Genomic DNA, 72,089 nt, shown 5'->3' with positions numbered 1-72,089 from the left:
TTGGGAGAGAGAAAAGTAGATCTGAGAACCTTCTGTATGTTAAGCATTACAAAATGTTATTTCATTTAAATATGAAACAAGTTTTCCTTTTTCACAGAAGAGGAAACAAGTTTAAAGATACAACTAATCAAAGACTGAGCTTATAAAAGAATCCATAGCTTTCAAAATCTGAATCTCATGTTCCTTCAATTCATCAGGCTACTTGACTTACTCCTTAAGAGAGTAAGGGGTTTCCAACCACTTCTCTGAAATGACTCTAAGAGCTTGAGACAAATCTACCTTCTGAATGAGGCAGCAGTGCTACTTCTGGGAGGGAAAGTAGACTGGGCCTTGAATCAGGCTGCCTGGGCTAGTATCCTAGTCCTGGGGTTCACAGCCTGTGTGTCATGGGGCAAGTTACCGAAGCTCTTTGCAGCTCGGTTTCCTAACCTATAATGAGGGGTACAATGCTCATGCCCAATTATAGTTTTGTGAGTAGTAAGTAAAATGGAAATTGCTTTTCCCAGGTACTGGGAACACAAATGCTCAATATGAATATACATTTTCTCATTCTATTTGGAGTTTATGTTTAGCTGTTAATTTCTTTAGCATAAAACCACCCAAGACAAAACATGGAGAATCTTACGAAAGGCAAAAGCAAACACTGGTGAGTGTGATTAGATATTCAAAAGAAGATGAAGATAATCCCTGAGAGCATCCTAAGACGGCTAACCATATTTGGTTTTCAGACTAGAAATTCAACATTAAGGAAGGATACTAGAACAAAGATGAAAATTATGGGCAACCACTGTGAAGCCCAGTTCCTCATAGTGACCACTTACTCGAGAGCTATTCAACAGCTAATTCCATCACTGCCTTTAGGATCAGTCTACTTTTTTTTTTTTAAACAAGACTTTATGTTAAAATTTGGGTGTCACATGACCTCGAAAGTGAGCTCTGATATACTGTCCTATGCCAGAAAACAGAAAGTTGTCTAGTGAGAATGATCTTTAAAAAACGATATAAAACAATAATTAAAATTTCTTACTAATTATCTGATCTGCATTGAATGTTTTGAATTTTCCATTATGTGAAGGGTCTAAAGTCTTTTGCGAAGGGCAATTGAGAATAGTGGGAAGGGAAAAAATGCACCGAAATACTCCTTTGTATAAATTCTATTTATTTCTACACCATTGGAGCACATTTTAGCTTTCCTTACACCAACAGAGAGCATGGTGATGGCGCGAATCCAGTCCGAGTATGTCAAAGTAGGACCTTTTCCAAAAAACTCAGATAATTAAAATTTTCTCCTTAAAACCGAAGTTTATTTTTTTCTACTAGATTTTCCTTTAGGTGAGTTGAGCTTCTCACCCTGCTCCCTTCACAGCCCTGCATTGTGGGATCTTTTATTCAGCCTGTCAATTTCTGGGGTGATATCATCTCTCCCCTTTTCTGGGGGGAGGAGGAATTAATGGAAATAAAAGGCGGCCCTTCCCAATCTCCACCGGGGCCATGTTGTCTTAGTTTTGATCATTTCCCCCAAATTAAGATTTCTGCATAAACCGCCTGTCTGTGCTTGGCTGGCAGTTTTATGGCTGACCGAAGCGGCGGGCCAGGGTTCTGGTTGGCTGGGTGTTTACACAGGCTGTTAATCAGATGCGGAGGCAGCAGAGGGTGAGCGCTGTCTGTGAGCTGGCGCGGTCCTGTTTGCTGTCGTGTGCAAGGGCCTGCACTTTGTTACTACAAATTACATAATGACATGTTACATTTCAAAGTGTATTTTTACTTCAGGGAAAATTAAACCAATAAACAAACAACCTCGGTGGAAAAAAAGGGGAAAAAAAGAAAAAAATAAGACCCCTGGGTTTCCAGATCTTCCTCTTGGAAAAGGTTCTTAATTAAATTGTAGCCATAAACAAATCTTTGTTTCATTGAGAAGAGAGCAATTGCATATAAAAGCTATTTTTAAAAATTAGGATTCAAACGTTTGCTGGACGAGGGTCTGGCCGGTGTTATGTGTTTTATGATCTGGACAAAATGAAAAGGCGAGCTTGTGTAGCGATGGTAGATTTTCATTTTTTGATTGCTAATTCCTCTCAAATGTTGATCCTGCCCTGCTTGAAAGGAGTTTGTACATTCAGGAATTATCCTAGTTTTTCCAAGTACCGATTCAAGCAAAATGTCTTAGCGCCACCACAAAGCTGCCGATTTTTGGAGTTTTGGTCATGTAGAAACTGGGTCTCTTTAGGCTGTCTACTTTTCAGCCACTTTGAAACTTAAAAAAAAAAAAAATTCTCTAAATCAACTTCCAAACGTTTTAGTGCACGCCTGCAAATTAAATATTAAATTCTTTCTGTGAGTTGTTGAAATTAAGTGTATGTTCAGGATCCAAGGTTATGATGATAGCTCTTTGGGGTGATAGCCACTCTCATTTATTATTCAATTATGCATGTACATATGTGCTCAAACTCTTTTTCGACATAAACTATGTTATCAAAAGAAAATGCATCCTCACTCTCTTTTCCCCTCATAAGTGGAATACTGAGCATCAGGACATTTATTGAACTGCATTTTAAATGAGTTATTTCACCAAATCAGTCGTGTCCAAAATCTGCTGTTATCAGAACTATGTAGCAGGGAATTCACGGGTTTGTTCAGGTGTTTGGCTGCTACTAGAAATAACAGCAGCTCAGTAAATGACTGAATGAAAGATTGCCTCCCTTATATTTTAAAAGCACCCCACCATGCTTACGTTTCTTAGGCAAAATTACGATGTGACTTAGGATAATTTATCAGTACAGCCCACAAAATGAAAAATCACCAGAGCAATGGAGATATACTGTCTACATTTTCCCTGTCGGTTTATTATTTTTTTTGGTGATTACTGAAACATAATTGCTTATTGCTATTTTGTTATTTTCTCAGCCTGTTTTTATTTTTTGACATCTTCCTTTTATGTTTTGCGTGAGATCTATTTCCATTGTTTTATGCATTATTTCTGTTGATTTTTGTTTGAAGTTTCTGCTGATTTTTGTTTGAAGGTTCTACTGAGGTTATTATGTGATGGACTATTTTTGTGGCTTCCAAGATCTGACTGCAGACCCCTGATGGGCCACATTTGCACTCTCCTCTCCTAAAATGGATAATGTAGATATCTGTTACTTCTGTATCTATTTTTTGGTTGCTTTGTAATAGCCCCTGTAGTATTTCTTTCATACCCAGGTTGGCGTCAAATTCTTTTTTTTTTTTTGCTCCCCACCAAACCTCCAGTTCCCATACCTTAATTTACCCGTTTCTTTAATTTTAAATAGGGAGTGTTTAAAAAGAAACCTTTTTCCCTCAAATCTTAGAAATAAATAATGAGGTTTTGATCTTCCCAGATGAATTTTTAGATTTTTCAATGACTGAAGAAATGTAAGAAAAAGAAAGGATAGCAAAGAACAGATCCATAGTGTAGAGATTTTTGGATAAAAAGGGACCATTTAGACAATGCAATTTGCTAATAATAGCCATGCAAACGTATAAGACACCCCTAGTTGTTTTGTGTCAAAGAATTCTTTCCTTGTGTCATCTTGGATTCTTGACATTTCCATTTGAATAATTAATTTACACTACTGTATTACTTATGCAGTTACTCAACCTTGACCCAAATTGACCATCTGCTTTTCAAGTGGGTTGATTTTTGACTTCAGACATCTTAGGCTGCTGTTTGGGACATTCTGAAGGAACTTGACCTTGCCCTTAGGGTGAGCCAGGAGACCACCAGCCTTTTTCATTGTTGACTGAACTTGCTCTCACTGTCACCAAAGAGTCCAAAGCAAAGAGTCAGTTCAAAGCCCAATCCAGGGCTTTCATTCTACAAAGGACTAATCCAATAACAAAGAAGATTTTGAGTCAAGCAATAGTCTAGGAATTGTCTAATATGCTAAGATAGACCTGGGAATAGATAAGATGTCCTCGTCCCACTGTCTTGCAGAGCCAGCATTTGAAATGATGGGGGGGGGGGGCGTCGGGGGTGGGTTGGGGAGGAAGTCACATCATGGCTTGTTAAATGAATGAGTGAAAAGTGGGTAATGTAATAATAATAATAATGGGGAGGAGGCCCTCCCTCTCATTCTTTCTGACTGGTTGTTCTCAGCTTACCTGAGTTAACAACTTCTCTCTTCTGCCTGTTTTGCCTTCCAAGTCATGGTTTGTGTCAAGGCTCCAGGGGAAGCTCACCATCAGCACCACGGCTCCTTTGCACAAATCCAGACAGGGGAAAGAGAGAGGCTTAAGGCAGAAGGAAGGGTAAGAGTTCAATTCTCAGATGGCAGTTCAGATTTAGAAAACAGAATGAGAAAAAGTAGTGGCGGCCATCTCACCTTTGAATTTAACTCTTAAAATCTATCTGTGTCTTTTTCCTCCCTCCCTCCCGCCCCCCTCCCCTCTCCTCTTCTCCCTTACTTTCTTCTTTTTATTATCTCGCTACATCATCTATTAATCATACATCTATCATCATCATCTGTTGGTCCCTCGATCAGTCATTTCTTCCTACTTCCCCAGAAATAAACTGGAGCTAATGTAGAAGTCTGAAATTAGACCTAAAAAGCTACAATTTTTTTCAGAGGTGTGGAGATTTTTCTTTGATGGGCTCTAACTCTTATTTTCTTCTGATACTGGCTCTTAATATGACACATCAGAGAACCCATTGAAAATGTTGGTGTTTAATGGGGCTCCGTGAAATCAAAGTCCACTTTAAAGAGAGAAAATGAAATTTCTGATATGGACTTGGTAGTCAATGTCTGTGGAGTCTATTTTCATATGCAGGCAAATCTGTTTGAAATGCTGCTTTAAATTTTAAATCATGAACATATGTACAAAACTCATTTATGTGTTTTAAAATGCTATTTCATATATATGAAATATGTTTATATACTTACAGAGGGAGCTTAATGTGCATCATAATAATATGCAATCTAAAAAATAAAAGTTTACTTGAAAGCTTAACTGACTTTACAAAGCAACAGACTAATCAAAGAGCATTTTATATATAAAGTATATGCCTCTGAGTGCAGCATGCAAATGTGCTATTTAGAGTATTTTCCTGATTAAATTCTCAAGTCCACCAGTGCACCACTTTATACTTGTTCTCCTAAAAACATGAAACTCATTTTTAAAATGCTGGTTTAAATGGGCATTATTAAGTCTTTATCAGTTCTGAGCATTTCAGCCTCTTGCAATCCAGAAATTTCTCAATCTGACAGAATAAGAAATGCATTTACATGGCCTAAGCTCTTAAATTGTCCCTTTCAATTAATGCCCCATCATGGAGCAATCTGGAAACCATTACTCAGTAACTCTTCATTATAATTGCTTGCAGCTGAGTATCCAGCCCTTGGTAATATAAGAATAAAAGAAAACTCAGTTAGTAACAAGTGCAATTGATTCCATTCAGAATTCCCCTGGTGCTTTGCCATGTTTGGCCTGCATAAGAGGAAACACGAGGTTTTTTTTTTTTTTTTTTTTTTTTTTTCCTTTTGGGGCCAGGAAATGAATTGGCAGACATAAGATGGTTTGTGTGGTGCTCGCCTTCATTTTTCAGCTGGTCCTAGTTAAAAATGAGACGGTGGGGCTCCTACTTTCTTCCCCACTGGCTACATTTTTTTGAGGGCTTTTCTGGTAATAGATAAGACTACAAAATTTCAATTTGCTGCCAACTAACAGCATCCAGAGACTGTCACCTTCTGTGGCCACAGCGGATCCTGGGACTTATTTCTGCTACAGAGTGGGTTAGAGACTTGATTCGCTCCCACCGTGATCCTGTTTTTATGAGGGTGAAGTCCCCAGTGCATTTTGTACAGGTGGAGAGTGTTTATGTGTTTGGAGGTTATCAATCACCAACTCTAGAAATGTTAAGATCTAAATTATGATAGATGAAAATGTGAAAATGAGATGTGGTAAGCCCCCCAGGTAAGCCAGGAACTTGGTTTTTGAAAACAGTGGAGGGAAATGTCCTTAGTGCTCATTCCCCTCAGAGGCCACGCAGCCTCAGTGCTGACACCGACTTGGATGTCCATGTCCCCTGCACTCTATGTACCAGGACTGTAGGGACAGTCCCTCCATAACATTTATGTGCCTCTTCTGCCTTAGAAATGACTGAGGCCCAGTGACAAGCATGCACTAATCACTTCCTGAATTAAAAATATGTAAATCATAAAATACCATTTTCTAAAAAGAATTGAGGCTCAGCATGGAAAAGCTGAACTCAGTAAAACTTTACCTGTTCCAAATTGACTTCCATTCTTTGTTCCACAATAATAGGAAATAAAGCCTGTCTATGAAATTAAATGGAATTTCATTTTGATTTACTAGAAATAAGATTGTAAAATTTCCCACGACCTAGGAAAATTGCTATAAATATTTTAGCATATTTCATGTATATATTTCTATGCATTTTGTGGAGGAGGGAAGGGGCTTTTTTTACGCATCGGTGTGATTTTTCTGTATTTTTTACCCTGTTGTAAACATTTTTGAAGAAAGTTGCTGTTGTAATTATTAATAACTACATATTTTGAAAGCCCGCATGGGAGTGGGATCTTAAAGAGAGAGATCCTTTCATAATGACCCCCTAACAGCAAGAAGAACAATTAGAAGGAGTAAAAGTCTTCTTGACCTTGGAAGGTTCCAAGGTCTCAAGTGAACAAAGCTGATACAATATCCACCCTGGTCACCCAAAGCTTTCCCAGACTCTCAACTCCATTGTGATAAAAAGAAACGACAAGCAAACCTTATGGCAGAACAATTTTTGGTTAATAAATAAGTATAAGTGAGGCAGGTTTCAAGAGGGTAGGGGAATTTAGATTGTTTTGTATGTGCCTGATTTCACATTTCCCTACTGCAGGGTAAGGAAAAAGGTCAGGCTTTTCTGCCCTCCCACCATCAGAATAGATGATGGATCCTTGTGGTCCTGAATACATACCTGATGGTGGGCACCTGGAATAGGGTGTGGGCATCCTGGGCTGAGACTGGGCTTTTAAGGGCAGCGTCACGGGGACGCCAGTAGAAGTCGAAAGAGAAGAAGCCGAGAGAGAAGCAAGAGCAGAGAAGCAGAGAGAAAGCTGGAGAGCCCAGAGTGAAGACCTGCTGGGGGCTGGAAGGCCTGCCAGCCTACCGGCCCCCCAGCGCCCCTGCCTGCCGTGTACCTGGTGATCCCAATAAAAACCTGCAAAACAACTGAGGACTCTGACGACTCCTCCTTCACCCGGTCTGCATGGGATCCTAGAAAACCTGCTCAGTGGTCATTCCTGTTCTGACACCTACCAAACAGCTATAATCAACTGAGTAATCTTCAATTTTATGATGATAAATCACCCATCTCTCTGGCACTATTTTCAATTTTTCAGCTCTTTAGATATAAAGAAATGCAACCTATTAGAAACTGAATTCATTAAAATCTTTAACTAGAATTTTTAAAAAATGAGGTGATAATGAAATTGGCTCATGTTTAACAAACTTAACCAGTGACTACAAATCCAGACCTATTATATTTTTGGTTCCCAACCTATGGAGGTGGTGATAAGTCCATTTCTAATAGAGAAGATGTGTCCAGTAGCTTAGGCTGCTTGGTATGAAATACTCAGTCTCCAAACTCTGACCTTTATATGCTGGTCTGGCTCAGGGATTCAGCCAAAGGGACTTAAAGCATCTTGCTTGTCTACCAATTTTCCTGGTGAAAGGCTCCTGTATCTTTCATGGGAACTGCTCCTGGATGGGTCCTGTTTCTTCACAAGCCAGACAGGCTTGTCTCCCTGATTCTCAAGGCTGTTTCCAGGACTCTGGCTTTGCTTCAGGTTTTCAGCACCTTTCTTCAAATCCTCTCTCCCTTTTCCCCTGAGGTAGAATTCAAGCAATTTTCCCTTTTCCAATCAATCAACAGATCTTTCTTGAAGTCTAATTGAGTGGAATGCTCTACCCTGCCCAAGGCTGCTGATTAGTAATGTTTGTGGCCTGGCTTCCCAAGACCAAAATCTTGGATCTTAATGACCTTTGTTTTTTTGCTTTTGTTAATGGTAGTAAAAATGCACATAATACAAAGGTTACCATTTCAACCATGTTTAAGTGTACAGATCAGTGACATTTAGTACATTCCCACTGCTTAACAGCTTTTTAAGATCTATCAGAGAAAATTATATCTAGTAATGTTAAGTGATTTAAAATGTTGAAATTAGACCATCCTTTTTCAGAGAAGGCAAAACATAAAAATCTGTAGATTCTTCTCACTGTAGAATTAATTTTGCTTGTTTGCAATAATTTTGTTTATTTGTATTCTAGTGATAAGTTTTGCAGCCAAATGCTCTTCCCCATCTAGTGTTAAGTTCTGAGTGTGGATTGTTTTATTTTGCACATGGAAATTTTATGACCTGGAAATGTACCAATGGACAACAGGGGCATGTCAACGATAGCTGGTTCTTAATTACTCATAGAGGGTTAACCTGTAGAGGCTATAAACCAGAGGTCCCCATGGGTATCCGCCATCAGATGTGTCTGGTTAGGCCAGCAAAGTATTTTTTAAAGTACAAATTGGTCTTCATTATTGCAGAATTGGGGGAAATTCATATAGAAATACTTGTTTCCAGCTTCCCTTGAAAACTATTAGATCTGTCAGCACTGAACCCCTGTCTGCATAGCAGTCATCAGCAGGAACTGGGAAGTGGTAGCCCCTTCAGATGGGCCAGGTACTCCTTTGTTTATATCAGGTTCCACAGGTATCAGCGAGCGCCACTCTTTATTAACTTGTTGACTCCTGTCTGCTTTTGAGTGTGTGACCTCTACTTTATTTCAGAGCTTCTTGAGATTCCCTAAGTGCTCTCCCATTCATCACTGATGACAAAACTCTTCTTAAAGATCCTTTTTAGGCACTTGGATGTTGGTTGTGAACTGAGACCTTCAGGATCAACTTGGAATGAAATGTTTCTTAGGAGAGAATATCTAGAAAGGTCTGGGTCCTCTTTAGTTACTGAAGGAAGGGGACAACTTTTAAATTTCTTATGCTGCCCATTGGCTGTGAAGATAATCGATGTAAGCACCATTAGATGGGAGACCAGAGAACAAAACTAAGAAGCAAAACAAAAAGATTTATCAAATCCTCAAATGGATCTCGAGCAATGAAATGCCTAGAACACTGTAATAATGTCTTAGGAAATTTTCCCAAAAAACTGAATAATACTCAGCATTCTAATCTTAAGAACCACATAAGATGGCTCAGATGCTTTGCCCACATAGGGACTGTAGGTCTCTAGTGAGGACTCTCAACTAAGCAATAAAACATTTTTGAGGTGGGTTGAAGGCTGGGGATTCTCATATCAGTGAGAGAGAAAAACTGTCAGCAATTCAGTCTCTTCTGGAATCCAGTTTTTTAATGCATAGGATAAGGAGTGAACCCATATAAGGCTGTCCTGCCAGGACTCTCTCAAGCATGGGACCCAGGTCTCAGGGGAAGACACAGTCCTTTCTTTGACCCACCTCCATTCCCTTGACCTTTATGATGTAGTCTGGGAGGAAGAGGTGATTGTGCATTTGTGCATTTTCCCAGCTACCAGATCCCTCCATGGGGGTCTCCAAATGTGGTTTGGATTGACAATCTGGCTGAATGATGACCAAATCCAATCTGAGAATTCCTTCTCAGTGTTAAAGGTTTTTAGCCTTTAGCATCCATAAAAGCAAACAAGATAAAGTTACGCTAAAAATAGAAACAGTAGGGGAAAAGCTCTCCCAGGGTTTACCATAAAAATCAAATTACTCCCAGGACCTCTATGACTGTTAACTCACTGGACTGCTTGCATCACACAGAGCCATTCCCCTAAAAGCCTTTCTCACCGGTCCTCAGCTGTTTTGTTGTCTTTGATCCCTGTGTACCAAGGCAGGTGCCTCCTGGGTCCATGGCACGTTTCACTGACATCTTGCAGTTGTCAACAAATGAGGAGACCAAAAAATTGCTTTGTCCAGCTCAGCAACATCAAACCCCTTAGATGACTCTTCCTCTCATACTGGGGGCCAGGAAGAGGAAGGATAATGAGCAGGCGACTTAGCAAGAAGCCAGAGCCAGCTGTATCTAAGGAGGTGCTAAAATTTTGTGGGCTACCAGTTACTGCTCTGAGCTTCTCACAGGGAATGCCTGACTTCCTGTCAAGTCTGCTTAACTGTTTAAAATATATGCATGTCAGTAGGACCAAAGGAGTTATGAGGTCTTGGCAATTTGTTCCGTCATTTTCTTTTCTGTCCTTTCTTCTCTTGGGAGACTTTCCATCAGCAGAGGCAGGATTCCCTTCACCAAGAGGTCAGAACACCAGGACTGAGAGACACTGAAGGTAGCAAGTCAGACACGTTTTTCTCCATCCCCCTCACCCCTTAGTGAGAGTCCAAAAGCTGTAAAAGCAGAGGCTGTAGGGGAGTCACCTGAACCTGTTCCTCTTTTTCCTGGGCTTACACAGCTGACTCCATTCCCAGCCTCCACTGCTGCTGGGTGGCTGTGCAACTGAGCTCAGACCAGCACAACATGAGTGGCAAGGATTTGCACCATTTCTAGGCTGAGCCTATTAAATTTCTCATGTGCGGACCTCCATGCTCACTGCCCTTTCAGCTGGTAAGGGTAGAAGGGACCCCAAGGATAACATTGCCTAGTGAAGATAATGATTCACAAGATGGAAAGAATCTGGATCCCTGACTTATCACATGGAGGGGAGCCTGTAGGTTAGGAACCTCACTGGATCCTGAAAAGAGTGACAAAGAAATTTGTTATACCATTGAGAGGTTTGGGTTCTTCTAATATGGCAGTGAGTTTTACTTTGTAAGACTAAAGACATCAATTTGGAGCTTTTTGAAAAAGGAAGATAAGAAAATAAGGCCTAGGAGTGCAGATACCAGAGGATGGAGTTTATGATAGTTAGGAAAGGGGAAAAGAATCAATGTAGATTAACATCCAGAGCAGATTATTACTTAGTGTGGATTAGTCAGGACCTGTCATTTGTCTCCAAACATTCAATTCTTATAGCTTCGAGATATTGACATCGGTCCAGGAACTTGGAGCCAACGATGCCTGGAGATGGTCACTTGGGAAATGTTAGAACTTGAGATAGTAAAATTCTTGGAAGCGTTTATAATTGGCATAGAATGCAACATGGAGTGTGTAATTAGGTCTATCCCCAAATTACAACTCTTACCCACGTAAAATTGGAAACAATGGAAAGTATTTATATACTGGACATTTTAATTACAGAGCATGAGGAAGAAAAACATAGAGAAAGGATGTTGCAGTATTTTGGTTACTATATTCTTAGAAAAGTAGGAAGAAAGTTATGCTTTCACAAAAACTCTCAACAGGTTCCTGACTTTAGGGAAAGACTATGGTTATGAAAGAAGTGGAGATTTGAATTATGCAGACATTATTATTGTAGAGCATTCCTTAAGTCTTCTCTGAATAATTGGATCCCCTAATAGGTGTATTACTTTGCAATCCTGAGATGGTATTGAATTTGCAAGATTGCTTTTCCAGAGGCCCTAGGAGACAGAATTGTGGAAGCCGTAACCCTGTGGGTGATGGTGTCTATGCGGGGAATCAGGAGTCCCTCATTACTCCCAGCCTCAGAGATGGAAACTAAAAGACAGACACAAAGGAAAATATTTCTCTATTACAAATACCAGGAAAATAATTCTTTATTTAAAAATCACTGCTGTTGGTTAAATTAATAATAGTGGAGCTGCATAAGAATTGTAAATTCTTTTTTAAAGAATTTACACTATTTATACTATTTTACACTATTTACACTATTATACAGAATTTATACTATTCCAAAAAGTTCAAATAGCTAATCACAAAACTGTATTTGCAACCAAAATTTCTTCAATGCTTCTAGGCAAGAGGTAAAAACGGAATTTTTTCTCACCTTTGAGAGCTCTGGACTCTGGGAAAGAGGCCCTTCTGCTGATGCTGAGGCATAGGTTGAATAAGTTGGTTCAGTCTTTTTACTGTGCAGATTGCCCTTAAGTCACTTCACCTGGAAGTCAGGGAACTAGGTGTGAAGTGGAGATCTGTCCTTGCCCAACTTCTTTCTAGAAACTGTCTAACCTCTATTTTCCTCATTGATGGTAAAATGCACTGAATGTAATACATCACAGCCATAATTCACGTGATTTCAACTCTCCAATCTTTCCATGAATTTGATATTTACGCCCTACCTGTGAGGAATATATGTGGTCTAATACTATTGGGCTGTTGGAAAAGTCATGATGTATTTTTTTCTATGTTTTTCAAGCAAAAATGCATCATGCTTTTCCAACAACTTAATATTTTCTTTGGGATATTATATTTATTTGTATTTGTTCAATGGGTACCTCTTCTGCATCTTCTGAATCCAGTCATAAGCCAGTGAATTGTTAGTGTGCCATATTAAAATGCTTTAACTCTCTCTTTTTAGTTGTGTGTATTCCACAACACACATTGTTTATTCTGTTAGGGTTTCTTTTTATGGGGGTAGGTTTTGACTGGTAATGGCCAAAAAATGTGTGCCTATGTGATGCCTGACTTAGCTCAAAGGAAGAAAAGTATTGTCCAAAATCTGAAAGTATTATGTCTAGGCATTGTGATGAAATGGAGAGAACTGAATGCCAAAATCAGCAAGATTTAAGATCGGTGGATTATTTTTTGATATGGCGAAGGGCATCATACATTCGTCAACAGGGAAAATAGACCAATAATAGAATGAAGTGAAGCTGGCAGAAACTATCACCGGAGAAGGTGACTGCTTAGGACTGGAGAAACGGAATTGTGATTGCAAATAGAGCAGTAACACATCCTGGCTGCACAGGGAAGTAGTTGGTGCAGAAAGCTTCTCCACCAGTCCACAATGTCTGCCCTAAAGCAGCAGTTCTCAAAGTATGTTTGTGGGACCAACAGCAGTCGCAGCACTAGGAATGCAAAGGTTTCCTGTCTGGTTGTGAACTTGGAGATTCTAAAAGAGAGGCGGATTTAAGAATCTTATTCAGGTTCAAAGGTAACATGAAGAAAGCATTTTCTCTGGACCCATAGAAATAAATGTTTAAGCTGTTGCAAGAGAACCCTGTTATTTTGCTGCAGTGGAGGACAAGGAGGGCTTGAATAATCATTGCTTTTTTCCGTGGGAGACAATCTGCCCTTCACCATCCCCAAACATGAGGTAGTGCAGGCTGCTCTTCGCTGGGTTGAACCAGGACACAGTGAAAGGCATGAGAGGATTGAAAACTGATGATGAAAGAGAATGTGGTCGTTTAAGTGTTGAGTGCTACAGTCTGTCTGGCACCTGCTGTCACACACAGATGTCACATTGTAATGCCACCGAATGCAGACATTTCATAATTGATGCCTTCACAGGGATGGCAAGAAGGCCCCCTACCCAAAGGTCTCAGGCTGGCTCCTTCTTTATGGCTTCTACCCAACAAGAAACCAATAGCAGGAAAAGATTTACGATTTGGTGAGCGAAAGATAAATGATTTCAGCGTCTGGATGCTTTAAGAGCAAATTTTTGTACATCATATGGTTAAAATTGATCACTCCATTGACTTTTGTATGGGATGGGCCCAAACTAATGATGTTAGGTAATCAATGAGAAGAGGCTGTGCATGAAGAATTAAAAACCACAATAATGGATGCTGCGGTAAGCGGCTCCTCACAGTAAGAAATAAGTGAGGGCTGGTCAAGTTCAAAAAAGGCTGGACCTTGGGTCTGCCACTCTGGGTTGGCTCTGTTAGAGACTGGGCCAAGACATGCTCACGAAGCAAGTTCTCTGACGACTAGCTTTCTTTTCACTGAGATTCTGCTTTCTCTATCTGTGCTGGGGTCACCTGCCTTCGTGACTCGACTTTTACTCCTAGGGAGAAGATCCCAGGGTGCTCTGCTGTTGGTTCTAACCAGCTTTGTCTGTTAGCTCTTCTATTTAAGCCAAGAAAACGACCCTTGGTTGTAACCCCCTCAGAGGAACCAGAGCTTTGCAGGTCTCACCCTTTTCCCACCTCCTGACATACGCTTGGGCTACTAGCCTCCCTACGTACTCACCGCACATCCAGGACATCTGGATCTATGAGCCCGGCCCCCACCCCTAACTTCCCAGCAAACATGTGGAGACTAGTACAAGGGCATTAAATTAGACCTCATTACCTAGCCAGTTGGGCCGTCCGGCTCTCCCGCACATAATAATGAGGTCTGATTTATTGTGATCATTATTCAGGCATTACAGGTCACTAAATAACATGCTCTGCCCACACATGTCTTCTGAGCTAATAAATATCCTGAGAGGAAACATTCTTTGAGGGCGTGAGTCTCAGGTTTGGATCGGTAACTCCAGGCTCATTAATTGTATGAAGGCACTTTGCCTATTGCACGCAAAATCTTGGGAACAGAAATGGGAAAAGACTAATTAACAGCCTGGGAGGATGTAAGCGAGAGACAAAGGAGAGTCTGTCCCCTGGACACTTCAGGGGTGGGGCACAGAGCGAGGAGGGCACCCTGAGGAGGGGACAGTGCTGACACCACAACCTGGTCAACTCCATGGCCCAGCTGGCAAACATGGGGCTTTCAGGATCCGGACCCATGCTCCTCTCTGACCTGCTTGCACTGGTATTCCTGACACCACTGGGGACTTGCCTGTCATGTCACTCTCTTGCGTCTCTGGCCCATTGCACATGCCGTCCCTCCCTGTCAAGAAGGCCAAACCCCCTTCTGTCTCCTTTTTGATGTGGTGTTTGGAGACTCTGCTTAGATGTCACCTCCGCCAGATGGGCTTCCTGACCCTGCAGTCCCAAGTATCTAGTCTCACGCAGTGTGTCATGAGGAACAGTTTTCATGAACTCGCCTGTATCCTTCACTAGACTGTAAGCCCCTCGAAGCCCCAATCTGGAAACTCACTGAATGCTGCATTTCTAATGCCCAGAGTCGTACCTGGCACAGAGCTGGCATTGACCAGCTGCCTGGTGAATGAAGGAGCTCACGCCCTTGTGAAAGAGAACGGCACTGCCAGCAGCGCTGTAAATGTGGTGTAAATTCACGGTATTGCTGGCAGTGCCAGTGGCAATAGAGGCGGTAACTTTCAGCCTGGCAATCCCCACTCAGGAACAAAAGGCCCCAAGCCACCCTGGACATCACTTTGTTGAGCCGCTCACTATCCTGACAAACATCAAATTGGAAACTTCTTGAAGGAAGGCAATATAAATTTGCTTTGTCTCGTATTCCTCAGAGCTTAACCTGCATTGGCACCTCATAGGTGTTCATTAAGAGTTGAGATTAAGATGTTGGCACAAGTTGTTAGGTTTTCCTTCTCACCTGAGGCTGGGGCCACTGAACACTTTCCTAGATTTTATGGGGAGAATGTGTTTTGTGGCTAGGGAGATCACACCTTTTTGTGCCTACACTGACTTAGAGCTTTGTGGGTAGGACAAGAGAATGAGGCTCGGGCAGGGTTAAAAGTGCTCTATTGGGCCGATATTATGATGCCTGGCTATTTGCCTTTCCTTGCAGTCATAATCTCAAATCACAAAGTATTGAAACTTCAGCTTCAGATATAATAGAATTACAGGAAAATGACAGCATCAATGGATTGTCACAAATCTTATATTGATAACGTCCACATTTATCTTTTTAAATTGCAATATGTTTTTTTAAAGGTCTATTTGCCTTGAGGAAGACACTGGGGACTGGAAAACAAGATTTAAAATAAACCTTTTTTTCTAACTCATAATGCAATGTGTGTACTGGTAAATACTAAGTAAATCTGACCATATATCTATATTATTTATGGGAATAATTTAGGATTATTTGCTTTATAGAATATTTGTTGGAATGCTTTAAAGATTACTGAAATTAAATGAAATCAGGCTCCTTGAATTATCCATGAATGCAGTTTCACATAATCAATACTTTAGCCATTCTGGGATGACATTACATCTCAAGACTATTTTCTAACTTAATAAGATTAGAAATAATAAACTGATATTATTTCTTTGTGAATTGGGGCCTCTGACCCGGTAATTTAATGCCTTCATTATTGCACTAGGAGAAGCCTGAGAGACCCACAGGACCCGCGTCTTCGCTGCTACACTCTGTCCGAGTGATAACCTGATTCCTCTCCCTTCTTTGCTCGGTGGGTTATGTGTGATTGAGGAATATTGTTAGCTCGTTTTTAGAAATACTCTGAGCATTATTTTCAGGAGAGTTGTGTATATGTTTTAAATGGAAAACTTACACTGAATCAACAACAAAGACCAGTAGAAAATGAGATGACTTATTCCCGAATTGTATTATTATGGATATTTTCACGCTGGCCAAGAGGTGACGTCTGTACAATAGGACCATAAGAGAGAGGCAATTTATTTTGTCCATGCTGGGCTTGCTGTGGTCTATGCTGCTTTTGGCTGTAATCTGGGAGAAAAGGCAGGGCTGGGTGTTTCTATCTGACAGGGCTGTGGGCCTGAGGGCTGAGTGCTTTTCCATTTCTCACGAGCTCTGCTCCTGCCTCTTCTGAGTTGAGGAATCCCCTGAGCCTGTCTGTGTGAAGCACTTTCTCATGAACCTTTGCCATCATCTACGCAGCTCGGGGGGAATTACCTCCCTACATAAAATGTGTTGGGCTCACATCTCAGACCAGGATATATGCCGGAGTTCATCTGCACTGCCAGTTCCCAGAGTCACCTATAGTGAGAACCCTGCAGAGGACCCCATTCCCAAGGTTATGAACCAGACGTTAAATTGGAAGTGCAATAAAGTGGACAGGAATGTTCTATGTAAGGGTGGCCCTGGCTGGGAGGGGCTGGGCTAAAAGGAGAAAGAACATATTTATGGAGCATGGTTTAAAATTCTAAACACAAAGGGCAGGAGGGGATTATGAATCCTTTAATTGACTAGGGCAATAGGAAATTGAAGTCTCTGGGAGAATGGAAATTATTGTATTTGCCCACTGGGTTTGATGACTGTGGGTGACTTGCAGAACCAGTTCTGTCTTCAGGAAGCTTTATGACAAAGATAACTTGGGTCCAATTAGTTCTGGACGATGCAACAGTAATAACCATGGCAGCCCACTGTGCTCCAGATGCTGTTGTAAGTACTTCGCATTCATCATCTCATTTACTCCTTAAATCAACCACAGTTGTATGAGGTGGGCATGATTATCCCACACTTAACCAGTTGGTGAGACTGTGACTTGCCCAAGGTCACTCAGCTGGAGAGGGGATGCTAGGACTTAAATTCGGGTTGCCCATCTTCAAGGTCACATGCTCAAACTTGTAACTGTATCATTCGGCCACACCAGAAAGATGCAAGAAAGGGTCATAAATGTACAACATGACCTCAGAATCAGTTGCTTTCTAGGGGAAATATTTTTTAATTTTCTCTTTTTCTTTTCTAACTATATCCACTATTTATAGCATAGTGTTTTAGAAATATTGCAAATAGGGAACTGATTATTACTAAAAAGCAGTGCATGCTTCTGGTCACTTCTATGAAGCCTCTAAACATTAGAAATGCGTGTTCTTATCTGGGCAAAGCCTCAGAGCAGGGAAGCTCTGAGCAGGGAAGTATTTTCCCCAGGCCTCAAGGCTACTTTTGCTTCAAGAGAGGCACTTGGTTAGTTACTCTTTCCATTACAATGGCTCTTCAAAGATAACAAACTTCAATAAATAGGATAGTAGAGTAATTAGGATGAGAGATCACAGAAGTCCAGCCTAAGCCAATGGCAGTGGGGACAGGGGAGTGGATGGTGTGAATTAAATGTAGAGCAGCAAATTGACGGGGCAGACTAGGGGCAGACTAGATATCAGAGACAAAGGAGAGCAAGGCATTGGGAATGATTTCCAAGTTTCTGACATAGGGGGCCTTGACCATTTATAGCAATGGAAACTGAGGCAGGGAGCTTAGTCTGCAGAAGCCCATTGGACCAGAACCCACATCATATAGGCCTATGAACATCAGCTGAAGAATTCAGCACAGTTTGGGGTTTAATGTTGCTTTCATGGGCTGCTCTGATTCTGGCATTTGAAAAGCCTGACGTTAATTCAGCAAATCTAGTTATTATCTCCTCTTTTTCTCTGTGCAACCAGTGGAAAGTCCACTTGGAGTTATTTCTGCTTTGAGGTTGATTACACAGCCATCTGGGATGTGGTGCCCTGTGGCAATAGCTAGACTCACAAGAGTCAGCTTTGGCACTGCTGACCTGTTGGGCTGCATAATTCTTTGTTGTAGGAGACTGAACTGCACATTGTAGGATTTTTAGTAGCATCCCTGGCATCTACTCACTAGATCACAGTAGCAAAGTCTCAGCTAACCAAAAATGACTCCAGATACTGCCGACGTCCCCTAGAGGATAAATATCTGTGGACAAATCTCATCTTCCTTGGCCTGTCTCAGTTATACTGGTAATGATAAGTAAACACATATTGAATACGTTTTCCAGATACTCTGCTGGGGACATTATTTGGATTATTTTATTTAAGTTCTCCCAAAGACTTCTATGTGGAGGGTCTTAATTGTTTTCCACTTTATAGTAGAAGAAGCCAAGGCTGGCAGCGCTCTCTCTCTAGTGCTGATGATGTTAAGTGGCTATTCTTGCCCCTATATTCTAGGCAAAATTTGATGCCACCGTCTCGAAAGCTCAGACCATATGCCCAGTAGCAACCCCTACATCCTATGGAAAGATTGATATCAGATCCCTAAATATTTATTACATATTACAAACATTTACCATATACCAGGTGCTGATATAAGCACTTTCCCAATGTTAAGTAATTTGATTCTTATACCAGCGCAGTGGGGTAGTTTCTATTATTGCCTCCACCTGTGGATGAGAAAGCATAGAGAGGGTGAGTAACTTGCCTGAAGTCACAAAGCTAATAAGCAGATTTAAACCCATGCAGTTTGGCCCCAGCTCTTTCCTAATACACTATGTCTGGCACCTGGTAGCAATTGAAGCCCACTGTGCTGTTGGGCTTGGGGGTATTCCAGTAGCAATAAGCAAGCCAGAAAGGGCGGTGGTAGCCGGGGTCTTTAGAACATACCACCATTTATAGTGAAGACCCCTCCCAGGTGCATTAGAGTTCATCACCAGGGCATTTGAATTCCTTCCCAGCTGCCCTCCCCACTCTCCAGGCCCCTGTGGCTCCCAACAACCTGGAGAGCTGAATCATATTTATGGGGAGCTCCAGTGGTCAGAGTAAGCTGTCATTCTAATTTCATCTCTCTGGTCTTTCTTCCAGATGAAGGTAAGCCTGTCCCGTATTACAGCATCACCAGGAAGCTCTTCACGACTCAGGAGGTAGTGCTTCCTTCCTCCGTTATCACCTCTGGGCGTGGGCATCTTTCTCAGAACCATGAAGTAGCTAAACTTGCTATGAGCAAGGAGACAAGCCAGGAAGGTGTATGTGTGGGAAGGTGGACTCACAAGTACTGGCTTGGGCAGATGGGACAGAAGGACAGATGTGCCAGCCAATAGACCATAATGACTAATGACCAACCAGATTAACATCAGGAGAAGCAAAACATTCATACCACAGCCTCTAAAGGCATAGAGTGGGGTGATGACAAGGAGAATGACAAAAATTGTATCAAAGCAGACCCACAGGGCCCCCTTCCCAACTTGGGGTGACCTGGCAGGGAGAATGCCAACACTGAGCTGACCTCTGACCCAAACCTAAGCCAAACTTTCAGTGGGCTAAGATCATCCAGATCATCATAACCATTTTTTCCCTATTCCGGCACCTTGCCCGGTAACGCAGGGTTTAGTGGTCATAGAGTAAAACTCTGAGGCGCCATCTGCAACCCTGTTGGAGCTGGCCCCACAGGACACACAGAAGAGCAAACAATCCACAGGGTCTCTTCTCTATGGAGTTTCTCACCATGGTTTTTAGAAAGATCTGAAGAGGCAACTAGCTGGACATTGTGGACTTATTCATGATAAGCCTCCCATGGCTGGGGTCGGAAGGGTTATACACACAACACCAAGTCTGAGTTCCCAGGATGTCTAAGCAATTTGTTAAAAAGTAAAAAAAAATCATTCATCCAACAAATATGTATCAAGAAAGGCTCTGTTTAAGACAGGAAGCTGGGGGGCTGAGGGCAGGCTGGCAGGTACGGAATACAAGAATGAAGTCATGATTGCCCTACCCCAAGCGGCCTCAAGGTCCTTGTACCAACCCCTCTTGTGGGTAAGGTTTCTTCTCTGCTGTCTGTCTGTACAGAGTCAGCTGCCTGTGGCACAGAACTTCCCTGAAATTCAATCCAGTAATTGTCCCCAGATGACAGATGCTTACCATCTAGAATAATCTCGGTGGGTATTTCAATGGGCTTGTCCTTGAGCCAAGGAAAGAAGACAAAGGAACAGAGGCAGTGTGTCTCCCTGCCTGGAAGACCAGCACTGTCTGGAAGGTGCTTGACAAACGACATCATACTTTCATATGTGTAGATGACCTCACTGAATCATTTTAACAACCTTGTACCAGGATAGAGCAGAGTCTGTGGCATTATCCATATGAGGAAGATGAGGGCAACAATAAAACCCACCATCTATTAAATACTTGCCCAGTGTTGGGCACTGGGCAGGTATTCTATGAATATTTGCTGCTTAACCCTCATAGTGACCTCTCTGACCGTCACCATTTTGTTGATACGGAAAATGAAGGTCAGAGAAGTCAAGTGATGTACTCATGGTCACACAGCTAGTTAGTGCCAGAGGCAGGATTTGAACCCAGGTCTGACTCACCCTAAGCCCTTGATCATAAGCACTGGAATTTATATACAGGTTTTCATGATTTACTGAAGGTACACAGTGGAGGAACAGCAGCACCCTGAGCGCACGCATCCCGCTCCAGGATCCTCCCCCACCCCTAGATGCCTCTGTGGAGTCCCTCAGAGTGGGTGGCTTCCAGCTTCTCTCATCTAACCACCTGCTCTGCTGCCCTACTCTGCCCACACGGGGGACAGCTTCCTTTTGCCTTGCACTAATGAGCTCTTTAAGCCCAGGCAGTGGCCTGGGGTGCCAGATGAGGGCCGCAGGGGGAGTTAGCTGAGAACATAGGCGTCTCCTGCTTGTTTTGGGAAGGCCCCAATTCTGGACCACCCAAACTGCTCTTAGCCAGGGCTCTACTTGCGAACTCCGACACGGACTTGGCAGCTTTCCTGATCCTTCTCTACCTCCTGGTAACTCCCTTGGGCCAAATGCTCAAGTACCATAAACCACTCAAAGCTCCATGACCAGCACGCTGCTGGCGCTGACGACGCAGCCCAGGCCGGGATGTGCATCTCCCCCACTCGGATGGGAGACAGCCGCCCACCCTTGCTCCGCAGCCCTAACTTGAAGCTGCAGTGCCTCTTCCTCCCCTCCTGGTCCATCTCAGTCTTAGCTTGATGGGCTTTCACCAGGATGCCCCCCTCCGCGGGCCAGCAAAGAACCTTCAGCATGGAGCATCTCCGCTTATGGCCAAGCACAGATTGGGTGGAGGTGAGGGAGGCTCATTGTGGCCTTTTAGTATCCGGCCATTGTGGCTCTGAATCCCATATTCACCACCTAGTTGCTGCGGGACCTGTGGAAAAGCCACATTTCTCACCACACCGGAACATTCATCGCGACCATGGGTCTTAGTACTCCCACCTCTCAGGGTTGTTCTAGAATTAAAGGTGATGCTGCATGTTAGGTGCTGAGAGCAGGGCCTGGCATGTAACAGCTATTCATGCAGTGAGGCCCTCCCCTCTGCTCATGCACACGCATGCTCAAACCTCTTCCTGTGGTCACCTGTCACAGGCTGGATGACTTCCAAAAATAAGTGGATGCTTATGCACACTTTTCCAGAGGAAGGTGAGGGAATGGAGGCAGCTTGGTTCCAAATGGTTTTGCATCATGGAGCCCTGCTGGAAATGACCCAGCTGCTTCTGGTGTCACTCCTGCTTGGAGAATTCTGGGGTCACATGCAAGTCCAGTCCCCAGACCCGATCATGCCACGCCTACACACACAGCGATGAAACCGAACATTTATGACCTTTCCTGTGGCTCAGAGACACACCAGAACAGGGCACCTTCACACAGAAGGCACAGGTACCAACGCCTCGGCTCAGCACTGGAGACTCCCCTTACGAGACCCCTAGCCACAGTTTCGGGCTGAGCCATTATGTGTCCCTCCCATTCCTGGTTCCCACTAAATGCTGGCGCTCTCTCCCCCCTTCCCCTTGGCATGCTGTTCTCTTTATTCTCTTCATCTGGAGCGCCTCCTTTCCAAGCCTTATCTAAAACCCAGCACGTTAAACTGCTTTCCCAGTGAAGACCTTTCTTAAAGTTTTCTTTTGTAGGTGAATGTTATAAATAAGTAATGATAAAAAGCATTTCTTTTGCGCCTCCTAATTGAAAGTAGTTCTCTCGCCTTCCAACTCTCCTCCTGCGAACCACTCTGAGAAGTGAGAGGACAGGGCCAGGGGGCCAGGTCCTTTTGTCTTCTTGTCCTGTTGTCTATGGAAGACTGTAAACTCCATGAGGGCAAGGACTGTATTTTATCTATTTATGAACAGGATATCCTAAAAGGACATGGTCCAGCCCAGGGTTTCTCAATATCACCACTCTTAATATTTGGGGTCTGGTCATTCTTAGTTGGGGGTCTGTTCTGTTCATTGTAGGCTGTTTACAGCATCCGTGGCCTCCAGTCACCAGATTCCAGACCCATTCTACCTCCAAATGTGACAACTAACAATGTCTCTAGATGTTACTAAATGAGGGAAATGCTTTCCCAGGGAAAGTGGGAGAGCAAAATCTCCTGGTTGAGAACCATGTTCTCAACTCCTGATCAGTACGTTTTAAAATATTTTATCATTAAAGAAAGCAAATATACCTAGAGGTAGGAAGAAAGAAGAGCTAGTGAACCTGGTGTCTACCATTCTGCTTCAAGAACGATTAGTAACTTGGGACTCTTCTGTCATCTATTACCACCTACAATTTTTCTGGAGTGTTTTAAAGCAAATCTCAGGCAATATGCCATGTCTCTCATAAATACGTAGGCCTGTATCTCTAAAATATAAGACTTTAAAAATGATCACAATACCATCACATCTTATAAGATGAATAATTATTACTTCTACTTATTATTATTATTATCTACTACTCAGCCTATGTTCAGATTTCTATGATTGCCTCAAATCATGGACTTATTTTTTTCAACTATTTTGTTGAAATCAGGATTAAATAAGGCCATGAAATGCTTTTAGATTTCTTTTAATCTTTTTCATGACATTTATTTGTAAGCATAACCACTACATATATTAAGTTACTGAAAATGAGAGGTGCTGAACCAATTTTTGAGGCAAAGGAAGAGGGTTTTTGAAATTTTCTTCCTTGAAGGGATTAAAGATAAAACAAACTTGTTATCATGGGCTTTGGTTTAGTGACATACTCCTGACCTAAAATACCACTTACTTCATGCATTTATAAATAAATTACTTCATGTTTGCTTTGAGTGTATTTGTATGTTCAAAATTCAATTAATTCAACTCACTCCCTTCAAGAGAACAATGCTATATGTAACTCAGAGAAGAAACCTGACTTTCCACTGTTATTTTTTTCTCTTTTGGCCTTCTATTCAAAAGTCAAGATGAAATGGAAAAGCATCTTCTATTGAAATTATTTGCTGTAAGATCAGGAAGTTCAGATATTTAAAGCAATTGCTTGGCTAATAGTCCCTTTGATCAGTGATACACTCAGTTTAAGGATATGTTTTGAGACTTTAGGTAATGACTTTCTCTTTGTGTTTACAAGATTATTTCTACAGCAAAATAAGAGTACGATTTATTTTCCTCTGCACAAGTAACCTCAGGGTAATAGGAAAAATTATATATCTATCATGTTGCATTGTTGCTTGCTTGGAGAAGCTGCAATTTGTTTTCCTCTCGAAATGTTTGCTTTCCTTATGACACAGAGGATATTTGGAAATATATTATGTATGCATTTGCTCTATGCATATATTCTTGCCCTTGGGTGGAAATCTAGTGTCCATGGAAGAATGTGGTATTTGATTGAAAGCCAGAGGGCCTGGTAGTTTTCCAGCAGTTACAGTTCATGGTTCTGCTTGAAGCAAATACCTCCAACTGTGGATAATGGACCTTCCTTGAGAACTTGAAACAAGTTGCTGGTTAATGTCTCTGAAACAGCCTGTTAAGACTGTTACTACAAATTAGAGTCTGGATCATTCCGAAACCCAAATAGACTTCTTTCATCTTCCAGATGGCCGTCTGATTGGGAGCTGGGCAGGATCACGTTTCAGGTTGTGACTTAATGATTCAGGACAATATTTATGGTTATTACTTGACAGAGGGCAGTGAGGAAAATTAAAGCACAGCCCCATGCTTCATTTATGACAAAAAACAAATTCATGGCAGGGTTGTGGATTAGAGATGGCATCTCCAAGCTCCAGGCAAAGTCCAGCCACAGTTCTGAGACGACCCACTTGGCCAGGTACAGCTTGGTTGGGCTGGTAAAGTCCCAACTTCACAACTCCAGTCATGCCTCATCTCTAGAAACAACCCAGTAATTCTCTACAAGAAATTTGGAGACAGGTAGAGCTGTGAGTGAGAGATTTCAGAGGAGGCAAATAATGCAATTATGTTCTCTGCTGCTATGATGACTACATGCAGCTGAAATATGTTTGGGGGCACATGTTTGACTTTATTATTATAGTTGGTAATATCAACAGAAGGAAAAATAATTATGCCTGCCAGTTGTGGGCATTCTGTTTATGTAGTGTGTAATTTCTGCATTAACTTTTCCTTCTAAAACATGTTCTACATTATATAATATTTATCTCTTACATAACCCAGAATTTTAGGAATTGGGTAATTGCTTGCTATGGGAAAGAGAAAGCTAAGATGGTGGGGAAGGTGAGAGATAGAAGGGGGACAAATAAGCTTGAGTCAGTAAATGAAAGTGCAGATTGTATGGAAGGAAAGCCGGGAGAAAGTTTATCTTGTTTCATTAATCCTCTACTCACTCTGAAATGAGAATGCACGTGTTGTCCTGGGGGTGGGGGAAGAAGAGAGAAAACTAAACCATATGCCATTAATACATTTGACCAACTGTGACATTTTTTAAATAAGGTTTTAACCGGTTTTATTACACCAACTGTGTAATTTCAAAACCACTCTGTCATTTATTATATCTATTATAAACAAGTACTTTGTTTAACCAAGCCAATAATAACCTTCACAGACAGAGAAAGTTGGGATTTGAGAGAACCAAATCCTCTGATTGTTTAGGTAAAGGGAAAGAGATTCCTTGGTCAGAAATAGAAAAAAGCACATCATCTTGAAAAACAAATTTTTTTTTTAATTTATCACCCTAATGCCAATAATTGGACATCCTCTTCTGCGGTTTGCAGGGATGACTTTCCAGCACATGAAGTCTCCCACCAAGTGTGCACCGAATTGGTTCCACACTCACAGTCTGTGCTTGGGCCCCAGCTTCCAAAGGGCTAGCAAAGCAGGCTGCCTTGTTGGGGAGGGGTATTTATTGGTGGTGAAGCTGAATGGAGGAGTAATAAATTCTTAATTTTTTTGGCCTGATGAGCTTAAACTACAATTGGCTGCTGATGCCAGAGGGGCAAGAAGATGAGGAGAGAAGTGTCCTTGCTTTTTTGTGTCCCTAAGATGCACCTGACACCCTCCTGTGTTCAAGGAAAAGGCTTCTGCTTCTCCAGGATTGCTCAGCTGGTGGCCTTTCCACTTTTGACTTTGTCTTTTAACTCGCTGCTATGTGCATCGACATTCATTTATTTCTAAGCACTTGACTTTGTTCTGCTTCTGGAGAAAGCCAGGCTCTCTCATTGTGCAGAAAAGTAGATTGAATACTCATTAGGCGAACTGTGTGCACCCCTTGTTTTCCTCTGCGGATGGTGCTCAGGGTGAGTGAGGCCACACCTGTCTCCTTTACTGAAGGTAAGAATTGGTGGTACTTTGGGCTGAGCCCTTGGGGAACACTGGGGACTCCATCCTGGCTCACGGGAAGAGCACAGCCTTTCGAGTGGACAGTTAGGTTCGCATCTTGCTTTTATTCTCCATGTGACCAGAGGAAATTAACCCTGTGAGCCTCCAACTTCATCTGTTAAAATGGGGACAATAATTCTAGCTTCACAGGGTTGTAGAAAGCATGACAGGAAATCACCTGCTTGAGATACAGGAAAAATACTCCCCAGTTGAAGGTTCATTGCTGATCTCCACAAAAGGAAATCCATTGCACTGGAAACACAGTACTATCCATGACTTATTCCACACAGTTGCAGCAGGAAACATAAACACAAAGCAGTAGACCCCCCAGTCTTCCCAGGTGGCCCCTGTTCCCTAGGGAACCCCTTTCCTAGTGCCAGTGTCCCACCATGTCCCTCTCCTCTAAATTGACCTTGCGTCTGTGACTTCCGCACAGTGAGTTCTGGGACATCCCTTATGTTGTTGCTTTATATTGTTGGAGTCATATAAAATATTGCCAGGTTGAAATTGACCTAATTTGCCTTCTGGATCAATGCTTCTACTTGGCAGGGGAAGTCCTGGGACCCAGGGGGTGTGTGACCCCCTAGGGACTCAGCCTGCTCGTGGTAGAGCCAGGTCTCAGGTACACAGGCCGGTGGATCCCACGTCTGAGTCTTACATTGTTATTTAACTCCTGTGCGTTCATGTGTGGCTCTTTCCCACACCTCCACTTCTAACACAGACATACCTCTTCATACAACATTCCTTGTAGGTAGATCTGCATTTTGAAGTGGGAAGTCAACGAACACTTGCTGAAATGAGAAGAGGAGGCATTTCTGGATATGTCAGCGAACAGCATTTTATCTAGTAGCCTCCCCTTCACTTTTACCCTTCGGTTTTACTGACATATTGATCTGAAAAGCAATACAGATAAAATTTTCATGTAGGAAGGGGAGCTTTATTCCAAACCAATGGCCATTGCATTCTTTTCCTGGGGAGCTCCGCTGTCCTTGTGAAGGGGGAAGCTGAGCTGTGTGAATGACTACACACCATGAAAGGTTCCTTTGGGCAGGAGGGACAGGGGACATACAGGGCCATTTCAACATCTTTGTTTGAACAGAAACTACCGAGAGTAGTTTAACTTGGTCCTAAGCTCAACCACCCAGCAGCTCCCACCCTGGCTCACTCTCAGACACACTGGTGGGGGTCGAAGGTTCAAAACCAAATGGAAAACATTGCACAAATGCAGCGAGAGCAGTGAATGCAGGCAAAGTGGAGGCCTGGCTGCCAGTTAGGAGAGAAGTGAAACAGAGGACACCTGACACCGGGCGGAGAAGGCAGGAGGGTTTCAAATATGTATTGAATTCCGTTTTCACCAAGAGGTCAGCTTTAATCAAGTTCTCCATGTAAATGTTACCAATAGAAAACAAATAATGGGGGTTAAATGGCTGCTCTCAAGGTCAGTGACTCTTGGTCAAGCTGGAAGATTTCACGTCAAATGGACCAGTTGGAATTTACCTGGAGGGCCTCCACACTGGGCCATGAAACCTGAGCCTTGCTGACTCCCCTCACTGTCAGGGGCAGTGCAGAGCTACTCAGCCTGGCTGGCTGGCTTTGCTCTCCGCTTGTTTGTTGAGTAAGATGCGCTGGGGTCCTGGGTTTCATAAACACAGAGGTTCCAGTTTCTCTGTGACTGAGTATTAAAGTGAATGTTTGATGCACAAGCTGATACACCCTACTTGCTGGTATCACCAGGGAAGGACAGTGGGTGGTCCTGGGAGGACACTCTTCCCTACTGGTTCTGGAGGTTGCAGTCCCTGAGGACCTGCACCCCTTTCCAAGATGTGCTACAAGATCTGACTATGAGGATAGGGTCATTCAATAGAACAAAAGCCAAGCCAGACCTGTAAATCCACTTGACATAATCCTGATCCTCTGGGCGCGGTTGAGCAGGTTCTCCCCTTTGACTGTCCCTTTGCTCTGGCCTGGCTGTGCAGAGGCACACGCATGCAGCAGCATTTGTCTCTGTATTCTGTTGTGTCAACTGCCCCATTCCCCAAACTCCCCAAAACATTGTCCTCATCCCTCTCACACTATCAACAAGTTTTCCTACCCTCGTGGAGTTTATAGTCTTCCATAGAAGATGACAAGACAAATAGAACCCTACAAGCCCCCTGGCCCTTCTCAGAGTTACTGCTCTACAGAGGGGATGGAAGGAGTGTGAACCTTTTATTTGGGAGGCGCAAAAGAGATGCTTTTTATCATTACTTATTTATAACACTCACCTACAAAAGAAAACTTTAAGAAAGGTCTTCACTGGGAAAGCAGTTTAATGTGCTGGGTTTTAGATAAGGCTTGGGGAGGAGGCGCTCCAGATGAATAGAATAAAGAGAACAGCATGCCAAGGGGAAGGGGTGGGAGAGCGCCAGCATTTAGTGGGAACCAGAAATGGGAGGGACACATGAAGAGCCTGAAACTGTGGCTAGGAGTCTCGTAAAGGGAGTCTCCAGTGCTGAGCCAAGGCGTTGGTACCTGAGCTTTCTGTGTGAAGGTGCCCTGTTCTGGTGTGTCTCTGAGCCACAGGAACCAAGGTTATAAATGTTCTGGTACATTGCTGTGCATATGGACATGGCATGATCAGGTCTGGGGAATGGACCTGCTTGTGGCCCCAGAAGTCTATGCTGAACTCTAGTGTGCTCTTAACCACAACTTACAATGCCTCTTTAAAACAAACCATCAGGGCCTCCCCTGGTGGCGCAGGTGGTTGAGAGCCGCAATGTGAAGCTGTCTGCAGCCTCTGCAGCGCCAGTTTAATCCCAGCCGGCCGGGGAGAATCCCATATGGAGCGGCAGACCTCTCCTGTCTCGCCTGCTGCTCCCCTCAGCAGTGTATTTCAGTCAGTCTGCCTGTTCTGTTCCCCACTCTGTCTCTGGTGAATCCTCTCACCCTCCGGTGCATCTGGCCTGTACCCCGGTTCTTAGATGCATGAATAAATAAATCTTTAAAAAATAAAATAATTCATCAAGCTATTAAGAACTATTAGACAGATATTCCCCAGCAGATGCTCAGCAGCATCCGGAAGTTACATGACTGTCCAGGTTGGTCCTTGCTCATCACTGAACCTCACATCCAGAGGGAAAGCATGTGGCCACTGCCATAGTGTTAGCTTGTTCCTCATCTAGTTCAACACAAAATGGCAAGGGGGATGGAAGGCTGCTGCCTGTGACATGCACCTCTTGTCATCTTTATGGGTATGCCAGGCCATAAAACCTGGAGCCATAAGACAGGAATAACCACATTATCTCTTATAAGACAAGAAGGAAAGGAAGGTGAACATGGAGAAATGGATGTGTGAAAAATACTAGTTCAAATAAACAATCTACATAAATTAGCACGTGCATAGGAGCATTGTTATAAAATGTAGTCTTCATCAGAGAGGCTGGTAAGTACCTTAAGAGGGACTGACAAGTTCCTGACATCTGGCTCCCGGTAACTTTAAAATATAACTGTATGCAGAATATTTACCATGTCTAAATAATGTTACAAAATCATCTGAAATGAAAGCTGCTAAAATCTATAATATGTAAATATTACATATATTGTGTAATTAACAGGGATTAAAAATGTTTATTCACATATCTAATTTCCAGGGGGCTTAGATATAAATGTGTCCTGGTGATCTGTTTTGGGAAAATATCTTAAAGGGACTCTCTCGGTTAAGAACTAATTGTAACTCGGTGATCCCAAAGGAAAATGGAACAAAGACCTTAAAGATCTTCTTTAATTGAAAGAAGGGAGGGACAGTTGCCTTTTTTTCTCTGGATCCGGGACAGACTAAATAGAAGGAGAAAATGACCTAAAGCCTGAAGGATTTAGATCAAGAAAACACCAAGTGTTCCTCTCAGAGGATTGTTTTGCACAGACTGTCATTTGGTGTGAAATGAAGAGAAAAACACGAGGATGGCTCGGGACTCTTTCAGGAGAAGAAATAAGGGAGAATAGCTCCCAGCCTTGCTAAAGAAATGTTGAAACCAGAACCACACCAAGGAGCCATCCCAAGGAGGTTAAAATGAGAGGACTGGGGCCTCCCCTGGTGGCGCAGCGGTTGAGCGCTGGGCTGAGAGGCTGCCAGCAGCCTCTGCAGCGCCGGTTCGATCCCCCGGCCACTGGGCAGTCCCACAAAAAAAAAAAAAAAAAAAAAAGAGGGGTTTTCAATTATTGGCTGTGAAACCCTGGGCCAGTTACATCACTGCTCTGGGCTTTACTTTTCTCATCTATGAAAGTTCAGTTTTGAACTGAAGGAGCTCAAGCTTATTTCCAGCTCTAATACTTCTTCAATTTGAGGTTCCTTTGGCAAGGGGTCAGTATGCAGTGGTTTGCTCGGGATGGTGCTGATGTTTTATCTATTGTCTTGGCATAATTATTAATAATGCACATTTTTACTCTCAAAGTATATTGGTTTGGACCATACATAATATAGTCACCCTACTTATAGCAGTTAATATAGGAATTTTTACTTGATATCAACTTAAATTGACTCCCACAATACCGATATTAACCAAAAATGAGACAGAAATATTGAAACCAACAACTAGGTCCTTTTCTTTCAAGAAACAAATGAAAGCAATAATAACTCTGGTTTATTGAGCTGACCACATGCCTGACCTTCTAGCCTAGGACTTTCCAAGCATTAGCTAATGTAATTTTCTAAAATTCTAGATGTTAGATGTTACTCATTTCTCTTTTACACTTGGGAACACTGAGGCTCAAGAGGTTAAGATAACTTGCCCAAGCCAGGATTTGAACTGAGGTCTCTTGGACTCCCAGGAACCAGCATTTAAACATCCTGTCATGTTGCTGGCAGAAGAATGCATTTTACTAATATCCACAGTACCCCCATCCCCAAGTGCCTTGACTAGTTTTAGCAGCCAATCTTCTTGGCTGTGAAAGCAAAACCTTTGTAAGTTCCAAACCATTCCATATGACATTTAGATGTACAGAGGAAAATCTTCCAAAATCATTATGATTTCATGAGAGAAACTTTTTTTTCTTTGCTTTCCAAAAGACACTCAGGCCCCTGGGTCACTGTGAGAGAGTCTTTGGAACGTTACACTTTTTGATATTTACTAAACAATGCCTGCCCAGAGATTATTGGGAAATTGTCACGTTGATTAAAGCAGGATGTTCCTGTTACCCAGCAAGGCAAACGGTTGAGTGATAAAAGCAGTCCAGGGTTCTAAAATCATTTTCAAAGCAAAGGAGGGTCTGAACAAAATAAATGATTTGAATGCAAGACATAAACAACCAAACAGACCTGCAAACAAGACCAATAATGAGGCATCTGGGACACCAGCTCTGCTCCTGATGACTTTCAGGGCGAGCCTTGATGCCTTTCAGATTTTCAAAGAAAAATAAACCGGTGACAAAAGAACAGCAGCTGTGGGCACAATAAGGAAATTAGTTGGAGCAGATTTGTAATTAAGCATTGAAAATGGATCAGTATGATCCCCTCTTCCCCCTCTGTGTGCAAGTACCTTTTGCTCTTTGCCTCTTTTCAACCCCCGCCCCCCCCCTTTTTTTAAATAAACAACAGTTCAGTTTCAGTCATGTATGCCCCGACGTGGGATATTAGCTAAAGATACGAACTTTTTCCTGGGAAAAACAAGAAATTAGCTCTTAAGAGGCACAGAAACCCATGAAGTAAAATAACATTGACTTTGGGTTCCCATTTTGTTTTTATTTTTGTCATTTTATAACTTTGGAAAGATAGAAAAGTTGTTTCCTTTCAAAAGGGTGTATATTTATAATGAAGGAAGGGAAAAAGATCTGGGTTGTTGTGAGGACAATTACTCTTCATTCAAGATGATACAAGATGAAATTAAAATTTTACCATCTTCATCTTTGTGTTATGTCACTTAACAATAGCATCACAGACAAATAAAATTTAGGTTCCAAAGATATTGTTAGATACTGGAGGTTTAAAAAATACATAGCAGTATGTTTGCATGGAATGAAGTTTAGTTAAATACATTGATTCTGCCTTCTAGGCTAAAGATGGTCCCTACCACCCCTCCATGTCCATCACTTCGCTCTCCCAGCCCTAAGCCCAGTCAGACTGACCCTTTTGGGTATCACGGCTGAGAATCCTGGGCAGCAATGAGTGGAGACAGATCTAAACCCTTCTTGAACTAGAAATTAGTGTGTTTCTCAGAGGAGCCGATTGTACTTCCTGGTTTACCCTGGAGAATGGCCGGCCGTCCCCCTGCCTCTAGGGTCCTGTCTCCTTCTTCCTTTAAATTGCTTTAAGTCAGAGAAACAAGGTAGGAAGCGTGGGTCAGACCTAGGTGTCCTGAATCATTAGTGCACTGGCTCCTGGGGGGGCCACCAGACTCTGACGTTTGACAGCAGTGAAATGTGACAAGAAAGTAAATACCCTAGTGCGCCCCTTAGCCAGAGGTCAGCCGTCCCTCAACCTCCACCTTCTGGAACGCAGTTGAGAAACAGGAAGGAAGCAAGAGAGGCTGGAAGCAGCGGAAACACCAGTCACAAAGCAATGCACTTTTAACTATGTCTAATTGACTCTTAATTAACACACACTCCTAACAAGCCCATTTATGTAGTCTCCCAGACCACAACAAATTAAAAGCAGAAAATTAGAGGGGAGCGAGGAAGGAGGGAAGAGAGATTAGTAGTGATCACACCGAAGGCAGTAAGAAACGATGGCAAATAGCCTGGCATCAAAGGAAGAGATTAAAATCACGCCCCGGAAAAACAATCCCAGAATTAGCAAAATCAGCCAACTACAGCCATTTACGTCGGGTCAGACAGCAAGGCAGGCACATTTGTTACTGAACACCCAGGTCTGAGACAACGTGTGCCACGTGTGAAGGAGAGAGCCAGGCACTGGGAACACAGAGACCTTGGCCAAGTCCCCATGGCCCAACCCCTGTGACTCTCCCCTTAGCATGCTTGGGGATCTCCCCAGGAGCTTATTTTAAGTACACAGCCGCCCTGCCCCCTGAGATTCTGAGCAAAAACAGATCTCACCCAGGATTCTGCATATTCCCAAGGCCCCACCCACTGTGATGGTGACTCAGAATCACATTCTCAAAAGTATCGAGAAGTAACTCCTTCACCAAATTGGGAAATAGTTCATTCAACTCATTTAGTATTCTGTGCCTTGATGCTTCTGTAAAAGAAAAGATCTCTACCATCTCTAAATTTAGAGAGTATATCATCTCTAAATTTCCTTGCAGCTTAGCGTGTTAAGAACACTTGACCATTTTATGTGAACTCCCAAGCAACTGCTGGGCAGTCAAGGAAATTTCATGAGGATGAAAAATAAAGGAGGCCTAGTAGAATGCGTTCAGTGTCTCTTTTCTTTTTTGAAATTGGACACTCTGTCAGTAAGAATTTTGGGGGGCACCCACTTCAATAGACAGTATCATTGTGTGTGTGCTACTAAATGAACATATTGTTTACATCAAAAAACATATACTAAGGTAAGATTAAGACATAAATTAGGAGTCCTAATTTTTTTTTTCACATACATGTTTTAAGACCACTGGGATAAATTTTAGGACAAATTCTATTCCACATCCATTAGAATGTGGGCTATTTTGAGGGCAAATTTTGATTTTTTTGTCATTATAGTCTCAAAGCCAGCAGTTCCTGGTTCATGGTCCAGGAATATTTTTAATTGAATGAATGTCTTGGGATCTGAAATGGCTAAGCATTGGTCAACAGTATGACTGAATATAGAAGATAGTGAAGAATTATCATTCATATTTGAGGAAACTGCTAGAACTCTCAGAATAGATCAATATTTATGAAAATCATAAAGTCCTCTCTGGGTCAAGAAATTGGCTCATAGTTCATGAAAACTTTGTAGACATGGCAAAGGTGATAGATACCTTATTCACTCATTCCAGGACGTCTCAAACTTTCTGATTGTAGGGCCTCTTTACATTCTGGAAGGTTACTGATGATCCCACAGTACTTATGTTTATCTGGGTTGTAACTATAAATATTAACTGTACTGGAAATTAAAATGGAGAAATGTTTAAAGTACAAGAACACCCAGTTTGTTCATTAGCCTTCAGAGCAGTGAAATCTTCATATTACAAAACCTCTAGGCAGCTACGCTGTCGACTCATGAGAGAATAAGAGTGAAGAGGCAAATAACATTTTGGTTTATTATGCAATAGCGTTAGCTGGATGAACACACTGGCCAGGTCTCTGAACCCCCCAGGGGTCCCTGAACTGTACTTTGTGAATCACTGACTTAGTTGATTCCAGAGGCAAAGACCTGACCCATGTCCATTCCTGGAAGAAGGTGTCAACCAAGATGTAAGAGTGACATCTGGCTGATGAAGACTGAGGAATTTCATTTGGACAGAGGCTCCCTTGGTGACAGCTGGTGGCCCACCAAATTATGACAAAGCACGTACCGTGGTGTGCTGAATGTGGAGGACACGGTACTTATAAGAATGACCTTTTCACCTCTGAAATATTTGGAACGGGTGACCTTCTCTTCTTGACATGATCCTTGACACAGTGACCCATGTTCCTGTGAATTCGTTGCTATAGCCATTTCTGGAAATCATTAGCTTCTAGTTGCGGGTGAAGAATTGTGAAGGGTAGTTGTTCCAGAGCTCGGTCCTCAAGTTTCAATAGCAGTATCCTTTTGAACACATCTTTTTGTTTCAGCAGGAATTTTCTGCCATCTCAGAAAGAAAGTAGAATTCCCTTGTGCAGATTTTCAGCATTTTATTATTTAAATTTCAACTACACAAATATATAAATACTTGTCCAATGAATGAAATATGAAGTATGACATCAACTGAAAGTTATAACTTTTTTTTTTTTTTTGAAGGACAGATCGTTTCTTAGTTCAGAATGCAGGAAGATTCCTCTCTTCTTTCTTTCTCTCTCTTCTTTCTGGGGTGGATTCCCTCTTACATGGGTTGGTTATTTTGCAGATGGCTTAGGGGACCAGGACAGAGACTTGCTAGGGGTCTCAGAGCTAATCACAGCAGGTATGTCTGCTACTTGTTCATCTTTAAGGAGAGGCTGAGCAGAAATACCACCATGAAGCAGGAGCTAAGGTACTACTTTCAGAAGAAAGTTGTGGTGACCAGAGGCCTGAAGAGGCTGGACATGTGGTCCACGGCTGGGTTAGCTCTGGTGAGTCTGGAGGCCAATTGACATGGCTGAACTGATGGCCAGCACCCTGTTCAAAGGGACTCCAATTATCTAAGGGGTTGGAGGGATCTAAGGGTGATCCCTGATTTTAGAAATGAGTGGACACTGTCTTTAGCCACTGGCCTAGAAATTACATATTCAACTTACTTTATCTTTCTAAGCAAGCTCAAGGGCATTAAGAACCACTTCATAATGCTCTCTTGGTATTTGCAATGTCCCTAAAAGGTAACAAAGCTGCTTCATCTCATATTTATATCCACACAGAACTAGGGAGCTGGGACAAGGCATTCTTGCTTGTGATTGAGAGGGAGGCTGTCCAACTCCAAGTCCCCGTGCTGGTTCTGACAGGCGCTGCAAATAAGGCAGCTTCTCCCTGTTCTTGCATTTCTTATTTTACCTCATTTGGTTAAGCCACATAAGCAAAGTGCCTGGAACTTCCGTTTTTTTATCTTGAACATCATGTACTGTTCCAGTCCACAGCCAGCCACCCAGGAAAGAAGTGTTTTGTTCCTTTTAGACAGAGACCTGGCTGGCCACGTGGCCACGCTGTGGAAAGCTCTGTAAGTAACATTATCTTCTTGTCTCGATCACATTAAAAAGATCAGAACTGGAAAGTGCACAGTGTTAGAGTTGAATAGTTGTCTCTGGTCTGCTTACTTCACAATCAAATAATGAAAAGAGAAACTGCAGAGGCCAGAGGGGGAGGGGAAGCACAAAGGGGTTGGGAGAGAGGGTGAGAGGGCTAGAGAGCGAGAGAGAGCGAGAGAGCAAGAGAGTGAGAGGAATAAGCATGATCCTCTTTTCCTTCTGTCCATTTTGAGTCTTCCTAAATCCTATTATAATTTAACTGATCAAACTATCAGACCTCAATCTATTTGATATCTGTTGGGAGCCTAAACTGTGTCAATCCTTTATCTAGTCAATTTGTTATTCAAATTAATATTACATGCTTGTCACTTTTAATACTACTTGAAATATGTTTTTATTCTTTCTCTTTTCTTTTTAACTTTGATAACGTGGTTAACTATTTCATAAAATAAGTAGATGTTGCAATATTTTGGCTGGAAAAAAAGGATATTTGCACAAGTTCTCAATCTTGTCTTTTTGTTTTTCTAAGGTTTCTAGTTTTTCAGAATCTCTGTTTTAAACAAACTATTTACTTTTGATTTGCACTGTAGAGAACTTTGAGGAATTCTAAATTAAATGGGTAAAATATGTTTCAAGTTGAGCAAAAATATAAAGAAATGTAACATGGAAAAAAGATGCCTGAATCTATTCTACCTAAAAAGTTATGTCAAATATAGGTTTTTGACTTGGCTAATGAAGTCCAGAGTAGACAGGGAGAATTAAATTTTGAACTGGGCAGGAAAAAAACTATACTCTTTCTTTCTATTGTTGGGTAAGAAAATCCCAAATATAAAAATACACTTTCAATACTAGACTATCAGGAGCCAGGGTGGAGATTGGAGCTCATGGGTAATCAAAATGGCATTCTTTCCTGCTCCTCTTTGGCATGTATATCTGTACATGTGTGGAGCATAAATAGGACTGATGTGAAACACATAATGCTTTAAATAAGTTATACTCTGAAAACTTGATTCTGTGAGACAGAAAAGCTGTCGAGTTGTGCTCTTGCTCAAGCTGTCTGGCTCTGACATCTCCCCACACAGAGAAGGTCTTATTTTTCATGTTAACACACAGCACATATTTGTTTGGAATTCCTCCATCTCCCTCTCCCTTGCCATCTACCTTGCCTTGTTTTTGTAGCTTCTTGGTCTTCCTGGTGCTTGTTCCATGTGCCTTGTGGAAATTTGTGGCACTGAAAACATGCACTTTTAGGTATGTGTATTATATACTTCAATGCATTAAAATTGAAAAAAGGAAATGAGCAAAATGAATTGAAATATACGTCTATAACGTATAATAACAATAATTTGCCTTAAATAATCTTGTTGAGGGCCTCCCCTGGTGGTGCAGTGGTTGAGTGCTAGGCTGTGAAGCTGCCCGCAGCCTCTGCAGCGCCAGTTCGATCCCTGGACGAGGGTCCCACATGGCGCGACAGACCTCTCCTGCTGTGCCCGCTGCTCCCCTCAGCAGTGTGTTTCATCAGTCTGCCTGTTCTGTTCCCTGCTCTGGCTCTGGTAAATTCTCTCACCCTCCCACACTTCTGACTGTACCCAGTGCTTGTATAAATAAATAAATAAATCTTTAAAAAAAAAAAATCTTGTTGAAAGCAACTATAAACCAGAGACACACTACGGTGGAGGAGGGGGATGCAGGGAGAAGAAGGATTAGGGTCAAAATAAGGGGGGGGGGTGCAATTGTATGGGGAATATAACCAAAATGAAAATAAATACATTGTGCAAAAATGAAAAATGATACAAGAATTATATAAAATAAAATATTTAAAAATAAATAAATAAAACACACAGGAAAACAGAAAAAAAAATCTTGTTGAAATGTCTCTAGCAGGGAATTTGGCACTTGCTTTGTTGGGCTGGTGGGTGGGCTGGTCTTGAGTCTAGGCCCTGCCACAGGTAACTTGGGATAACGATTTGATTTCTGTCCATGTCTCAGTATCATCATCAGTAAAAGTATGGATAGATTATTCCTCTTTACAGGGTAGGATTAAACAAGCTAATTTACATAAAAATTTGGATGTAAAGTGGCGACAGTCTCTTCTTGGAGGCCATGGAAGCATCGGTAACTAGGGTGTTCCAGCTGGTGCAGGGACGGGAACATTAGTTTTCACAGATAGTGATCATAGCCCTTCATCCTAAATAAATAAACTGTTGGTATTTAAAAGTCATTTTGTTGGCAGAATTAAGATATGTTCCCTCTCCAGGTAAAACGATCTTCCTTTCAAAACAAATTGCACGGCCAGATCTAGGGTTAATCACCCTGACACTAATAAATCCACTGGCTCCCCTTTGTTTGGAAGGGGCAGACATTGGAGAGAGTACATTTCTTGGTCTGTGGTGTAAATCTGGTACTCCAGAAGTAAAATGTTGCATGAAAGTGAATAGGTCTATGTTATTTGTTAGGGTTTATGACAAAGGCCAAATTCTAGGGTGAACAAGCAGGGGAAGGAAGAAGTTCAATGTCTTGTTCAATGTGACTGTTTCTGTGTCTCCATGGGCTTGGTGGGTTTGAAAATTGTAAAGTCTGAAGTCTTTGTTCCCTCCTTTTGTTCCCTCCATCCACAGAGCTGGCCCAGAAGCATTTATAAGATGCCTACTGTGTACTCTTTCACCTCGCCTGACGTCCTGCCTTCTTCACAAAGACCCATTCTAATTGTGCCAACGGTGAGCTCTGCTTGCCACAATTCTGTCAAAGCAGACAAATTAAACATGTCAGGTGACATATGGAAGAAAGGGCTTTCTGATTTATTATGGAACTTTTTATGGATAAGAGTTATTTCTTTTGGCTTGGTCCTGGCTCTCAAGGCTTGATCACATTTCAAGGCACCGTAGCCATTTACTCAATTATTCTAGGTCCTCATCTGTTCACATGCATGTCTCTGTGTGTGTACACATATAGTTTGGCTGGAAAGCTGCAGCAGGGCCGTCGATGACAAAAGAAGGATGAAATGAAAAAGTCAAATTTCCTTCCAGTCCTCACTTCCCTAAAGCTTAAAATCATAGCGATGGCTATCTCACTTGGGAAAAGGACTTTAGGTCACATGGCAGTGAAAAAAGATCTTTAGTGTGTGGACAAGTTTGAAAATCCTGTACTATTTACTTGGAGAAGCATATAGAAAGCTCTAAGCCATTCCTCTCCCCCACCCCAGGTATGCAAATAGGATGCCATTGTGTTTATTTCTTATGGTGTAATCCTTTACATATATATAAAAAAAGACAGAGTAGTATGGAGAGGTCAGGTTTGGGGATGATCATTCTCCCTCTAACTTTTTAGATGTCACAACCAGATGAAGGATAATTTAAGAAGCACAGAGCAAGGTGATGGGTCTTGCAGAGCTGCCTGTCTGTTGGACCTGGAGGAAAGCTTATCCCAAGCAAGGTAATTTACGACAGAGGACGAGCTCAGCTCCCTGCAGGCAGCAGAACCTAAGTTCTCCGAAGAACTGCTTTATTGGAGAGAGCTGTACAGTTGGAGTCAGGATAAGTTATGGCTTTCCCCTTTCTCCTTTTCCATGTTGTGCTTGTTATTTATTATTTGTGGGTAGGGATGAGAGGGTTCACTTTACCAACTTTTGAACCCTCTCTAAATTCATGGCTCTGAAGTTTTGAACCATCCCTGAAGCTTCCTGCATTTGAGTTCCTATTCTCTTAGCATTCTGCAGCTTCCCATTGTGAACAGAGAAAGCCTCTAAAGCTTTACTTTAAAAAGGTAGAAACAGTTCCTCACACATCAAATAGCTCTTTAAAAACAGCAACCAATTTTGATGAGTCAAGTGTAATGAATTGAAAACATATGCTCCAAATCTCCCCCAGTTGCTGCAGCAAGTTCATGACTGGATTACTATTAAGCATTATTGGCTTCAAAATTGATACGAAATAATGGACAAAAGAGAGGCCCAGACACACTAATTCTTTTGGTTTCTACTGCCTTGTTCCTAATTTCATATAAAATGGACTTTGGTTAAGTTCTGAATATTAGAGAGAAGAGGAAAGCGCAGGACACATTTATATGCAACAATCTGCCAAGTAACAACTCTGCACTAAGAAATAGGGTATTTTGGCCAAAGATTTAAATTTTGGGTTTAATGATTATACCGTTAGGAGGCAGAATTAATTTTGAAGTTGGGCTGCCTAACTCTCCATGCTTTTGGTGTCCTTCTCATCATCTCCATGCAGGCAGTTCATTTGGTGCTTCCTTCCCAAGCTCCTAGTCCTGTCCTTAAGAACCCTGGGAGGTTATTTGGGTCCGGTGCTTTCCAAGGCCATTGTCTTTCTGAAAGTGAGCCCTGCGGTTGCACAAGCAACTATACAAAGGCAACCTGGGATGTAACTGTGGAAATCCCAGGAAATTCTGCTCTTTAAGGTCCTGCATACAGGTGTGCTCAACCTCAGGCTGTTTCAACCTCAGGGGATCTAGGTGGGGGCAGAGCTGACTTTGGGGAGTGGAGATGATGGTTTATGGCAGCGGTTCAAGAAATGGCAGGCTAAAGAATGACTTGACGGTGGGACAACAAATGCACATCTGCTGCCTACAGGGTGACGCTCTGTAACGTGTGCCTGGGAGAAAGCGGCCCTGAGGCTACAAACTGGACAGAGTCACACAAGGAATGCCTACTTTGCTGCGGACATTCTCCCTCCACTCTTGGGAAAACACTTGGCATTTTCTACAGGTCCGAACTAAGTCCCCACCTGAAGAAGATGGGCTTGCCGACCGCCACCCGCCTTGAAGGGTGGAAGTGTTGGGGGGGGGGGCAGTGTAAGAACTCCCTCAGAGAGTCTGGGGTCCCTGCTTTAAAGGTAAGTCTCCACATAAAGCACCAAGCACTAGGAAATTGTGTTTTTAGCATCAGACCAGAAGCTCAGGGGGAAAAGCAGATACTTTGCATGCAGTTAGCAACCAGCTTAAACCTGCTTTCTACTCATTTGTGGAGAAGAAAACACAGTTGTTAAAAGTTACTTTGTGATGACAGAATGTGCTGAAAAGAAACTGCTAAGGAAATCCCCTCACCCAGTCCTGGCCCTGGTGTCCTGTTGCCAGCTGGGATTATCTAAAGTGGGCGTCCTTAGAGAGAGCAGGAATTCTCTTCCACCACACACTGCTGAAACCTCCACATTGAACTGTTTTAAAAGCTGCAGAGAATTAAAATTAGAAGACTTTTGGAGGGAGGAGAGGGTCCTCTGGGGGCACTTTGTTTGCTTTGGTTTCTATCTCCCTCCCTGGGATGTAGTAAAAACCTGGAGAAGTCAGCACTCAAAGAGTAGGCCTTGCAGAGAAATAACCTCCCCCTTCGCCCACCCTCCCCCCATACCATAGTGAAGGGTGAGGAGCTCTTTCTGGGTTCTGGTTTTATAATCATTTCTGTTTATAGTAGGAAAGAAATATCCCCCCTTCTTGAATTTAGCACATGTCGTCTTTTCTTAACTGCTCCCCTCCTTACACAAACATTATAGGGCTAGTCCTTCAATAGGTTATTATTGAGCAGCTAATGTTAAATACAGATGAGCGCTGCCAGCTGAATGGGATGACTGTCACGCAGGTGGTAAAAGCACCATTCATGCCGAGGAGGTGATGACGGCCTACGGCGCTACCACAGTCCGAAAGGCTGATTGGGTGGGTGGGGGCAGAATGACTTGCGTGGTCTATTGAAAGTTCAAGAGAGGGTATGAGGGATGGGTGAGGGAGTCAAAAGGCAATCTGTAGGACATTGGTCCCTGAGGCATTGAATTTAGTCCCTGGGGAGCTAAGAAAATAGAGGGAAGGTGTGAGGTCTCAGGACCAGCCTTTCACTATTTCTCACACATGCACACGCCCTTCTACGGCTTATTCTCCTAACTCAGATTACTTAAAACACCAGTGCTCTACTAGGAAAGAAAAATTCCAAGTGTTCCAGAACTATCTGAAATAAAATTTTTATCGGGCATCCCAGTGGGCTGGTTGTCTGACCATGGGAATGTCATCCTTTTCTCAGAGGTCCCTGTGGGGAGGGGCCTTTCTCCTTTTGGGAGGCGGAATTGTGAATGCACTGGCTCTGCTGATGCCCCGCTGAGACCTATGTGATAGAGCAGCGCTGAGGTAGCTATACCTCAGTTACTCCCTTGCTTAACAGAAAATGGTCTCATCTTTTTGCAGCGAAAGGGGAATAATAAGAAATGTCCCCTCTTCCCTTTGCTTAACAGGGATGATGTGAAAATAAAACAGTTAATGTTTTTGATGGGCTCTGTCACACTCAGGTGACAGGCAAAGCAATATTATGTTTATTATTATTGTTATAGCTACGTCCCTGCGTGCTCGTCTCGGTCGCCTTCACAAGGGATTAGGATGGTCTCCCTGGGAAGAGACGACAGTACACTGCTAATGAGAAAATTCATGGGGCCACACCACACAATCATTTCGAATTATAGTTTCCCTGAGCATCGATCATGTTTCATTTAAAAATGAGGAAATCTGAGAACCTATCTTGAAAATAATGGTATGGACAGGGAAGGGCTGAGACAGACCTAAATGTCTTTTTTTTTAAAAAAGATTTATTTATTTATTTATTTATTTATACAAGAAATTGGGTACAGGCCAGAGGTGTGGGGGGCCAGAGGATTCACCAAAGACAGAGCGGGAAGCAGAACAGGCAGACTGATGAAATACACTGCTGAGGGGAGCAGCGGGCGAGACAGGAGAGGTCTCCTGTCGAGACATGGGGCACCATGTGGGACACTCACCAGCTGGCAGGGATCGAACCGGTGCTGCAGAGGCTGTGGACAGCTTCACAGCGCTGTGCTCAACCGCCTGCGCCACCAGGGGAGGCCCCAGACTTAATGTCTTAATTAATATTCTAAAAGCTGCAAAACTTTGCTTGCTCATGAGTGTTTGGTTTATATGGCTCCTGTACTGTCTGGTAGCCACTGGTCACACGTGGCTAAGAATGCATTTGAATTAAAATTAGGAGTCTTTTGGAGGGAGGAGAGGGTCTTATTGAAATGTGCGGTGAGTGTAAACACATCCTGCTTTTAAAGACTTAGAACAACAAGAAGAATATAAAATAGCTTATTCATAATTCTTTCATAGGCTCACATGTTGAAATTATATGTTGCATATGTTTATATAATACTTCACTAAAATTAATTGTAACTCTCTTTTTGTTAGCTTTCTTAATGTAGCATGGGATGACCCTCCCCTGCAGTGGCTACCAGCACATTTAAAATGACATATGTGTAGCTACATTTGTGGCTGGCATTATATTTCTACTGGACAGCCCTGGTGTAGACTTTCTTAAAAGGCAGTGGGGGTATTGCTATCAGAAATTCAGTATTTTCTGCGCAGTTAACATTCTAATCAACCAAAAAGGATTCTGATTTTATTCATATTGTCAGGAAAACTTGTGAAACACTTTGAAATAGAATATCCAGAGTGTCCTGCCTAATGCATCCCTGTGGTTATCTTCTTTGATTGTTTTAAAGCTTTTTAGTAATTCTGCAAATTATAGAAATTGATAAAATGATTCTTATAAGTGATTTCTCATATTTTCCTTTAAAAAAATGAATTGTGTCTGGTGGAATGTAATTGATCACTGCCCTATGGACAGACCCTTTGCATTTCTACCTCAATTCATCTCAGCATTTCTTATTGCCTGTATTGATGTGGTTCATCGAATCTTTAACTTATGTCAATGGCTACTTGTTCCCTTATGAATTAATAAATTTAAAATATCTTTGGTATGAGTTCATTTCAATTTTGTATGAGATGCATGATTTTATCTTTTTAAACAATACTAAAGAATTTCAGAGTTCGTGGTTGTCAAGATTACTAATCTGTGCTTTCCCCGCTGCCTTCATCATCAGTCTCTCTTGTGGCCCTGCTGGTGGAAATGCTTCTGAAGCCCTAAGAGAGAATATTAAATGTGTTTTCTATAGAAAATGCTTCACCTGATGGTCCATTGCCACTTAAACATACTGCTATACAGAGCAAACTGAATTGGGGTTTATTTTGAATTGGAAGTCAGTCAGGGAATCCTTCCACCCAGAAGAAATATTTAGTCTAAGAGAAGTTATGCCAAGTTACAAAAAATGGAAGAGAAACAGCATACATCTCTTCTGTCTGTCACCATGGCACTGATCAAGCACCAGTTATATACAATCCCTAGGTTTAGTGGCATAAACATATTTAAAAGAAAGTGCATTGTTTTGGGTTTTTGTTGCCCCCCTTCTTTGATTATAAACATTAAAATCTAGCTCTGTTCTTATTTTACCTTATGGTCATTTTCTAAAGGAACTGGCTTCCTTCCAAGCGGGGTATGAAAAGATGGATCCCGTGTTTCAGCATTTATTTCACATCTCCATTTCTCCCTGTGGAAAGAATTGATTTTAGCAAACACGAGCAAATAAAAAAAACATAAAAAAGGTGATTTCACATATTTTCCTTTTGAAAAAATTGGAAAATACTACACTTAGGATGCATGTGTATGTTTTGCTTCTTTTCTTTCTTTTTTAAAAAAAGAAGTTGGCTTTTATTAGCAGAAAGATCATTAAATTTTGTGAGCATTGGCCTCCAGCATTTAAGTTTTTACAGAACATGTGAAAGTTTACTGGTCTTGCACCAGCAGGGACATATGATTTTTATACATATGTAATTTTGAAAATGAAACATTCACTGTACAAATGCAGACCAGTCCCTTTTAAATATTAGGTTTTGTGAGCTATTTTCTTATAGAAAGCAGCCACCTTGAAAACTATAATTTAAAGCACAATTATACAATATTCCCACATATATAATTTACCCCTATATAATTATCTTCCTTTTTGATTCTTTGGGAAATTATCTGAAGAGGCTTTGTGGAATGAGTAAATCCCTCAACCCAGATATTTTTAATACTGCAATTTACTTTAGGATATAACCAAGAAAGCCAAAATATGCTGTTTTATAATTTTCAGTTATTTGAAATTAATTTCTGAAGTTTAACTTGGCTGTAAGATGTTTTTGACTTTATTAAAACTAATAAATACTTTTAAAAGTTATAAACAAGAGAATTTATGCACTTACTTCAGAATAAGATAATATTTTCTTTTACACAGTTGATTAAATAAAAATGTTTAATAAATTTTGAAAGATCTTTATGTGCTTTTTTCAATGCAGTTTATGAGTTTTGGTGTATCTTAATTCTCCTCAGTAAAATGGGGAAGGAGCACTGACATGTTAAATCTTTCATCATTATTCAAAAGTAATAGAATACTGTACTTAAAATAAAGGCAAAGTTTCATTTGCATGGCATTTATATTTCATGGAAGAGCTTTAGTCCTGACCCATTTTCCACTAAAAGGAGTTAACTATGTATTTTGGCTGCCCCTTTACCTAGGAGCTCATTGGAATTGTTCTCCCAAGCTGATCTTATTTGTTTTCTTTTCTCAGAAACAGTTTGTTGCAGTGACTACTCACAGTTAAATAAACAGAAGGATAGAAAGAGATTCTTTCTAGAGAACAAAGAGTTGGGGAAGCTGTCCCAGTAAACAGTTTTATTTTTAACTAACCTGACAATATTGCAAAGATTAATCAGAGGGTGATGTTTTTGTCTTCTCCTGTCCATTCAGGGCTAAAAAGATTTGGAAACAAAAGGTACAATTATCACACATGACTACAGCATTAATCAATAGCACTGATTATAAAAATAACACACATTATTTATGATATATTGCTTCCCATGTCAGGAGATTCTCCATTGCTAAAATGGCCATTATATATTTGAAAAATAACTAAAAAATGGGCAGATTCAGGAGGTACACAGGTACTTCAGATATTTGTAATAGAGAGTTCAGGTAATCCATGAAATGCCTGTAATTGTCAGATACATCTTCGCATTGGTTTTTATCTTAGAAGAGGAATCTTCATCAGCATTTCCAAAGTGTCTTTGACCTACCCCCTCAGAGATGATTCAGATTGCTTATTAGGAGAGCAGGATTGCTAGCTGTTTGTCCCTATAACATCTTGAGGAAAATGAAGATTTTAAGACATCTAATTGTCTTGCCTATATGATATCCAATTCAATCCAAAGACTTGTTTTCATACAGATTTTTGGCTATGTAGATAAACTTAAGAAGACAAGTTCCTTAAATAACATGCTATCTCCACTTTCTCCTTTGCAAACTTAGGGCCATCTTTCTTTCAAGCATCATCTCTTCTTATCTCTTGTCCCTTTGTCTTTCCTCTTCCTCTCAATTAGTCAAAGGAGCCCTCATGGCACTCCTGAGTTACAGAGGCATAGATAATCCTGCTATGGATAGAAAGATAGTGTGATCCATTTAAGAATGTGATCAATATATGTTCATACAATGGGTCTCTGTCAGAAATATGTCTTTAAAGGAATGTTATGTAGCTAATAAGGGGTTTATTAATTTAGAAATCCAGGACTCCAGTATTTTTAACAATAGTGTGAGAAAGTGCTTAATCATTACCAATCAACCATGATGGAGATGATATTGTCAAAGCTTATTTTTTGTTGATTCAATTTTAGAATATTATTCACAACTGACTCCAATTTCTCATTCTTCAAAGCTCTCCCTGTATCCTGAAGTAAAGCATTTAACCTGCAGGTGAGCAGAAGTTGAAGGAAACTGTAAAGGAACCTCTGAATAATGGACCGCTTGCCAGGAAAATGTGTCTGATGACCAAGGAAAGGATGTTGGAAGAGACAAAATATGGCAGATCTTTGACAGCAGTATCTTCCTGTTTCTGAAGCATAGTGAAGAATGCTCAAGAAATGAGAACATTTTGGGGACATCATTGAAAAGAGAAAACTACTGAGAAGTAAGTTGTTCAAACTAACTGCCTTCTCTTCTTGATATTTCTAGAATCTCTCTCTATATCCCACATTAACGACAACCAATACAAAAGACCAACCCTTTCCACATGTTTTGGTGAATATATAGTCTTTCCCCATAGATAGCAGAAACTAACTTTTCATTTAGACTTCACAATTTCAAAAGCATGTAACATATCATTTTCACAAAGTTGCCATAATAATAATCATTATGATGATGATAGTGATGATGATCTTAAAAACAAGAATACTGAAGTTCAGACTCTTTTCAATCAGTCAGTTAATAAGTGGTTAAGTTTATCTACGCTGCAAAATCATCAAACTCCTAATTCCTTGCTTTTCTAACCTCCTTTGGGAATGAGTGTGGGAGAGAATAAGACATGCATTTTTTAATAAATTATGGGTTTTTTTTTTTTTTGAGTGTGACCTTGGAGAAATATAACACATCACTCTGTGGATTCTTTAAAATTCTCTGCTCAAAAAATATACGTACTTTTATGTTTATAGACTTATATGACAATCACTAAATTTTGAAATGTTTCAGAGAGGAGGTTATGTGATTCTTCATTATGAAAATAAACTAATATCATCAGGCTAGGAGTTGGTATCAACCAAAATCTCACCACATTGTCGGTGGCATCTATGGAAGTCAGCAGTTGGAAGAAGAACTTGCATCACATTGGTTTAGCTGTAAAACCAGGCTGCACCAGGGAACGCTTCTCCCATCATTATTCTTTACTCCCCATCCAGTGCCTTCAGAGGTGGCTAAGAATACAGCTCGATTCAATGTTGGGTTTGAAATGTGAACTCTGACCATTTCTATATTACATTTGGAAGAGGTGAAGCAAAGAGATGTCAGAAAATCAAAAGAGAATATCAGAATCTGCTCATGATGGACTTGCTTCAGATGCCTTTCTCTATTTAGACTCTTCAGCTAAATTCAGAGATGAAAATCAGAAAATAGAACCTCAGCATCCAGTTTTATCCCAAGGATTTGGCTCCCTTTCCAACACAGACTGACTTTTCACTAATGTGGGGTTATTTTTCAACAACAGATGGGTCTGTAAGGGAGGAGAGACCTCCTCATTTGTCTGACAGCATGTGGACTTCTTCAAGCGCACATGTGGTTCTGATTGTTGTGGAGGGACCACACGACATTAATGCAATTTCCTCCTTAATGTGCCACCTTTCTATCAGCCCTGATGTTCAGGCATCCACGTTTAAGATGCAGACCTCCATCAGACCAGCACGAGTGCCATGGAGCTCTGTGGAGATTCGCCAAAATAACAGGCCAGCATTTGGGAGAGGGTAGTGAGGATGTGATTTCAATTTCATACCATCTGTCCCCAGATTTCTTTCACTACCAGGCTGGTCACTGACTTTGGAGAATAGTCAAGATGCCAGGGCTCTGGAATGCTCCGTGTGGAGTTGAATGGATCAGGCATCTCTGAGCTCCATGGCTGGTTCTTGCCATGGGGAGGTGCATGAAGACTACTAGCTGCCATTTAGCAATGAGCTCAAAGTCCTGAGGAAAGCAGTGTAAAAGCTTCAGGAGCTGCTGTCAGCCTGGAGGCTGGTTGCTCCACACATGCATGAGAGAACATGGGCAATCCAGGAAAAGGGAGCAGGAGTCATATTAGCATCCTTCTCAACAGGGAGTGTTTTTTAATTTGGGGGAGGATAAAGTTTTACTAACTATTGTCTAACTTAAACCAACCTCCAACCCTTTTCTCCAGCAAGATCCGACCATTCTAAAAAGAACCTAAGGGAGAAAAAAAAAAACAACCAAACAAACAGGAAAAGCAGCTTTTTTTTTGGCCAGTGCGTCAGAGTTTTTGTTTTTGTTTTAAATGGTAGATTGTTTTATACAGGCTCTTGAATAGTTATTTTCTTTGCGCCCAGGCAATCTGGATTAATTGATACAATAAAGGTCTGGAAGCCCTAAAATGTTGGTTCAATTCCCAACTCTGACTCAAAGAAGCTAAACGACTTGCAAGAGAATATGTTGAAAAATCAACAACAATTTTCTTATCTACGAAATCGGGTTGGGGTGCCACTGGGACTCTGTGTGGCATTTTAAAAAATTGTGTTCCAAATGCTAATTATTCACCAGTTGGCGTTCCAGAGCATGTCTCTTGACATCAGTAAGTTGATTGCTAGCAGGATGGTGATACTGGTGTAACTTTTAAATGTTGGTTTCAAAAGTAGATGTTTTCAAAATTGTAGGAAAAACAGAATAATAGATGTAGAAAAAAATCTTACGCATGAATCACAATGTCAACTTGCCTCACTTCACAAGCTACCAAGGCCCCAAGAGATTAGGACCTGCCCAGGCCACGTTATAGACACACCAGGTCGAGAAGGCTGGGCTCTACCTTTGATCAGTGGCCTAAAAACCACCTTGTCTTATATTCCTGCTTTCTCTGAAGACTGATGGGGAAAGATTTCCTCATGACATGGGTTTTTCCATGGCTCTAGATGGTGATTTGGAGGTAATGCGCAAGGGTGCTTTGGATACAGCAGCTTCCCCAAGGTACAGAACTATTGTGCCTCAGTGACAGGATTGCTAGCATCTCCTATCAGTCGCTGAAGTCTTAGAAGGCAGGAAAATAAACAAAGTCTGACAACTCTGTTCCCGTGTTATGACCTGTTCACCTCCCTGCCACTTTCAACTTGACTTCTTCCTGAATAGCCTCCATTTTATTCAAGTCAGCAGGGCTTTGAGAAACCTGGCAGTGCGTGGCGGCTGCGGGGCAGAATCCCTGCGTGGCCAGCATGTGTGGGTCCTGCTCTTTAAACTCCAGTATGACTGGCACAGAAGAGCGGAGCTGCTGCTATGATTGCCTTTAGTCTTGAAACTTCCAAGTGTCTCCTTCCTTATTCTTTTTATTTTATTTTATATTATTTTTGCATCATTCTTCATTATTTATTTTTATGTATTTATGTATGTATGTATTTATTTATTTATTCCTTTTTTTAAAGATTTATTTGTTTATACAAGCACTGGGTATAGTCAGACGTGCGGGAGGGTGAGAGAATTCACCAGAGCCAGAGCAGGGAACAGAACAGGCAGACTGACGAAGTACACTGCTGAGGGGAGCAGAGGGCATGGCAGGAGAGGTCTGCACGCTAAGTGGGCCCCTTGCCGGTGGCCGGGGATCGGGCCGGCACTCCAGAGGCTGTGGGCAGCTTTGCAGCCCTGCACTCAACCGCTACGCCACCATAGGAGGCTCTCCTTCCTTATTCTTAACCTGCTTTGGACTCACTAAACTGCTCACTCTGATAAATACTATTTCTCGAAGCACTCAGGAGCCTACTTTATTTTGGAATATTCCAAAAGGCACAGTTTTAAGAGCATGGATGGTTGCTTTAAAAAAAAAAAGTAACATAAGTAACATCAGTTTACTTTTTCAGTTTACTGTGACACAAACACTTTTGACAGTTTACTGTGAGTGACACAAACAATCCATTTAAAAATTCATTTTCAAATGCCTATTTGTTCATGACTGCTCACTGTTGCACTTTCATGACCTCCAAGTAGAAGCAACTCAAATAAATGTCTGTCAGCTATGATTGGGCAAACACAGTGTGGTATATCTATAGCACGAAGTATTATTCAGCAGTAAAAACGATGCACACGTGCTGAAATGTGAATGGACCTCAGAAAGTTATGGCAAGTGAAAGAAGCTAGACAGTGAAAAGGACCATGTATGGTATGATTCCATTTATACGAAATGTCCAGAAAAGGAAGTGTGTGGGGACAAAAAGTAGTGATTGGTGATTGAGGATGAGAAGTGCTGACCAATGGCATCAGTTTTTGGGGGTGGGGGGTGATGGAATTTTTAAAAATTAGATTATGGTGATGACTGCCAAACTCCATGAATTTACTAAAAATCATTGATCGGATACTTCAAACAAGTGAATTTGTGGAACATTAATTATTACCTCAATAAATCTGCTAAAGCCAACAACCACAAAATGGCCACCCTAGCCCCAAGCATGGGGACATCTCGGTCACTGAGTGATGTCAGGCAGGGTTGGGCCATTGGGTCGATTCAGCCTTGGAGTTTCACTCAACCTAACCCCTCCTCCTGGAGAGCCAGACACCTTCAAGCCAGGCCTAGAGCCCTTGACATGATGCAACAATTTACGAAAACAACTGGCTGCCCTTGTGAGGTGAAGTCTGACAAAAGCTCAGTTCAGGGACAAATGCATTCAAAAGGAAAAGCCCATGGCAGCAGCAACAATTTAGATCTGCAATTAAGACACTTAAAGTGCTTAGGGCTGACAAGGAGTTAAAGTAACTATTGATTCAGTTGTAAAATTTTCAAAGACTTTGTCTTAGCCTTGCAAAAGGGTCTTGCACAACCACAGGGCTTTATTTATTTGGGCATTGTTATTGTCTTTGATATATTTTCTTTTTTTCCCCAGAAAATTTCCAACCAACTCTCAGGCCCTTAGCAGGGGAGAGTAGAAACAGGTCTGAATAATGCATTGAAGATAATTTCAAAAAATCACCCTCTAACGAGTACCATATTCCCTCCAATTTTTCCTTATATATGATTCACCATTTTGCAAATACTGATGTATAAAGAATGCATTGAATGTGGCAAAAGTTGAAGATTGCCCCTGTGGATAAGACCTAATGGACACCATCTTCAAATAATACATACAGCTCAGCTCCAGACATGTGTATTCAATTTAAAATAATTCAGCAATCATGTTCAACCAGAACCTGATTACACAAAATGGGACTTTTTAACTCCCAGGCTTGGATCAAATTTTGAGGCCACAAAATAAAGAGAGGGGAGGGAGATAATATGCACCATGTTTATATGTTCCAGATACTGTGATTAAATGATCCACACACAAATTTAACTGTTTCTTTGAGCTTATCAAGGCACCTATGGCCATTTCCACCTGTAAGTATTTGCCTCACCTTTACGAGGACTGTGTCAAATGGTCTGAGAAGCTAAAGGAAGGAAGCTGATAATCAGTTGGATTCCTGTGTCATTATTGTGAATTCCAAAGCTCTGAACTTTGGAATTCATCTCTGCTTTCCTGGAGGACTAGGGAAGAGGAGACAGGACTGGGCTGAGCCCTAGCATGCTGTATCCCAGGTGGCTCCAGGAAGATGTCTGCTTCCCTTTGATTTTTTTCCTTTGGTGTCCACTGCTTCCCTTCTTTCTTATGTAACTCTGGCCAGTCTCCCTCCCTCCCACCCTCCCTCCCTCCCTCTCTTCCTCCCATCCTCCCTTCTTCCCTTCCTTCCTTCCTTCCTTCCTTTTTATTAATTTTTAAAATTTTTTACATCACTGTTCATTTTTAAACAATATTTGCTTCCCTCCTCCCCCTCAGGTGTAGTCCCCATAGGGTTCCCTTCCCCAATGCACCCGTGCACAGTCACCTCAGTCCTCTGTGCTCCTCCCTCCCTCCCTCTGATCCCTCTCCCTCCTCCTCCCCTGCAGGATGTCTCTGGTTTATAATTGTCTGTTTTTGCTTTGTTGTGATTTGTACCATTATTCACCTGTAGCAGGAATATAGGGGAAACAAATAAGATATCAGTCCAAAAAAATAATAACAGTACAAAACACAACCATTCTCCTTTCTTTAGGCAAGTTGGGCCTCTGGCTCTGTTGTGATTTCTGAGATACTAAGAAGTCCCTAAATCCTTCTCTTTCGATAGACTCCCCGATACTTGAACTGTTATCATGATTAGATACTTAAGAATTCAAAGCTCTTTGATCTGAAGAAATAGCTCAATGACTCCCAAGCAAAGGTTTCTAGTGACAAGATTGCTAGGTAAAATATAAACAATCAGTTCAATTAAAATTTCCAATATGCAACAAATAACTTTTAGAATATATATGCACATTCAAAATTTGGGTCATACATATAGTATAAAATTGTTTGAAATTCAAATTTAGCTGAATTCAAATTTAGCTGAATTTATCTGAAATTCAAATTTAGCCCAGCGTCCTCTACCTTTATTTGCCAAATCTGACAACTCCATCTATAGTGACTGCCAACGTATGCGATAGAGTAAGGGATGTATTGAGTGGGAAGTGTCGGAAAACTGCCACCTCTACATCATTGGGAAAAGGTGATGGGCCAGTTCATTTTACCCAAATTATTAAAGGTTCAAGCCCCAGGACTGATGGTATGAAAATTAGGCAGTGTAAACCTGAGCATACTAGAAATTAGATTTTTGTTTGTAGGTTTAGTTTTCAGTGAGATGGCCATATTTGGAATGGGTGCCTTTCTTTTTAAATTGATACTGTTTCTACTTTTTCTTTTGTTTATTGGCCTTATGGGTATTTTATGAGTTAAAAGAAGAAAGCAAGACCATTTTGAGCAGAGGAGGCTAGTACTGCTGTTGGGGTACCCACAAACTGGAGGTATTACTAAAAATAAAACAGCAAAATTTGCAGGTGCTTTACTCCCACTCCTCCAATCTTCCCCAGGAGAGAAGATTCAATATCATCCCTTTAATATCTTCACTTTGAATCACTTGCACATCAGGTGGGAGAGAAGAGGTGGTTGGGATGTCAATGCTCCAGGAATTCCAAGTAAATTGCCCAGTCCCCACAATCTGCCATTGACGTGAAGATCAACCATCACTTATACTGGGACAAAAAAATTCAGTTGAAATTCACTGCTCTGTTATCTCTAGAAGGGGAAACCCAGAGTTGAATTTATCAGCATTCCAAGATACAATTTACTACTCTGTGATGGAAAATGTCCCTCCTATTAAACTCACATATTCAAGAAGAAATGTCTTCCCTTCATTATCTTTAGTGTCTACTCCATGTCACACACACTTGCTTCCTGTCCTCAAAGGGCTTATAGTTCAATAAAAAGGGAGGAGTATTTTATGAGATTAGGATGGAGGACTCTGAAAGTGATTCAATGGGCTGAGAAAGACCAGAGAGAGGCTGAGCAGGGAAGAAAATGGACCAAACATCATGGAATGAGAATAGGGGAGTAAACAGATTGTGAGTAGGACCTACCATTGAGTAGAAAGCAAACCATACCAGTTATCTGAGGTATGGAAAATTTGGCTGACTGTGAAGTGTTCAAAGTAGATGGGAGTTTTCTCTTTACATCAGCCATAAAGGCAGATTTGGGACATTGCTCTGAGCTCTGCCTGGGGTCTTAATCTTTGCTGCACCACAAGTCAGAGAAAAGGGAGACGAGCTTTTGTTTTGTTATATTTGAAGGTCAAGAATCATGTTGTGGAGTAATGCAGAGCTCCTTTAGATATCTTTGGATCTTGGTTACATAACTCATTTTATTCTTCCTTATGTGAACATCAGTGGCAACAGATTTCCTCCCCCTTTAGATGGTAAATTCTCTAAAGATAAAAGTAATATTCCATATGACTGTCTTTTAATGGCACTTTGCAGTGTTTGATCCATCCTAGGGGCTCGAGAAATGTTTGAATGAATCAAGAGAAAAAACAAAAAAGTTTTATTTTGCTTGATTAAAAATAATACAAAAATAAGTAGTTGCCACTGATGATACAACTATCTCCTATGAAAGTCTTCTCAAATGAAGGCTTTCAGGACAGATCAAAAGTCAATTACCATATGAGTTTTTCAGTAGAAAGCACCGCACACACTCACTCCACGGCATTATAAAAGTAACTTGTGAATTTAAGAAATGAAAAAAAGCAACAGATAGCCCATACTCAGTTATGTTTCTAAGACCAGAGAGAATATGAATAAATGAAACACAAAATATCTTCAAACCACACAGTCCCAAGACTTCTTTTGTTCCAAAAGCTGTTAAAAACATATGTTAAAAACTTACTGGTTTGTGAGCCTTTCTTCCCCTTATTTTGCACAGTTAATCTTTTGGTGGAAGCAGAGTAGTCATGGATAATATAGCATTCCATCAAATGTAAAAGGCCACTGGTTGTAATATGCAGAATTATTTTTGGTGCCACTAAGAAAGAAAAAAAATTTGCCATGGAAACAACCCAAATTCAGAGATATTATGATGTTGAAAATGAGTGTCTTGGAAACTAGGAAATACAAACATTGTGCCTAATGGTTAATCCAGGACTATGTATGCCGTAAGTGGTCAACAGCATTGTTTTTTGAATGAGAGAGTAAATAAAGATGGCTAGAAATCCCTGGAGTTTATAATGCCTAGAGTCAGTTTCTGAGAACAGTGAACCAGATCTCTTCTTGCTTTTTTAAGTAATCACCAAGAAAGGGCAGGGGAATGTTCTCTGATTACTGAAAACAAAACAAAATACAAATGAAAAACTCATTTCAGACTGCATCCTGCCAATCCACCCCAGCAGAGTTGGGCCCTGTTCACCAAGGGGATGAGTTTCTCATCCCATCTCTCATCTCTCATGCCTGCCCCATAAGGGATGTGTCTCTGAACAAAGAAGGAATGGTTTTATGGAAGAATCACACTGAAGTTTGTAAAAAAAAAATGTGCAAATGAGTACGCGTGGGTTAAGGAAGGCAGTGGATATAACTATGTAACAGAGCTAAAAGTTTCTTTAAAAAAAAAAAAAAGCTTGCTGGGATGCACAAATATATCAGAAACTAGCACATGGTCATGTCTGAATCCACAATTGCAGCTTGAGACTCTGTCTCCTCTCTATGATAAATATGGGTAATATTAATGTCATCTCTTGAGTCCCCCAAAATATAGCTGACTCTGTGCAATAGAGCTGGTCAGGCTGCTTCAGGTAAATCACACCTGCATCAGCCCTCCGGGTACACACAACCTGAGGAGCACCGGCAAAGTCGAGGGGTGCACCTGATAGACTGGGAACACTGCTATCTCTTCAGAGCAGTTCCTATTTGAGTTTGTTTTCTACCAATAATAAGCATCTATTTTCTGATATGGACCTCGTTATGAAGGTCAAAGTTTTTGAATCAAAAAGTTGTTTCAATTAAGAATATAATTCTGCTTTTGGAAGAATGACTTGCCTTCCCTCCCACCTATTTATTAAAGATAACAGGTTCATTTTTTTGTAAATTATTAGCTAAATTTAGAAATTTGATCAGTTTCAAATTTAGCTTTTTGGCAATAATGTTTTATTTTTAGGCAATAATATTTTATTTGTGTGCCTTTCTTAACCTTCAAATTTTTGTGAGTGTGTACTTTTCAATCCAACCTACATCGATGGATAAGTCAGTGTTTTCATATGAAAGGATGGGCGATAACGATGCCGAACAGAATTCAGCCAGACGATGGGCAAGAGGATGCCGTTGAGCCTCAGAAATTCACTGGGGTGCATCTTAGTGCTTCCTTGTCTAATGATCCCTGGAAATGGAAAGCTGAGGTGCCCCAATAAAGTCACAGCCATCAAGCACTCAGATCATCCTGGATCGAAGGTTTGGGCATCTGATCAGATAAAAACCTATCTGATGGAGGTGCCTGCAGAGGGTAGGAGGACTCAGAAAGAGTGTGGAAGCAGGTATTGATGCAGTGACAGGGCTCTCTTTCTGCCCCACCAGATAAGTATCCCTAACAAGTTTGTTTATTTAACAAGTTTGTCTTCTTGCATTCTAAGGAAAAGGAAGGACATCCCTAAGAAGATAATAAGGAAGTTAAACAGCAGGTGTTAACAAAGCAAGCTGGCAGCCACCCGAAATCTCCATATGCCTGCATCAGAAGGATGTGCAGGACCCTTCCTATCTCCCCTTTGTAGACCCTTGTCCATCTCTCCCACCCCCCTTATTTTCACTCATTTGTATAAATACTCCTGCACTGTGCCAAAGAGCAGGATGATGGTCTTTTAGATATGAGTCTGCTGACGTCCTCAGTTTGTTAACAAATTAAACTACTTTCCTTTTCCTCAAACTCTGTTTTCTTTTATTGGCTGAGGGAAACAGAGGCTGACATTTGGGATAACTATGACTTCCTAATTGGGCCTCCTGGCCTGCTACAGAAGTGGGGATTGAGGTAGGATCTCCTATTCTGCTTCTATTTCCTTTAGTGTGGAAAAAGAAAAGAAGCAGGAGAGGACCTTCAAAGCAGTGGCCATTGCCATCCCAAGTCTCATAGAAGGGTAGTAATGGGGGGGGCAGGATCAAATAAATCCCACCCCAGTGGTGTTTCTCATCTACTCTAATCTCTTGGTGTGAATTTTAGCATGTCTGTTGTCCTAAAGGCACTTGTTTCTCCAGTCAACCATTAATTCTCACAGATGGTGTAACCCAAACTCTTTAAAATGAGTAAAGACATTTCCGGGACAATAATTTGACAGTATTCTATTTCTATAGATTCTGCAAGTCATGATTTTTCCTTCTTATTCCTTCCTTCACACATTTTACCTTCTCTTTGGGTCTTCGATGTTTTGAACTAGAGGTGGACATGTTTGGAATTAGAGGTGGACATTCCCTAAGTTTTTAAGAGAACATTTGAAGATTGCTGTTTTAATCAGGCTAGGTTTTGTACTAGCCAAGAGTCCTAGATCTCCTGCTAGTTCCTCCTTATAAAAATTTAAAACTCCATTTCCCCAATTGCATGAGGGATCCTAGAATCTGCAGAGAATATCCATGTGTGGATGTACAAAGCAAATATATTTTTCAACTGTTTGGATAAAATGTTTTGTTGAAAGAGGACGATAAAGAATGCAGAGTGGAAAGGGAGGTAGAGTTTACAAAGGGAGTGGGAGAAATAAAAGGAAATGGGAAGAGTCTGTGGTGAGACCCAGGACTGAGGAATGGAAAAGTGGAGGTAATTTGGGGTACAGACCACTTCTGGTGGAACCATGTCAGTACTGGGTCATCATGAGTTAAGCTTGAGGGTCCCCACGGTGAGGCAGGAACCTGAGGGAGAGGCAGCTCAAGAAACAGAGGTCAGCTCTGCAGTCTGGTTGTGTTGGGCCCCACCAGCTCTGGGCAGATGTTTGGAACTAGAGGGTTTGGGACATGAATCATCTCAGTGAGGCACGTGAGAGGTTGCTTAGCTTTTGAATGGGCTAATTAAGCACAATAAACACTCTAGTAAAATGACAACATATTGAAAAGATGAAACATAATATCCTAAGATCTTTCCAATAAAGCAAATGCTGTTATTTCATAAAAGGACACGTCTTACCCTTTCCTCTTGATAGGTCAAGAACCGATCATCTTTGAATAAATGACATTTTTCTCCCAAATGGGCATTTCATAAATTTATAATCTCCCTCTCTCTCTCTCTCTCTCTCTCTCACACACACACACACACACACACACACACACACACTTGGTATCACTGCCTTTGTTTCTCTAGGTACATGAAATCTTGTTCATGAACCTGCACTTAGAAATATGCAAATGGTCTAAAGTTAGATATTTACTACATATCGCATAATGTGATTTTTTAAGTATGTCAGAATAATGCATATAAAATACATAACATATATATCACTTAAGTTCTGTCTTCTAGGAGGTTCCTTACTAAAATCACTATTGTCTCCTAATATGACACACTAATATATATATTATGTACATATAGAGAGTTATATGTTGCGATGTATGTCTTACATAATTATATGCTGTTATATGTCACAAAAGGTGGTTTATCAATTGTAATTTCAAAATATCTAACTCAAAATATTTGAAATATTTGACAGAGGAGGCATCTGTATGGAGCCCTTGCTTCAATGTTGTAGGAGAGTCAAGATAAAGTGAGACTGAAGAAGGGAACTAAAATGGCTGCAATCTCTTGAGACAGCATGGCAACATTGGGAGACAAATACGTGGGTCTGATGAAGCCCAAGTACTCAGGAGTTTTCATTGCATTATTGAGAAGCCGACCCAGGTCACTTAAGCAAAAAGGAAATAAATGGGCTGTAGAACTTAATGATCCCAGCATAGCTCACACTAGAAGTTAAGACAGTGTTAAGACTCCATTTTTTTTCACCTCTTGGCTCCAATCCTGCCCCATTCTGAGGTTCCATGGGGACAGGATGATTGCCCATAATTTCTGCTCCAAGTCCTTACCTCTTACTTCACTCATAACAGTAAAAGTAATTTTCCAGCCCAGGGCTCTGGTCAGACCACACGCTCAGTTCTAAACTGAATGCGTGCTCTACCCTGCCAAGCCCAAGTCACACACCTTCTCCTTAGAAGAATATTAGAGTTGTACCCAAAGAAAGGTGAATACAGATGAGCAACCAAAAATAGTCCCCAATTCACCAGGTGTGTGGCTGTTCATGGGTGGTCAGTCTGAGAGATTATACTATGTTTGTGGCTAGGGTTAAATGCAGGTGGTGCCCCCAGGGAGAGACTAGTGCACCATCCTAGGTCTCTGCCAACAGGCAAGATGCAGGCACTAGACTCAAGGGGTACAATGTTTATTTAAGAGCAAGAGGAGACTGAGGGAGCAGAAGATGCATCTCCTGCCATCTCTGGTGCTCCTGGGCCTGGGTCCGCTCTGCTGCACGTGGGCAGTGTGGCCGCACAGCCCTCTGTGTTGCTGCCTCTCTACTCATTGATGAAATGAGGATGAAAGCAACAAGTCTTAGTGTTGTTTGTTATCATGTATGAGTCTTTAATGAGGATTGAATGAGATCACATGTAAAGTGATTAGAAAGGTGTCTGCCCTTTTGTAGAGAAGTGATTTTATCACAGGGAGAATGATGTACCATTCTCTGACCTGAGCAAACTAGTTCATGTTTCTGAGTCTCAGTTTCTTCTTCTGGAGAGATTAAGTCAGGTGCTCGAAGGTGTCTGGGAGCTAATAGTCTCTGGCTGTCCTTGCAACTGCAGTGACAGGTTTGCATTTGAACTTGAAAAAGGCCCCTAGCCCTCGTCCCCTGCCCCACCCATTGGAAAGCAGGAGACTCAGTGCTCAAATGGAACCAAAGTTCCTTAAGTGAAAGAACTCACCTCAGGGTCAAGCATTATCCAAAGAAGTCTCATGAGGAGCCATCTTCCAATTCTGAGAGAAAAAAAAGAAAGAGCAAAGCTGTCTGATAGCTCTTGAATTTACACAAACCAGGTCTGCACCCGCCTTCTTTTTGAGCATCTCAAGCCAAATGAATTCTCCATGTCAGCAGAATTTTACATATGCTATGCAAAAGCACATCACTGGAACACAGAGAGAAGACATAAATAATGCAAATTGGGCATCCATCTGAGCCCTGGCTAGATGAAGGGGGAGGGCCCACAATTAGCTCTCCAGCAGACAATGGTCACTGAGGAAGCTTCTATGGCAGATTGCTAGCTAAAGGGGCACATTTACAAGGTGGGAATACAGTGCTTGATAAATAGTAAGGACAAAGAAAAAATGTGAGGAGCAGAGAGACAAGGTGGGGAGACAAGGTCCAACGGCGCCTTGGACAGCCTGACAGACATATAAGCGCTCAGAGGCACAGGGCAGCTCTGGCTCTGAGCAAGGACAGACGTGGAGACATCATTGTTTGGACCTTCGCAGTGAAGTCTCCATCAAGCTGTTGATTCTGTTTGAGCCTAAATTACAAAGGGCTGTGAATTATACATGGAAACTTTTCTCTGCCTGTCCCTTAGCAGATGGCAAAGCCATGGTGGCAAATGAAATGAGCAGGCTGCCTCACGGAAAGAGCTCCTGCCTTCCCTCCTGCCTGCATTCAGTCTGCATGGGGTAGCAACGCCAGGACCATCTCTGCGAGGTTTTTGGGTCATGAACAAAACAACCATAAACAACAATGAGAATCAGCCTTTTTCCTTCTGTGGATTTAAAAGACAACCTTCTTTTTTGAGGAAATTGCCAACTGATCATAATTCTTGGAGGCAGGTGTTGAAGTAGGTGTGAAGTGAGGTGTGTTGCTTCCTTCCCATACTCCCAGCTCCCGGGCACCCCATGGACTATGTTATAGCTTTTCGACAGTTCACCACTTGGCACAGATGCAGCAGCAGATAGGGGCAGAAAATCAGTCATGGCCCGAGTGAGACCTGCTCCCCTCTCGGGAAGCACCCTGGCCCAAACTAACGGTTTGTGCTCAAATTACAGTGAACCACAGTTCCTCGGAGGATTCCCAATGAGGGATTCAGCTGAGGGAGCACCAAGCAGCCAGCACAGCAAAACCCCAAGAGAACAGCGCTCACTCAACAACCATAGGCAGGGAGAAGGGGAGCCTCCAATGATTGGCAGGTTTCCGGAGAGCCAGCTAGGGTTGCCTTGAAGTCTAGGTTTTTGGGAAACAACTCCCCAGACTTGTATCAGAGGGGAGTCGTAGCCCAGCAGATAGATACGCAAAATCATAATAATCATTGCAACAGCTATAATAATGGTAATCATGGTACTAGCTATAATCATAACACATGCAGAGTAGGGCACTGGGTGCCCACCACTGTATTAGCAACTTTACCTGCACGTTCTTTTAATCCTCAAACAAGATGTTGAGGTAGGTACTACTAGTAGCTTCATTTTAGAGGTGATGAAGTTGTGGTATAGAGAAGAGAAATATATGCAAAGGTTGAGGTAGTAGATTGGATGCCAAAGTCTCCACAATCCTTCACTCTTCCCATTATCCACACTCTGCAAAGTGATTTTGCAGCTTCTTGCTGGTCTCAAGACTTGCTTTTGGCCAGCAGAGTGAGGCCTTGCTGTCAGAGTCCCAGCACTAAGCCTAGACCTCCTACTCTTTCTCTTGGAACCCTGTCAGGATGATGGGTGAACAAACCAGGAATGAGAGACCAGGGAACCAGAGAGGTACTAGCCCCACAGAGACCCTCCTAGATTGGCAGTGTCCTGCAGACACTTGAGAAGGTCCAAATGAGCTCAGGAGAGCCTGGCCCAGATTAGCAAAGCCACCAAGTTGATCTATTGATCTGTAAGCAATAATAAATAACTGCTGTTTTAAGCACCAAGTTTTTGATTTTTTTGGTTTTAGTTTTTGTTACATAATTGAACCAATGACCCAGGTAATACTAACATTGCAAATCAGCTTTCTTTATTCCAAAGCCTTATCTTTGCTTTTCAACCTCTCATCTGTAGTGGCACACTCCTCTGTTACCGATCTCACTTATCAACACTGTCTTCTCCAATTCCACCTTTCGCTTTTTAGTAGGTTCCTATAGCAGACATTGCTGTCCGCCCACTGATTTTCCTTTGCTAGCAAAAGAATAGGGATCCCAACTCTAGGGGCAAATCTTGATTGAAAAGTCAGCAATGATGGCTGCAGCCTCTTCATCAGCCATTGAGCAGGAGTGAACACAAGCTATTTCTGACCAAGGGGAGCCAACTGGAGAACTGGGGGAAAGTGTCCTCTTTCAGAGAACAGAAACACTGGAAGTCTCTGATTTTGTATGCTGCCCACCATGATGCCACAATGAGGGGATGTGAGGCTGAAGCAAACTCAGGAGGGCAGAACACAGACATGGGAGAAACACCGGTCCTCAGATAGAACCATGCATGGGGTCCGTTCTGTTCTTTTGAATGTCCTCTTTTGCTTAGTCATTTTTATTTCCTTTAACTAAGGGCCAAAAGCATCCTAACGGATAAAATTCTAATCCATCATCAGTAACAAAAGTATCCCAGTGGGTAGAGTGCCAATCTTTAGTAATTAAAGGATCCAGCTTCTTGAATCCTTTATTCCTACAATAACCAAAGAAAAAGTTCAGAAGTTGCTGAAGCTGATTCCCAGCATGCAGGCCCCAGCTTCTTGTAGCCCCATATTTATGACCCACATCTGGCCCTGTGAGCTGACTCAAGGCATAAGTAGCTGCCTTGGGACTTAGAACAGGGTGACTGCAGGATGGGAGTAAAGGGGGAAGACTTTTGGGGTTCCCTGGGGAGCATGACTGAGGGATGATCTTAGATCCAAGGAGTCAACAGATGTTCAGCCAATGTGTGCCCTTGTGGATATTCTCCCTTAGTTGGTCTTGATGTTTCTTTCCATTGTGGTACTCCCAGGAAGCATGAGGTACATGCCTTGATTCAGTGATGACACTTAAAATACTTAACTGTTATGGTCAATCAAAACAAGGCCCACTATAGTGCTGGGGCAAGGGGTTGGAGGCCACTTTTAGCCTTCTTCAACATCATAAGGCAGTTGAGGGTTTTGAGGGGGGAAAGGGTCCTTGAGGAGGGGTCAGGGCAGAGAGGGGAGCAGATGGACACTGTGGGGCAGATGCATGGGCAGTCAGGACGAGAATCTTCCAACTAGTTTGAACTTATTTTCCAAAATTAACATAAATTTTAACAAGTTGATCAGTCAGATAGGGACACACACAATTAATTTATTCCAATATATAGTATGTCTTATGTGCATCTGTATGCTGGACCAACCTGGGGACCTCAGAGTTCTGAGGCGTTGTGATGCTGACCCATTTGCATGTCCTGGGGACTCAGAACAATCCCCAGGACACAGACCCTTGCAACACAGTTGGATGAAGAACAGAATCAACAATATAAGTCCTCAAGAGCTGTTGTCTCCATCTACACTGTGAATAAGGAGGAATCAGACTGGTCACAGCTACTTTCCTCTGAAACAATTATTTCTTTGCGACAGAGTCATGGAGAGTTAAGGTGACCTCTGATGTCCCGCCTTCCTTTGCCCTGAGATAGCTGAAGATTAAACTGTCTCATTGAGGAGAGCAGATGGCAGAGGGAGCTGGGGGTAGAGAGCAGCCCTCTGTGTCTTGCAGGCCTTGGAGCAAGCTGTGCCCAAAGCTGCCAGGCCTCCATCATCATTAGTGATTCAACAGTACTCATTTGACTGAAAAAGGGTGCTGAGAAAGGGTGCCAGGGGCCTTGCCCCACACAACCTTGCCCTGGGGAACTCCCCAAATAAGTCTGGAATCCCATGACTTGGATCCTGTTTCCTTCTTAAAGGGTTTGTGGTGTCATTCATCTCTTCCCCCTGCCCCCCAAACACCCACCATGACAGGGGTTTGGGGACTGTCTGCTGAGAAGAGAGAGGGAAGGAATAAATAAATGAATGAGAGAATGAGTGAGTGGGGTCATCCTCCTTTGCAAGTAGTTTTGCTAAAAAGAATATGAAATGAACTTAGGAGTCAAATTCATTTAGATTCACATCCAGGCTATTGATTTCAGGCAAACTCCTTACCTTCTGTAAGTTTTCATTTCTTATGCACAAATAGATACAAAAAAAATCACAGCTAAGGGCTCACAACTCATGCAAAGTGAGTAGTGTAACACTTAGAAGTGCTCAATAAATTGTGACTACTCCTGTTGTCTTTGTCTTTTTTGTATTATTGTTCTCAAAGTCACTACTCAAGAGACACTGTGCATGCTTTAGAATGGACTAGTTTGAGTTTCTTCACCTAAATGATGTCCAGATAAATCAGTATATAAATGGTCTACTGAACTGTCTCTGTCATCCATTTATAGCTGTTAAACTTGCATCTACCAGGACTAGGAAGGAAGATCCATGAGAGAATGCAATGTCCAAACACAATGGATACCAATTTTAATTTATCTTCTCCCTCATAAGCTTTGTGGAGTATTTACAGTGTGTCTGGCCAAGAGCAAGGCTCCTTCTCATCTTTATCTTATTCCTAATTTCTAGCATAGCCAGCGAAGAGAATACCGAGGTAATCCTCACTTTGTAGATGAGAAAACAGAGGCCTGGAGAGGCTGAATGGGAGCAGAGGCATCATGGACTTGGTGTTAGTTTCCCAGGAGACAGTCTTTCCGCCCCTTAGGTGTAGCAACTTTTGGTTTTGCTGTGATTGGTTGCATCACCAGCTCCAATGAGAGATTCTAATTGGTTGAAAACAACCAAGCAATTTTTTATCCCTTTTGCAATGATTGGTTTAGCAGCCAATCAGTGCAGGGCATTTGTAGTATGTTGTATTGGAGTGCCCATCTCTGGTCACTGGCTGGGGACACCAGTTCTTCCTCTCCTCCCCTTGCTGGTCCTAAAGAGGAAGCCCTGATGGCAGGCTGCAGCCATTTTGCAGCTCAGAGGAGAATTAAGGAATCAGTTTGAGGATGAAGCTGAAATAGCAAAAGGACCTCCTTGAGTTCCTGGAGTAGCCAACTCAGAAGTCAGCTCTGCCTCTGGTCTAATATGAGCACTAGTGTCCTTTGCTGTTACACCAGCTCCATTGGGTTTTCTGACAGAAAGATATGAATGACGCACATTTCTGGAGCGGTTAGGTCTCTGGTTGGATGGCCAAGGCCCCAGCAGGTAGCTGGTGGGCACTCAAGGTTAGTCTTTCAAATTAATGATTGGAGGCCATTAGGAGAAATCTGATGCCTATTTCTACAAAAAAGGGAATAAAAAATGTCTCCTTGAGGTGACTCAGGTGAAGAAGGCGGTAGCGCACTTCAGTGGGAACTGAAGAGCAAGCAGGCAGCTGCAAAGGCTACTTCTCAGGCCTTGACATACTGAACGTGTAAAAATGCTCGCTTTCTCCCACTGCAATCTAATTTGTACCGGTGCTTAGAAAGAACACTGAATTTATCAGAGCTTGAAGAGCAAAATATTAAAAAATAAATCACTGCTAGTAAAATTATAGAGCTATCAGGAGATCCATTTGAAAAGATAGTTAGAGAAGTCAATTTGAGACACGTGCATCAAACTTAGAAAGCACAGAGGAGGCCCTATTCACCTGAGCTTCCATCTAGTCAGCCCAAAAGGATCCTGGAGTTTAAGGCTGGAAACAGTTAAGTCCTGATGACTAGGAACCAGATCATTGGAAATTGCAATAAAAATATTTAAAGAGATTTAAAAATGTCAGCCTAAGTAGCTGAGATCAAGATGATGATTTTTGCGTCCCTTCTACTGGGCTCAGCCTTCTGGGGTTCTCCCTGCTGGGCAGAACTCTGAGTCCACCTGCAGACCTACTCATGCCCCGGCTTCTAAGCCCAGATATAAAATTAGTTCCCAGACCTGGGGATCAAGTGACTCTGTGTCAATTAAGAATCTTCTGCATTGGGTCTCAAGCCTCCTTGGCTCCCTACAATTGAAGGATCCATATTGACCTCACTAGAAAGCATCCAACCTTTCTGTTTACCCAGTTTAACTCTTGTAGAGTTTTGGGCATATTCAATTCTGACTGCTCTGTTTCTCTATTTAGGCCTCCAGCCTCAAAAATAGTCAGAGATCTTTGGGCTGACCCATGCCATCAATGTGGAGGGTCACCCCCAGGACTCAGCTCTGTTTCCCCTGAGTTTCTCAGGGTGAAGCCAAGCCAAGATTTAGCCCCTTCCTTCTCCTATTGACCCCAGTCTGTGAGAGGGAACAACTTGACTCATTTGTGTGTTAACCATGTTTTTAACTAGAGTATGACTTCAAAGCTTAGAGAACAGTGCTTCTCCTGCTAGCTGTAACCACCAGTGCTTTATATTTTCAATCTGTTACAGAATGAATGGGGGCTCCCTGTGAAAGCAGACTCCCACTGCAAACCTGACAGCTCTGGGCGCCTCTGCACCCTGTGCAATGTGATATGCCTGCTGCTCATGCACTCGGTGTCATGGCAACACTTTTCAGTTTCTGTACTTTTTTATCACAAACTGGTAACAGACAGTCCACATCTGCAACTGGCACTTTGTGGAACATTTATCTACAAGAGTATTTCTCAAAATGTGGTCCCTGACCAGCAGCATGACTATCACCTGGGAATTGGCTAGCAATGCACATTCCCAGGTTCCAGTCTAAGGAAGAAGAAACTCTGGGGATGGAGCCCAGTCCTCTGAGTGGCTCTGAAGATGCATGTCAGGTGGGAAACCCACTACTCATGCAGTCATACAGAGGGAAGAACAGACAATAGCAGGTACGGTAGGAGGTTTCCTATTAGAGCCTTATGTGTCATTCAGAGAAAATGATTATGTCCATCTAGTGACTGCAGAGCTCAGTTTTTCAATCCCTGAATCTATTTGCCCAGAAATCAATGAGTAGAACATTCCAATTAAAAAATATACTTATGTACTCAACCAAGCTCATAATTTGGGTTTCTAAAGTTAATATTTTTATAAGTTTTTTTTTAAGATTTATTTTATTATTTATTTATGCCGGAAGAACTGGAATGTAGGCCAGAGGTGCGAGGGGTAGGGGTGAGAAGATTCACCAGACACAGTGGGGAGCAGAACAGGTGGATCTGCTGAGGGGAGGAGCAGGTGAGAAAGGAGAGGTCTGCTACGCCCATGTGGGTTAGCTCCCTGGCCAAGGATGGAACTCAGGCAGTAGCCATGACAGAATGATAGTGCTAAGACTTAACCCCTACACCACCAGGGAGGCCCTCTAAAGTTACTATTTAAGATTTAAGTTCAGATTTAAGAGTGAATGGCCATTTTCTAGCTTCTCACGCCACTCCTATAGTTTGTACTGTTTTTCAGCAACTCTTCTACAGTACACGCACACACACACACTACACACAGATGCTCAGAAGGAAGGAAAACCAAGGGAGGGAGGCTGAGGCTCTCTGAGAGTGAGGGCCCTCGGGTTTCTGACTGTGTCTCAGCACCTGGTTCATCATAGCTTAACCCATTTTAATAGGAAGGATGAATAAATAAGAGTCAGAATAAAAGCTGATGAGTTAGTGTTTTATAAAAGGATGTTCTGATTAACTGAACTTTCTGGTTAATCAGTATATTTTAATTTTTCTCTTGCCCTTATATTTAAAATAATTTCCTGAAAATATTTTGTTTTTCATCTAGTTTGAGTGAATTTCCATTTAAATGCAACCCAAACATCATTTGATGAAAAGATAGTCCTACTCAAACATTATGCATCCAAACTACATCTCTTCTAAAAGGAGATATTTTCCAAGTTTATCTGGTCACATAAAATAGCAAAATTGAAATTTACATTTTTGAGAATTTTTTTAATTGAAAATGAATATTAGAAATCACACAGGGAGAAAAGTAAAGGATAATAGCCCACAAATCCTAGCAAATACATGCCATAATTTTGGGTGAAATGTAATTATTCTTATCAATAATAGTTACATTAAACACATCCACATTTGGCATTGCCATGAGCATAATTGGTAAAATGGATGTAAACAAGCTCAGTCTTGTTCAGGCATGATTTAGCAAACAAAAATAGGAAAAGTAAATAGGGAAGTGAAAGCTTACAATGTAAAAAAAAAAGAGAAAGAAAAAACAGAAAAGCAAAAACCTCCACCTGCTGGTTTGTGGACACAGCCAAGCAATTGGGATGATAGTTTCATACAAACGGGCTGATCCTTTGTCTAAAACTTCACTGGCACAAACCAGTGATTTGAACTGTTCAGTCCTAATTTGACTGAGTTGGCTGATCAGTTATAGTTACTTGAGATTTTGCAACACGTCTCTCCTGCATATGATGCCTCACCTCATGTAGGAATGTCTTCAGACACACACAACCACCCAGTGTAATGGAGAACAAAATCTTGATGGCAACGTAAGTGTAAAGAGACCTAGGAGACCCAACAAGATCTGCCCAGAATCTCCTCTATGATCTGGGGTGACTCATACTGGAGAAATTTGATGATTGTTTTGGGAAAACAAAATTTTAAAGTGTGACCTTTAAATTTTAAAGAGTGTCTCAAGTTCAAATTTTAATTCCCCTCTTTAGCTTTAGGGTCACTGTGAAAAATGTGACTAATAAAACATTCTCCCTCACTGACTTTTTTTTTTTAAAGGATTGAACAGAACAGTGCACATGAAGCACTTATTGTCATTTTTAACTATTATTAGTTACTCTTCATCAAGCATCGAATATAGAATTTTTCTTGTCCAACAAATCTTGTTACATATTTGTAATTATGTCTGAAGTCAGAGATCAGATGCCTAATGGCAGTCTCTTTACTCTGGCACTGAGTTTACATCATATTTTATGAGCTCATTGTGTAGGAAATGATGCTTTTCCCACCCGAAACATATCACCCCTGAAAATATTCCAGTTATAGCCAGGAAGCCAAAAAGCAGTAATAACAAAGCCAGCATCAGGTTCTGAAAAAAAGGGACAAACTAAAGAGAATTCCAAACCCAGGCCTGCCAAGTTCTTATTTGGAAGTAGCCCATTTGAAATTCTAGAATTCTCTACTGGTCACTTATAGTCCATCCATTAACTTTCCTTTTTGCTGTTTTCTTGTCTACTTACATCAACTCTTTTTAATATTTAAGAACTTTTTAGGAAATTCAGTTTTAAAAAGACAGCAAAGGAGCCTTGAATTGGTAAAGTATCACATTTTAGAGGTGATACTAATCTAAAGAAACACACAATTATCTTAGTAATTTCCAATTGTTCCTGGAAGCATTTTACTGCAGAGACCACAGCCAGCTATTAAGTAGAAGAGACTTGTTTCGGTTGCCAGAATTAACTGAAATTAAGATCCTTTGACATCTTCTTACAGAAAAAAGTCAGTTTCAGTACGAACAATTCAGAATTTAATAGATTGTGACAAGTTATAAAATTCTGTGCATTTGAAAGAAAAGCTTTGCTGGTGGAATAATGTGTTTCTAATTTACACATAATAGGCCCATGAAGCTATGACTAGAAGGACATTAAAGTAATGAGGAAATTCCAGTTATAGACACTTTCTGTAGAGATTTTAAAGATTATGACTGGGGTGGTCATTTTCCCAAGTACCTTTTATAGCTAAAGCCAAAATGAAGGTGTCCAGGACAAAGAAAGGAGACTGGAAGAGCAATGGGCTACAGTTTAGAGGGCAAGGAAAGCATTTTTGGGATATCTGCTCAAGGCAGAGGAGGAGGATTTTATTAAACTTAATAAATGCTGTATTTACTGAAAACTTACAAAAGCGTCTAGCACTGGTTGCTTATCCATGAGTGAGGAAGAACCACGTCTGGCACCAGCAATACAAAAGGCAGTATGCTTTGGGGATAGAAGTCTTCCAGGATTGTAAAGAAGACAAATTCTTTGTCTTGATTTTTTTTTTTTTTTTTTTTTTTTTTTTTTTTAAGAGAGGCATGTATTTTATTTATTTATTTATGTATTCATTTGTTTGTTTTGTACATGCATTGGGTACAGTCAGAAGCGTCCCCACAATCATCCAATCAAGCACTCTTACCCACGCTACTAATCATTATCAAAACGCAAAATGGAGCCATTGAATGTTTTCATTAAGAAAAAGTCTAGGGCCTCCCCGGTGGCGCAGCGGTTGAGCGCTGGGTTGCAAAGCTGCCCACGGCCTCTGCGGCGCCGGTTCGATCCCCGGCTGCTCCCCGGCCACCGGGCGAGGGTCCCACATGGCGCGCAGACCTCTCCTGCCATCCGCTGCTCCCCTCAGCAGTGTACTTCGGTCCTTCTGCCTGCTCTGCTCCCCTCTCTGGCTCTGGTGAATTCTCTCACCCTCCCGTGCTTCTGACTGTACCCAGTGCATGTATAAACAAAAAACAAACAAACAAATAAAATAAATAAATAAATAAATAAATAAAACATGCCTCTATTAAAAAAAAAAACACACACACACACAAAAAAGAAAAAAGCCTATTTGATTTAAAATGTTTAGTCAAATGACAAAGGAAACTTGAAGTGTCATTTGATATGACTTTGTATAGCTGTTTTCATGCCACAAGTTGGACAGAGAGAGGGGAGGTGCCTCATGCAAAGAGCAGAAAACCTGATTGAAGTGAGAGGCACATGTGCGCCTCATTGCCAGTTGTTTTCCTGCTCTTGAGATCAGTTTTTTAGGTATAAGTTGATATGTTAGAAACCTGCTTCCTGACTTGAAAGTGATTGTAATCTTGTAGTGTTATTGCTTCTGCTATTGTTTATATGTGTTTAACATATTACAGATAGTTAATAAATACTGACCACCCAGATGTTAGGACATCTGGCAACTTTGTTCTTTCTTGAGGGGGTGGGGGAAAGCAAATATTGCTTAAAAATAAAAAAAATAAAATAATAATAATAAAAATTCACCATTAAGAGTTTCATGGCTCTCCGTTCTCTCTTATCTTTCCAAAAAAAATTTTTTTTGGAGCACTCTCTATGTTCCAGACATATTCAAGGTCCTGACAGACCCACAGACCTTCTTTTCTGGGAGAGAGAAGGTGGGAGACAACTCTGAAAATAAGACATTATTTGTGTCTTATTTTCCTCGTATGTTATGTTTAAGCTCTGGTGTTCTTGGACCCACTGGGCTCTCCACTCATAACCTTGTTCTAACCAAGTTTATGCACAGAGAGGGAGAGGGAGGGAGACAGAAGGAAAGGAAGGCAGGGCAGAAGGGAGGGAGGGAGGGAAGGAGGGAAGTTGGAGGTCGTCACCTCTCCCTAGAGCCCTACCAATGGCCCATCTTAGAAGATGATGGATTTAAAATTGATACATCATCATATAACCACAGAAAAGTGGAAAGGGTCCTAATAAAACAAAGAAATACTTATACCAGCAGCTTTGCTCCCCAAAAGCCCGTCTCTTACTAATTTGCCAGAAAGGCAACATGGTTAGTGTAGCGGCAGGAAGACACAGAGCAGGTTCTCTATGATCCAAGCAGATGGGGTAGAGGAGGAGTCCGGGAGCCCTCGGTGGCTTTCTCAGGCTTTTATCCAGTTTACCAGGTACACGGCAGGCAGGGGTGCCGGGGTCCCAGAGGCTGGCAGGCCTCCCAGCCCCCAGCAAGTCTTCACTATTTCTGGGCTTTCTGGTGTTCTCTCATGGCCTTGTTCTCTCTCTTCTGCTGCTCTTTCTCTCTTTCACTCTGTTGGCATCCCATGATGCCGCCCTGATAAACTCAATCTTGGCCCAGGTGTACCCACCTACGCATGCCCACACCCTACTCCAGGTGCCCGCCATCAGGCATGCATTCAGGATCGCAGGGATCCATCATCAATCTTAATGGTGGGAGGGCAGAAAAGCCTGATACTTTACTTACCCTACCATTAGTTACAAAATACTATTTCCTTCTTCATTCTCCAGGATGAAGAATGCCTTTGTAACACGAAATAACCGAGCAGTCAGGTCCGTCCAGTTGGAGAAAACAAATACAGCAACAAGTTGTTTGGCATCAAATAGAAAGATGGAATTTATATATGTATTGATCTTTCAGCTGGTCTGTGGCCTTGCAGTGTTTGGGGATCAATTTGTCTGTAATTCAAATTTCCTTTGAGAAGGAATATGTCAGATTTTTTTCTCATCCTATTGTGACCATTGTGCCTCAACCATTAAAATTTCCAGAAATAGGGCCTCCCCTGGTGGCGCAGCGGTTGAGTGCTGGGCTGTGAAGCTGCCCGCAGCTTCTGCAGCACCGGTTCGATGCCTGGCTGCTGGCGAGGGTTCCACATGGCGCGCAGACCCCTCCTGCCACCCGCTGCTCCCCTCAGCAGTGTATTTCGTCAGTCTGCCTGTTCTGTTTCCCGCTCTGGCTATGGTGAATTCTCACCCTCCCGCGCTTCTGACTGTGCCCAGTGCTTGTATAAATAAATAAATAAATCTTAAAAAAAAATTCCAGAAATAAGATCAAGAGTCACAGTGGCCCCATTTATTTAGAAGGTATCATGTCATTTTTGTTTGTTTGTTTTTCCAGTGTACTCAGTAGAAAATTTTACTACAAGAGTATGAGAATGTCCTTGTTAAGGAGAACTAGAATCTGAGGTTTTGCTGTTCTCAGCATTTTTAGT

The 72,089-nt window shown here is 41.7% G+C and overlaps 1 long non-coding RNA gene across 1 annotated transcript; it reads right to left on the bottom strand.

Annotated features, from left to right (window-relative positions):
• Nucleotides 1-18,790: 18,790 nt before the first annotated feature.
• On the bottom strand, nt 18,791-59,497 carry LOC119248918 (uncharacterized). The gene is made up of 5 exons (XR_005126014.2): nt 59,459-59,497; nt 54,423-54,557; nt 45,325-45,386; nt 44,049-44,145; nt 18,791-18,812 (listed from the first exon to the last, which is right to left on the bottom strand). It is a non-coding gene; the product is annotated as an uncharacterized LOC119248918 (long non-coding RNA).
• Nucleotides 59,498-72,089: the final 12,592 nt, after the last annotated feature.

Source organism: Talpa occidentalis, unplaced genomic scaffold, assembly GCF_014898055.3.
Source record: "Talpa occidentalis isolate TD23 unplaced genomic scaffold, MPIMG_talOcc4v2.1, whole genome shotgun sequence".
NCBI lineage: Eukaryota > Metazoa > Chordata > Mammalia > Eulipotyphla > Talpidae > Talpa > Talpa occidentalis.
Note: the sequence above shows the minus strand (reverse complement) of the source record. Positions and strands in the feature narration are given on the sequence as shown.